This window comes from Monodelphis domestica, chromosome 4 (genome assembly GCF_027887165.1).
Source record: "Monodelphis domestica isolate mMonDom1 chromosome 4, mMonDom1.pri, whole genome shotgun sequence".
NCBI classification, from domain to species: Eukaryota; Metazoa; Chordata; class Mammalia; order Didelphimorphia; family Didelphidae; genus Monodelphis; species Monodelphis domestica.
Window position 1 is genome coordinate 97,861,024 of NC_077230.1, and position 72,089 is coordinate 97,933,112.

The window sequence follows — 72,089 nt, forward strand, 5'->3', positions numbered from 1 at the left end:
TGGCCTCGTGGTCCGACCCTTCCATTCCAGTTCCAGTGAGGCATATTCAGTTTAACCCAGGGAACGCTCATAGAACCAACATCTGCCCAGGACTAAAGCCTCTGATCACCAGACAAAGACAAGAAAAGCCAATCCTCCACGTTCAGAGATGACAAACTCCACAGAAGCTCAGAAGCCCCAAAATACCAAGAAAAATAAGAAGAAAGGGGCGACTCTGGACACATTCTATGGAGCCAAAATACAAAATACAGAGCAGATAGAAGAAGATATACAAGAAAATTCTCCAAAATCTTCCAAAGGAAATAGAAACTCTCCACAAACCCATGAAGAATTTGAATCAGAAAGGACCAAAAAGATGGAAGCCCTCTGGGAGGAAAAGTGGGAAATGATGCAAAAGAAATTCACACATCTACAAAACCAGTTTGACCAAACTGTAAAAGAAAACCAGGCTTTAAAGCAAGAACTAATAAAGCAAAGCCAAAACACCAAGAAATTAGAAGAGAACATAAAATATCTCACCGACAAGGTGATAGATCTGGAAAACAGGGGGAGAAGAGAAAATTTAAGAATAATTGGACTCCCAGAAAAGCCAGAAATAAACACCAAACTGGACATGGTGATACAAGATATAATCAAAGAAAATTGCCCAGAGATTCTAGAACAAGGGGGCAATACATCCACTGACAGAGCTCACAGGACACCTTCTACACTAAACCCCCAAAAGACAACTCCCAGGAATGTAATTGCCAAATTCCAAAGCTATCAAACAAAAGAAAAAATCCTACAGGAAGCCAGAAAAAGACAATTTAGATATAAAGGAATGCCAATCAGGGTCACACAAGACCTTGCAAGTTCTACGCTGAATGATCGTAAGGCATGGAACATGATCTTCAGAAAGGCAAGAGAGCTGGGTCTCCAACCAAGAATCAGCTACCCAGCAAAACTGACTATATACTTCCAAGGGAAAGTATGGGCATTCAACAAAATAGAAGACTTCCAACTTTTTGCAAAGAAAAGACCAGAGCTCTGTGGAAAGTTTGATACCGAAAATCAAAGAGCAAGGAATACCTGAAAAGGTAAATATTAAGGAAAGGGGAAAAATGTTATCTTCTTTTACTCAAACTCTCTTCTATAAGGACTACATTTATATCAACCTATGTATACTAATATGTGGGGAAAATGTAATGTATAAATAGGGGGTAAAGAAAGACCAAATAGAATAATGGTTCTCACACAAAGATTCACAGGGGAAGGGGAGGGGAAGAAAACTCCTATAAGAAGGAGAGGAAGAGGGGGGGGGGGTTTACTTAAACCTCAATCTCAGGGAAATCAACTCTGAGAGGGAAAAACATCCAGATCCATTGGGATCTTGAATTCTATCTTACCCAACAAGGGTAAGGAGAAGGGAAAACCAAGGGGGGGAGGGGGAGAGGGAGAACAAAAAGGGAGGGAAAGAGAGGGGGCAGGGGGAGGGAACAAAAAGGGAGGGACTAAAAAGGGAAACATCAAGGGAGGGGACAAGGGGGACTGATTCAAAGTAAATCACTGGACTAAAAGGTAGAGCCGAAGAAGAAAAGGTTAGAATTAGGGAAGGCAATCAAAATGCCAGGGAGTCCACAAATGACAATCATAACTTTGAACGTGAATGGGATGAACTCACCCATAAAACGTAGACGAATAGCTGAATGGATTAGAATCCAAAACCCTACCATATGTTGTCTTCAAGAAACACACATGAGGCGGGTTGACACCCACAAGGTCAGAATTAAAGGATGGAGTAAGACCTTCTGGGCCTCAACTGATAGAAAGAAGGCAGGAGTGGTAATCATGATATCTGATAAAGCCAATGCAAAAATAGACCTGATCAAAAGGGATAGGGAAGGTAATTATATTTTGTTAAAAGGGACTCTAGACAATGAGGAAATATCATTAATCAACATGTATGCACCAAATAATATAGCACCCAAATTTCTAATGGAGAAACTAGGAGAATTGAAGGAAGAAATAGACAATAAAACCATACTAGTGGGAGACTTAAACCAACCATTATCAAATTTAGATAAATCAAATCAAAAAATAAATAAGAAAGAGGTAAAAGAAGTGAATGAAATCTTAGAAAAATTAGAATTAATAGACATATGGAGAAAAATAAATAGGGATAAAAAGGAATACACCTTCTTCTCAGCACCACATGGCACATTCACAAAAATTGACCATATATTAGGTCACAGAAACATAGCACACAAATGCAAAAAAGCAGAAATAATGAATGCAGCCTTCTCAGATCACAAGGCAATAAAAATAATGATTAGTAATGGTACATGGAAAACCAAATCTAAAACCAATTGGAAATTAAACAATATGATACTCCAAAACCGTTTAGCTAAAGAAGAAATCATAGAAACAATTAATAATTTCATCAAGGAAAATGACAATGGCGAAACATCCTTTCAAACCTTTTGGGATGCAGCCAAAGCGGTAATCAGAGGCAAATTCATATCCCTGAAAGCTCATATTAACAAACAAGGGAGAGCAGAGATCAATCAATTGGAAATGCAATTGAAAAAACTCGAAAGCGATCAAATTAAAAACCCCCAGCAGAAAACCAAATTAGAAATCCTAAAAATTAAGGGAGAAATTAATAAAATCGAAAGTGATAGAACTATTGATTTAATAAATAAGACAAGAAGCTGGTACTTTGAAAAAACAAACAAAATAGACAAAGTACTGGTCAATCTAATTAAAAAAAGGAAGGAAGAAAAGCAAATTCACAGCATTAAAGATGAAAAGGGGGACAGCACCTCCAATGAGGAGGAAATTAAGGCAATCATTAGAAATTACTTTGCCCAATTATATGGCAATAAATACACCAATTTAGGAGAAATGGATGAATATATACAAAAATACAAACTGCCTAGACTAACAGAAGAGGAAATAGAATTCTTAAATAATCCCATATCAGAAATTGAAATCCATCAAGCCATCAAAGAACTTCCTAAGAAAAAATCCCCAGGGCCTGATGGATTCACCTGTGAATTCTATCAAACATTCAGAGAACAGTTAACCCCAATACTATACAAACTATTTGACATAATAAGCAAAGAGGGAGTTCTATCAAACTCCTTTTACGACACAAACATGGTACTGATTCCAAAACCAGGCAGGTCAAAAACAGAGAAAGAAAACTATAGACCAATCTCCCTAATGAATATAGATGCAAAAATTTTAAATAGGATACTAGCAAAAAGACTCCAGCAAGTGATCAGAAGGATCATTCACCATGATCAAGTAGGATTCATACCAGGGATGCAGGGCTGGTTCAACATTAGGAAAACCATCCACATAATTGACCACATCAACAAGCAAACTAGCAAGAACCACATGATTATCTCAATAGATGCAGAAAAAGCCTTTGATAAAATACAACACCCATTCCTATTAAAAACACTAGAAAGCATAGGAATAGAAGGGTCATTCCTAAAAATAATAAACAGTATATATCTAAAACCATCAGCTAATATCATCTGCAATGGGGATAAACTAGATGCATTCCCAATAAGATCAGGAGTGAAACAAGGATGCCCATTATCACCTCTACTATTTGACATTGTACTAGAAACACTAGCAGTAGCAATTAGAGAAGATAAAGAAATTGAAGGCATCAGAATAGGCAAGGAGGAGACCAAGTTATCACTCTTTGCGGATGACATGATGGTCTACTTAAAGAATCCTAGAGATTCAACCAAAAAGCTAATTGAAATAATCAACAACTTTAGCAAAGTTGCAGGATACAAAATAAACCCACATAAATCATCAGCTTTTCTATATATCTCCAACACAGCTCAGCAGCAAGAACTAGAAAGAGAAATCCCATTCAAAATCACCTTAGACAAAATAAAATACCTAGGAATCTATCTCCCAAGACAAACACAGGAACTATATGAACACAACTACAAAACACTCGCCACACAACTAAAACTAGACTTGAACAATTGGAAAAACATTAACTGCTCATGGATAGGACGAGCCAATATAATAAAAATGACCATCCTACCCAAACTTATTTATCTATTTATTGCCATACCCATTGAACTACCAAAATACTTCTTCACTGATTTAGAAAAAACCATAACAAAGTTCATTTGGAAGAACAAAAGATCAAGGATATCCAGGGAAATAATGAAAAAAAACACATATGATGGGGGCCTTGCAGTCCCAGACCTCAAACTATATTACAAAGCAGCAGTCATCAAAACAATTTGGTACTGGCTAAGAAACAGAAAGGAAGATCAGTGGAATAGACTGGGGGAAAACGACCTCAACAAGACAGTATACGATAAACCCAAAGATCCCAGCTTTTGGGACAAAAATCCACTATTCGATAAAAACTGCTGGGAAAATTGGAAGACAGTGTGGGAGAGACTAGGAATAGATCAACACCTCACACCCTACAACAAGATAAATTCAAAATGGGTGAGTGACTTAAACATAAAGAAGGAAACCATAAGTAAATTGGGTAAACACAGAATAGTATACATGTCAGACCTTTGGGAGGGGAAAGGCTTTAAAACCAAGCAAGATATAGAAAGAATCACAAAATGTAAAATAAATAATTTTGACTACATCAAACTAAAAAGCTTTTGTACAAACAAAACCAATATAACTAAAATCAGAAGGGAAACAACAAATTGGGAAAAAATCTTCATAGAAACCTCTGACAAAGGTTTAATTACTCATATTTATAATGAGCTAAATCAATTGTACAAAAAATCAAGCCATTCTCCAATTGATAAATGGGCAAGGGAAATGGATAGGCAGTTCTCAGATAAAGAAATCAAAACTATTAACAAGCACATGAAGAAGTGTTCTACATCTCTTATAATCAGAGAGATGCAAATCAAAACAACTCTGAGGTATCACCTCACACCTAGCAGATTGGCTAACATAACAGCAAAGGAAAGTAATGAATGCTGGAGGGGATGTGGCAAAGTAGGGACATTAATTCATTGCTGGTGGAGTTGTGAACTGATCCAACCATTCTGGAGGGCAATTTGGAACTATGCCCAAAGGGCGACAAAAGAATATCTACCCTTTGACCCAGCCATAGCACTGCTGGGTCTGTACCCCAAAGAGATAATGGACACAAAGACTTGTACAAAAATATTCATAGCTGCGCTCTTTGTGGTGGCCCAAAACTGGAAAACGAGGGGATGCCCATCAATTGGGGAATGGCTGAACAAACTGTGGTATATGTTGGTGATGGAATACTATTGTGCTCAAAGGAATAATAAAGTGGAGAAGTTCCATGGAGACTGGAACAACCTCCAGGAAGTGATGCAGAGCGAGAGGAGCAGAACCAGGAGAACATTGTACACAGAGACTAATACACTGTGGTATAATCGAACGTAATGGACTTCTCCATTAGGGGCAGTGTAATGTCCCTGAACAACTTTCAGGGATCCAGGAGAAAAAAAACACCATTCATAAGCAAAGGATAAACTATGGGAGTGGAAACACCGAGAAAAAGCAACTGCCTGAATACAGAGGTTGAGGGGACATGACAGAGGATAGACTTTAAATGAACACTCTAATGCAAATACTATCAACAAAGCAATGGGTTCAAATCAAGAAAACATCTAATGCCCAGTGGACTTACGCGTCGGCTATGGGGGGTGGGGGGGAGGAAAAGAAAATGATCTATGTCTTTAACGAATAATGCTTGGAAATGATCAAATAAAATATATTTTAAAAAAAAAAGTATAAAAAAAAATGGGCTATTAAAAAGAAGAAAGAACCCAAAAAGAATACAATGCCTACAACATAAAATCAGTGCAGAACAAAATTGATCTAAAGCAATAATTAATTTTAGTAACTTGCTTTCAAAGTTCAAGAATCTAGATTCAGACAATTCACTAGCTTTGTGACCCTGGGCAAGTCACTTAGATAATGTTCATTTCACTTTGCCCAACTATAAAATGGAGATAATAATAGCACCTATCTCAAGGGTTGTTGTGAGAATAAAATGAAATCTTTGAAAAGTGCTTAGCCTAATGCCTGACACATAGTAGGCATTTAATAAATGCTTGTTTCCTTCCTTCTTGTTGGAATACTCTTCATAAGAAGTCGGATTCTATTGGGATATTTGTTGGGAAATGTTTATTTGTAATACTTCCCTTCTGCTAGTAATGGGGACTAGAGATTCAGATAGGTCAACTATGCCAGTTATTTCATTTACCTGTTTTTCTTGTCATAGAGGAATAGTCTTTGTTGGGAAAAAGGCAAATACTCGTATTTTTAAAACCAATGGACTTCTTAAAACTTTATTAAACTTCAGGTTTTTAAAGGGAGAAAAAGTGACCTAAAGGTCAATAGAAGACAGCAACAAAGATTTAGAGAATAATGGGGACCTTTGGAGTGAAATTCAAAGAAGAGGTTTTTAAATGATGATGACAGAGTATCTGGAAATGATAGTGAGAATAATACATATGATTCCTCCACCTAGTTCAATGTGTTGGGATTCAGCATGGATGGGGCAGAGGGGGGAAAAGAAGTCTACTTCGGTAGATGGTATGGGATGAGGAGGATGTCAGGTTTCCATCAGCACCTGAAAAGAGGATGAAATCCAGGATGAATTGTGTTAACAATAGAGTAGAGGTTTCAGAAGATGGCACTAAAGGTAATAGGAACTAGGGAGAACAGGGCTAACCTTGAGGATGAGAGTGTGAGGAAAGAAAGCAAGGGAAATGCATTTTCCCCTGGGAAAAGGTGACTAAATCACACGGATTAAGGTGGCATAAACTATTATTTGATAAGGGCAGTATAGGTAGGACAGCTCTAAAGTTTTCATTAAAATTCTGATATAAAGTTGACGCTGGATGGTGTCTACCTTGTGGATGCCCCTTCATTGATCAGAGCAGAGGAGAGGAAAGTCAATAATAAATGCATCCAGAAATCTTGTACAGTGTAAAGGTCTAAGCAGTTGCCATTTACCAATTTCAACCCAATCCTTTTAAAGGATCAATGGTACAGTAGCCAAACAGAAAGATTAAGTGGGTCCTTTTTACTTACCCTAAAATCTGAATGGGCTACTTTATACTTGTTAAGGATACATATGTATCTTAAATATCACTCTAATCTCTTGCTTAATACAGGATCAGGCATACTTCCCTTAAGAGCACCACGAAAATAAACATGGTATCTGACTTGTCTTGTATATAGAATCACTTCATAGTCTACTGTTTTTTGAATGCTGGAGTGGATTTATTTATTCCCTTTGTTTTTCTCTTTCTCCAACAGCAAATTGTAATCGTATATCTTCTACCTTTATAATACTGTACATATTACAAAGCACATTCACAGACATTATCTCATGTGTCTTAGTCACTCTTTGAAGTAAGCAAGACAGGTATTTTTTATCACTATTGGATGAAATGATTTGTCTAAAACCAAAACTGGCAAGTGGCAAAGTTCAGATGAGTTCCTTGGTTCAAATGATTCAGAGTAAATAGCCATTATTTCCAACCCTCTCATTTCGTCAATAGAGAAATTAAGGGCCAGAGAGTTAAAGTGACTTCCCAAGGTCAGGGTCATAGAAGTCATCAGTGGTGCAGCTGAGATTAAAACAAGGTCTTCTAGTTTTTTTTCTTTCCACTATAGCGCGCTGCTTTTCAACAATCCTATAATTAAAATCCCTGGATCCTTGGCTAGGTACAAAGGATAAGTTTAAGGACAAAGCCTTCACTTCTCAGGCTGATTCTATCATACTCTCCGGCTATACAAATGTTCCGTTATTAAGATCCCTGCTGCAGACTATATGTATAATGAATGAGGCAGCAAGAGAGGGAGAATTATCATTCCAGTGCCAATTGGCATTCCTTTCAGAGGTTTGAAGACGACTTTTCTGGTAGCTGAGAAATTCTTGCTTGGGGATCTGTAGTCAGGGTAGATATAGCCTGGAGTTCATTTCTGGAGGCTTCAAATAGAACAAGCAGAAATACATCAATAAGACTTCTCTAAACCCCATAAAATAACTCTGAGATATTGCTGACCTGCAAATGATCAAAAGAAAATGAGTCTTCTCACCCTAACACCCTCATTAATTTGACTGTTCCCCAGGTTCTCCTAACCCCAGCAGGGTGCCCATCACCAAGGTTAATTCCACACCCACTCAACCCTCCTCTAGCCATCGTTTTCCTATACTGACTCTTCCCACCTTTGATCCAGCAGCTGCAGCTTGGAAGAGAAAAGAGAAAATGCAAGTTGATAATAAAAGCCACAGGGGATAGGACCCCCCAGCCAGGAGCACTAGAGAACATTACCAATTTGGATAATGGGTGGCATAATGTTAGTCAGCTTGCTTGTAGATGTGGTCATCCCAAAGAAAATACTTGCCTTAATTGTAATTTTAAAAAGTACAGGAGACAATTTGTAATCATAAAGGTTTAGTACATTGAAAATAGAACACTAAAATGCCTGTTATGTAGCCTGTTGGGGCTCTGATCACATTTAGTTTTAGCAATTTAAGGAATATTTGTTGCTTATTGTAAACCTGTTATTTTCTACAGGTTTAGCAAGGTTAACACTGGTGTGTGTTCTTTTGTTTTCAAGCAACAGGAGTGGTAACAAGGGAAATAGGAAAAATTCACTTATTCCTAAAGGTCTACTCAGAGGTGGGGGTTGGGGAAGAAGCATGCACATAAATTGCTGTTAAAATAGGAAATGGAAGCCTAATAGGGAAAAATATGCCTCTACACCAGACCTGGAGCCTTGTGGAACCAACAGTTGCAACAGCCATTAGAGCACAATGACTGTAAAAGAATAATGTAAGAGTGTAACCTCATTTGAACATTTGGGGTCTCTGATCATAGTACAATCTAGAATTTGATTCAAGTTGCTACCTCCCTCCCCAGTTGCCACATACACACACAAGCAAAAAATCTTGATCAGTGTGATACAGTTAAAGACCTCTCAAGGTTCAAGTCCTGGTTCTGCCATTTAGTTAACAATATGGCCATAAGTGAGGTGGTTCATTTCTTTCAACCTCAGTATACTCATCTGTTAAAAAAAGGAATAATAAAACTAATAAGAAAAGCACTTTATAAATTTAAAGATTACCTAAACCTTAAATTACCTAAATGATCTTATCAAGGTGGTACTCCCTACGACAATTCAGAGTACAATTCATCCATGCATTCTCAAATTGTAGGATTTGTCCATAAGGTAGAATACCTGTGGGAGATTTATGGATATAAATTTTCTCCATAGCATATATTTTGGTTTCTTTAGAGAATCTTAGTATGGGAATTAAAACTCAGGAGTTTGCATAAAAAGTTCTTGCTTGGGATTAGCCAGGGTAGATATAAATTCAGTGAGGGAATTCAACGCTAGATCTCATGATATTCCATTTATTGCAGTGGAATAGATGGACTTTCCAGCAGATAATCTCTTGCCACACTGAAGATAATTAGCCTATCTCCTTTCTTATCAACTATCTGCCAAATAATTTTTATTGCTTATCCTATGAAATTCCTTGTTGACAACATGCTATAAACTACTCATACCCATTACTCATCTCTACATCGTCCTCAGCAACTATTTACTCATAACTGTACATCACAGGATGACTATTCATATTAATCTTTCCTCTACCAATCTTTAATAAATTAAACAGAAAAAAGCAAAATAGAAAATAAGCACCTTAACAAAATACGAGAAAAACTAGATATGAAAGTCTTTTGATAATTACTGAATGGTAATCTTAAAGAATATACCTAGTCTTCAGTCTCAATAGCAAGTTTTACAATAACTGGTTACATAAAGAGATCATAGAAAAATAAAAAATGCAAAAAAAATTTAGCAAGTCTTTACAGACCATTCTCAAGCACTTTAATTTAGCCTACAGAAATTTACCTTACAGTAGTAGGGTTTTAAGAGTCCAGTATCTCCACCATACCATAATGAAGCATCAGTATGATTTCATATAGATTACAGATCATATAACAATAAAAAATTTAATACAAGAGAAAAGTTACAAAAGACACAAACGTTGAGACAAAATAATGTTATCCTAAAAAACAAATAATAGAAACAATCAGTAATCATATTAAATTGTAACAATGAAGACATATACCATATCTTGTGGGATGCAGTAAAAGAAGACCTTATGAGATAATTTCTATCTCTGAACAAATGAAATAAAAGGAAAATAGTGTGCAGATTTATTTTATCTTATCCTTAGATAACTCTGAGAATGTGGAATTTCTAAGACTGATGCTCAAAAACTCTCATTCCATATAATTTATCAGTATCCTAACCTAGCTTTTAGGAAAGAGCAATTATTGAAAGGGGATAATAAAAAAGTTTGTAAAAAGAATAATGCCACAAAAGACTGAGGCATATTTTCCCCCAACTACACATAGGCTCCATGAGGAAAAAAAGTACAATTTTAAAGTATAATGATAATAAGCCATGTATGTACAGAACATATGTGACAAAGAGGTAATTTCATGGATCCTAGGTACTCTAAGTCCTCTTCCCCCTTCATGGAATTCTCATGAAGTTCTCCTTAGTTATAGCTTTATTTTGAACTCCAAAGGTATTTTTTTTGCAGAATTCTGAAGCTGCCCTTCCTCAGTGGCTCTAGTGTGTTCTCGTTATGTCTCTCAGCTCCTGATGCAGGTGTTCCTATCAGCTGCTGTTGCTGAAAGGACACTGTCACACATATTGATGGAAATTCCAAATATTCCAACCTTTCAAAGTTCACAAGGTCCTGTCTAGTTAATGGGGGAGAAAGAGGAGAAAAAAATTCAATCTTCCCCATGAGGGTAGTTCCATTGAACTACTTCTATTCTAGCCTATTGCTATGATTTCCTGCTAGAATGCTTCCACTGAAGTGTCAAAGATAAAAGATATATCCCTCCTTGTTGTTAACAATTGATCACCAGTTTTTTTCATGAAATATACTTTGTAGAAAGGTTTATTTACTCCTATGAGCTTACTGAACTCTGCTGAGAATACAAGATCCTACTGTGCTTGCTATTAATTGGCTATTTAAATATGATATATATATATATATATATATATGATTTGATAGCTTCACCTACAAGATGATCCCCACATAAATGTCAAAAATCATACAATTCTTTGAAAAAATGTGTTTTTACTGATTCCTCAGCCTCATTAAGCATTATAGGCACTTTGTACAAGATTCCCTATGTATCATTATAGTCCTGGGAGTGGGGGGGGAAAGGGAAGAAACTATCACTTTTAGGAAATCCCAGATGTTCAAGATGTCTTCAATCAATTAAAGGAAGCATATAGCTCTACCTCTCATATAATGTAGCCATTCATCACAATCCAAACCATATATGAATAACAGCTTCGACTAACAAGTAATATTAGCAAGAATTTTTGTAGTACTTTAAGCTTTGTAATACACTGTACATATGCTATCTCATTTGTTCATTTCTGATGGAAGTACTACTTTTATTCCATCTTACATCTAAAGAAACTGAGATGGATAAGGCTCAAGTGACTTACTCAGGACATTCAGCTAGCATGTGTGTAAGGCAGGATTGGATCTCAAATCTTCCTGAGTGCTGGTCCAGTACTTTATCCACCTAACTGTTTCAACTAATTTCTGCTTAGAAAAAAAAATCTCTGCTGGCAGGCCTTATCCAGAGATGACCCATTCAGCTTATGGATAACTATAATTATAAAGAAGTTTCTATTACATCAATCCAAAATTTGCCCCTCTGCAACTTTTATACAATGCTCTTTTTCCTATCCCTAATAGATAAATTTGTTTGCATATATGTAAGAAAAGGGGTTTGGGATATCAAAAAATATATATATAAATATTATTTTTTTTTAATTTAAGAGTATCAGTGTTAAAAAGGTAGGTTGTTGTTCAGGGGAAAGTTTGCAATCATTAAAGGGATTGTGTTATTTTTCCAAAGCAGTCCTTTCAATTCTAGGCTAATACATTGTCCATACTAACTATCTGTGCAGGATGACAAACTCATTTTCATAATGCTCTAATAAAGAAAAGAAGTTGGATCTGAAAAAGCCTTAATAAGTATGTATTGAGATAATAGGGAGAGACTTACAGGGTATGTAAGGATGCAATTGTCACTGAATTTGTGACACATTTATCCCTCAACCCTTCAGGATTTTTTTGCTTGAAACTTTATGCAATTCAGCAAAGAGTCTGCTATAAACATATACTACATACCAAAGAACAACTCTCTTTCCAAATCAAAAGTCTACATAACGTTTTTACCTTTAATTCAATTTTTGTTTTAGTTAAAAATTTATTTTCTCCCCCTTCACCTATTATCCCCTACTGAAAAAGAAACAAAAACTAACACTTGAAACAAACATACTTAGTCAAATAAAATATTCTTTTTTGACCATGTCTAAAAAAATGTGTTGCAATCTATACTTTAAATCCATCACCTTTTAGGAGACAGGTAGAATTTTTCATCACTAATCCTCTGGGATCATGATTGATCCCTGGTCTAGTGAGAACTTTCAAAATTGTCCTTACTAAGTCATTATTGTATCAATTATATCAATATATCGATCAATACTCCTGTTTCTGCTCACTTTACTCTGCATCAATTCATTAAAATCTTCCCAGATTTCTCTGAAACTTTCCCTTTCATCATTTCTTGAAAAAAAATTTGGTATTGTTATAATTTGCCATATGGATTCTATTTCTTTGCCACCACACCAAAAATAAATGCTGCTATTAATATTTTTGTACAGGTGGGTCTTTTTCCATGCAAGATATAGTTGTATAATGGTGTGACTGGATAGAAATGTGGGTAACTTTTGGTCTAAGTCCCAAATTACTTTCCAGAATGGCCAGCCTATCTACCTATATATAGGACATTAACATTCCTGTTTTCTGCAACCCTCCCAACATTTGTCATTTTCTTTTTTGTCAACCTTGCCAATCTGATGGGCATGAGGCACAACCTTAGAGTTGCCTTAATGTGCTTTATTAGTATCTTAGAGCATTTTTCCCATAGCTATTGATAACTTAGATTGCTTCACATAAAAACTACTTGTTCATATCTTTTGATCATTTATCAATTGTGGAATGACTCTTATTCTTATGAAATTTAAATCAGTCCTTTATATATCATAGAAATGAAACTTTTATTAGAAAAGCTATCTGCAAAGCTTTTTCCCCAGTTATTTTCCTTCTGATGTTTCTTGTTTTAGTTTATTTGTGCAAAATACTCTAAACTTTTTATAACTCAAATTGTCCATTTTATCTTATGAAATGCTCCTTAGCCTTTGTTTGGACATAAACTCTTCCCCTATCCATAGTTCTGGCAAAGAATTTCTTCTTTGTTCACTTATTATATGACTCTATGTCTAAATCATTTACCCATTTGGAATTCATCTTAGTATATGTTATGAAATGTTGATATATACCTACTTTCAGGCAGACCAGGCAACTAGACAGTGTGTGTGTAGTGTGTAGTGTGATAGATAGCAATTTCAGAAAGGAAAATTGGGCAACAGCTTCTGCCACCTTCTTCCTGCACTTAACTTTTGTCTCTTTTATATGGCAACACAAATCCACACATACACTTCCCACACTTGAAACAGCCCATTCCATTTCTGGACAACTCTATTTATTTATTACAAAAACCTCCTCTATACCTAATCAAGATATGTTTTCATGTAGATGCCACCTATTGATCTTTGTTCTGATCTTTTGAACCAAGTAATCTAAGACCAACTCTTTTGTGAGAAAACCTCCTCCATATTTGAAGATATTTATCATGTCCTGCCTAATTTAGGCTAAATATGTATAGTCACTCCAATAAATCCTCACATGATATGGTTTTAAGTCCTGGTTGTCCTCTATGCTCCAATTTGTTAACAAACTTCCAAAAATATGAACTAAAGCCACAGATGAGCTCAAGGCTGCAGATGTGGTGTGATACAATGAAACAGGGTTATCACCTTCCTTGTTTTGGACAGTAGACTTTTAATAATGCAACATGGGATAACAATAGCTTTTTTGGTTCTATCCCAACAGTCATACTGACTTTCAGCATGCTAAAACCCCCAAATCAATCAATTGATAAAAAAAAAATTTTAATGTCTACTATATTCCAGGCCTTGTGCTAGGCACTAAATTCTGTTATCCAGCCAAATCTTTCCCATCCTAACTTGTGAAACCTGTTCATTGTGAATCCTAATGCATTTTTAAAATAAAACAATATGACTGGGTTAGAAACAAAAATGGTGAAGAAGGAACACAGACTCATCTGATATCTACTCCTTAAAATACTATGATATAATGCCTTAGAACAAATTCTGGAGCAGCATAGCTCACAAAAAGATGGGGTGAAGTAATTTTTCAGCCCAAAACAATCTAGAATGCTGTCACAAGGGATCAAGAAAATACACCAGGATGGAGGTGGAGTACAAAGCAGAGCACCAGAACAACTGTATGCACCATGGCAAGAGGTCCTGGATACAACTGAAGCAGTCCCAAAAACTTCTGGAGCTCTCAGTCACAGATAGTAAAGGAGTCAGAAAATTACTCAGAAAGATATTACAGGGTTTGTTTTGCTGACTTTCAGTGTAGGACTATTGTTGCATTTGCCCATACTTAGATCCTAGAAGCAATCCTGTGGCACAGACTCAGGGAAAGGAGGAGCTCTAGCACAAACCGGTACCTGGGGCCAGAAGAGCAGAGGATCCTGATCACAGTTCCAAGGGGAAAAGAATGCTTGTGGTTACTCATGGACCAGAGCACAAGCTTGGAGAGTATTAAGCATACCTCTCCTTACATAATGCCTACCTTGGAAGAACTGAAAGCAGATAGATTGCCCAGAGCCAGCTCTGAAAGCAGCTGCAAAAAGATCCTGAAGGTTGGAACAGTGCTTCCCTTTACCTCAGTTACAAAAGTCCAACTTTACCAGTTTTTTTTCTTAATTAAAAGACTGAAAAATGAGCAAACAACAAAAAAGAAATAACATAGAAAGTTATTTTTGTGACAGTAGACCAAAATGTAAACTCAGAAGACAACAAAGTCAATACTGCTATAACCAAATTATTTTTTAAAAAAAGATAGGAATTGCTCTCAAGCCCAAAAATAATTAAAATCAAAAAGAATTTTAAAAATAAAAGAGAGGAAGAAGAAAATTTGGGAAAAGAAATGAGAATGATATAGAAAAATAATGAAAAAAGTCAACAGCTTGGTAAAAGAGTCACAAAAAATATTGAAGAAATTAATATCTTAAAAAACAGAATAGGCCAATTGATAAAAGAGGCACAAGATCCAATTAAAAGAATACCTCAAAAAGCAAAATTGGCCAAATGGAAAAATACTTACAAAAATGCACCACAGAAAAGAACTTCCTGAAAGGCAGAATTGTTCCTATGAAAAAAGAGGTACAGAAATTCACTGAGGAAAAGAACTCTTTACAAGGTAAAATTGGCCAAATGGAAAAGGAAGTACAAAAGCTCATTCAATAAAATCAAGCATTAAAAATTAGAATTGAGCAAGTGGAATTTAATTACTCCATGAGACATCAAGAAACAAATTCAAAAGAATGGAAAAAATTGAAGAAAATATGAGATATCTAAATGGAAAGACAACTCACCTGGAAAATAAATCCAGGAGAGATGATTTAACAATTATTAGACTCCCTGAAAGCCACAATAAAAAAAGAGCTTGGATATTATTTTTTAAGAAATTATTAAGGAAAATTTCCCTGATATCCTAGGACCAGAGGGAAAAATATGAATTGAAAGAATCCACCAATCACTTCCCAAAAGAGATCCCAAAAGGATAACTTTCAGGAATATTATAACCAAATTCCAGAACTCCCCAGTCAAGGAGAAAATATTGCAAGCAGCCAAAAATAAAGCAATTCAAATATTGAGGAGCAACAGTCTGGATAACACAAGATTTAGCAGCTTCTACATTAAAGGATCAGAGTGACTGGAATATGCTAGTCCAGAGAGCAAAGGAACTAGAACTTCAACCAAAATTGAGCATAATCCTTCATACTTGAAAACATGGGTATTCAATGTAATAAAGAACTTTTAAACATCCCTGATAAAAAGAGAAGAGCTGAATGGACAATTTGATTCTCAAATACAAGATTCAAGAGAAGAATAAGAAGAAAGGAAAGAGAAAGCAAAAAGCATTCAATAAGGTTGAACTATGTACATCAATACATGGGAAGATGATTCTTATAACTCCAAAGAACTTTATCATTATTAGGGCAGTTAGAAGGAGTATAAATAGATGAAGGGCAAAAGTGTGACTTGAATATAACGAGATATTATAAAATTAAAATAAAGGTGTGAGAAAGAGAAATGCATTGTGAGAAGGGTCCAGGGAAAATAGAATGAAGTAAATTATCTCACATAAAAGAGGCATCAAAGAGCTTTTATAGTGGAGGGTAAGTTGGGGGAAGTAGGGAGAGAAACACGTAAACCTTGCTTTTATTGGAATTGGTTTAATGAGGGAAGAACACACAATCAATTGAGCATAGAAATCTATCTTTCCCTATAGGAAAGCAGGAAGGGAAGGAGCAAAGGGGGTGGTGGTGGTGAACAAATAGAAAAGAAGACAAATTGATGGAGGAGGTGATCAGAAACTAAACAGAAATGGGAAGGAGAGCAATACACAGAATCATAATAATGCAAAATGTCTTTACAAGATTCTAATGAAGACCTCATTTCTCAAATACATAATGAAATGGATCAAATATATAAGAATAAAGTCTTTCCCTAGTTGATAAATAGTCAAAGGATACCAACAGGCAGTTTTCAAAATAATTAAAGCTGTCTATAATCATGCAAAAAATGCCCTAAATCATGATTAATTAGAAAAGTAAAAATTAAAACAACTCTAGTGCCACCCTCTATACCTATCAATTTTGCTATTATGTCAGTAAAGGAAAATGGAAAAGCTTGGGAGAGATGTGGGAGAAATTGAAAAACTAATGCTTCCTTGGAGGAGTTGAGAACTGATTCAATCATTCTGAAGAGCAATTTGGACCTATTTCCAAAAAGCTGGAAAACATTACAGACCTTTTGACCCAGAAATATTACTACTAGGTTTTTATCCCAAACAGATAAAAAAGCAAAGGAGAAAGACATGTATACAAAATATTTAAAGCAGCCCTTTATTGTGGGGGCAAAGATTGGAAAATGTGGGGATGTCCATCAATCAGGGAATGACAGAGTAAGTTTGAGTTTATGATTGTAATGGAATACTACAGTGCTGTGAGAAATTATGAGCAAGAGAAGCCTAGAAAAATCTGGAAAGATTTATACAAACTGAAACAGAGTGAAATAAGCAAAACCAGGAGGAACACTGTGACAAGAATACTGTATAATAAACAACTCTGATATCCCAAGGACTCATGATAAAAAATGCCATCTGTTTCCAGAGGGAAAAAACTGGGAGTGTGAATCCAGACCAAAGATAACTTTTTTCACTTTCTTAATTTTGAGGTTTCTGCCATAAAAGATTAAAATGGGGAAATGTTTTATGTAATTGTATATGTAAAATATGTATGAAATTGCTTAGCATCTCAATGAGGATGGGGGGTGAGGAGAGAGAGAGAGAGAGAGGGAGAGAATTCAAGATTCAAAATTCTTTGAAAATTTTTGGAAACATTACATGTAATTGGGGGAAATAAAATAAAGCTAAACAATATGACAAAAAGTAAATTAAAGAAAAACTTATTGTGGATTAATGGGGTGGGCTTTGCATATTATCTTAAACAAAAACTGATCTTCTATTTATTTTCTAGCCAACTGATAACAAGAGATTCCAGAAGGAAGTTATTTGGGGCTTATTATTATATTATGGTCAATTCTTAGTCATTTGTACTCCATTTATTCTAAATTTCTGATATTTTGTCCAAGTTGAGTTGAAGCTTACTTTTGTACTATCTAGGAAGAAATTATTAAATAGATTAATATCATAAACAAAATTGAAGGGGAAATGTTACACCTACTTAACAAAACTAAAACCTTAACAAAAACTAAAAACTGTTTATTTTATTAAGTTAAATTGAATTTATACAGACAAGGAAAAGTCCCTACTTGAGAAATTTTTAACATTTAGTTTAAATTATTTTATACCTTATTAAAAATAACAAGCTATATATTCTGTCTCAAAATTCTTCAATTTAATATTTACACTAATGCAGACATATTCCTATTTTCAGTATTAAAAGTCTTAAAATGGTAATATAGAGATCTAATGTCTATTAGGACTCAACAAGAACAGAAGCCTTTACCATAAGCAGAGATGTAGGTTCTATGAGTACTAGGCAATGAGAGTTGATTCTCTTTGGTTATTGTGTCATGTTCTTTCTTCCCCTGAGTTTGATAGAATAGGCTGCATAGGGCAAGGATTTCCACAGTAAATTAAATCTGTCCTTATATCTATTTTGTTTTATTCACTATCTTTGCTTCATATAAGTCTATGCATCCTACTCAGAGCTTTGGTCCCCATCTCACAAAAGGGTGTCTCATTAATGTTCCAAGATAAGGGTGATTTCATTGTGGAGTCTCATTAGTCTGAATCTGTGGGCCACCATTAAGCTTGACTGGTCTTGGCAGTAGACCTTGAAAGCTATAGCTGTGGTTAGGGATGATGCTTGATGAAAAAAAAAAGGCATTTATTATTGTGTTGGGCACCATAGAATAATATAAACATTATCCCATTTGATGCCCTCAATCTTGCAGAGTAAGTATTATTATTATTATTATTCCCATTTTACCATTAAGGAAACTAAAGGTAAGTGACTGACCAGAATCCTAGAGCTAATAAATAACTGAGGCTGGATTTAAACTCAAGCTTCCTGATTCCAAGCCCAGTATTCTGTCCACTAAACCACTCAGGTGCTTCAAGGAATTTAAAGCTTTTGGAAACTATTGCCTAAAAGAAAACTAATCTTTTTTTTAGCCTCTTACCTTCTGTCTTAATATCAGTTCAAAAGCAGAAGAGTGGCAAGGGCTAAGCAATTGGGGTTAAGTGACTTGCAGTATCACACAGCTAGGAAGAGTCTGAGGCCAGATTTGAATCAACTCCAGATATGGTGCTCCATTCACAGTGCTACTGAGCTGCCCCTAAGACGCCACAAGTCTCCTTCCCCACATTACTTGAAAGAAGGAAAGAACAAAGAAGATGATCTAAAACCTTGTTCCCACACATCATTAGCCTGAATTAGTAAACTATTGCCATATAAACATTTGAACTGCCATCACGGGAGGGGGGGGTGGATTGAATGAAGTTTTCAATTAATACAGCCTTGATATTAAAAAAAAAAAAGATCAAAGAGTCTGCTAGCCTTTGAGAATTTTTAACAACCTAAAGAATTTTTCCCAAGATCCTAAAGCAACAAGAAGGCAAAGAGGCAGATGAGTGAAATGTTTTAGAATATTACTTATTAGAACATTATATATAGCACTTTTTACTCTTCAGATGGATTGCAAGGATGATGCTCCCCTTGTGATGTGTGCTCAATGTAGGACAGAGTGAGAGAGGTAAATTGACTTACAGTGGTTAAGAAAACATTACTAACTGCTAATACTCAGCATCATGTGAGCAGGTTAGTAGCTATAGGACAACCATCCAAGCAATTCTATTTAACAAAAGAATCTGGGTCCTGGGAAGTTCCACACCTACCCTGGAAGCTTGTGTATGGCCCCAGGTTAAAGTCCAAAGTAGTATCTGCTCTTTTCTCTGTGTTTCTTATAGAACATTATCAGTTCTTACTCTATTCTTACAGAGTTTTATTCATCTACTCTACCCTTCTCTCTATATAGGACAGCATCAGCTCAGTGTATTAGGGCATATGAATTTGTGGACTTATCCAATCAGAAACCAGTCTCAAGCTCCCACTTACTCATGAACCTCATGACTTTCCTGAACTTACTGGATTTCAATGAGACAATCACAAGACTTTGACATAATGGAATCAGTTCATCATAGAAGCTGAAAGGTAAGCTTGGTTGATATATAGATATATATTAATACATATTAAATGAGAAAATGGATGTATTAATAATAAAAACAATACATAATAAACATCCACCAAGCAGCTGAGAGCTGGCTGTTCTCTTAAACCCCTGAACTTCTTTCTCCCACGACTCACTACAGAAGTTGCTTCAAACCCAGGAGTTCAGGGGGCAGCTGGGTAACTCAGTAGATTGAGAGCCAGGCCTAGAGATGGGAGGTCCTAGATTCAAATCTGGCCTCAGACACTTCCCAGCTGTGTGACCCTGGGCAAGTCACTTGACCCCCATTGCCCAGCCCTTACCACTCTTCTGCCTTGGAGCCAATACACAGTACTGACTCCAAGACAGAAGGTAAGGGTTTAAAAAAAAAAAAAAAACAGGAGTTCCAGGAAATCTTTAAGTTTTTAGTCCCCTTCTACCTCAACCTCTGCAAGCACATATAGGAGTATAAATAACATAATTTAGACAGCATGTTTGACTCATGAAAACAGTAGGGCTGGACGTCAAGATCTTGGTTCAATCTAGATCATATAACTGGGGATTAAGTTGTAACTAAAACTCAAAAGGCTTGGTATTTTCCTTGGCCTCAGGTGTCCATAACATCCAGGGACCTCTGATTGTTTCTGGTCTCAGCCAACTTCAGGGTAAATGGCAAGAGAACAGGGTTCTTAGTCCCAGCAAACAATGTCACCATCATGCCATTCTGTTCTCATTCTGACACTAACCTTAGCACCTCTCCTGAAACTAACTCTCTCTCTAACTTTCTCTCTCTCTCTCTCTCTCTCTCCTCATCCTAATCCCACACAGCAAGCTGGGGGAGGGACAGTGGTAACAAAGCAACCTGCTCAACAGCATCAGGATACCATGGCCAAAAGTATGTAATTTCCAGTTAGAGCAATGGTAGTCAGCAATAACAGGCAGTTTCTTCAGAAGTTTTTAGGGGAAGTTCTAAGGGGAACAATGAAGAACTGTTAATCAATCAAGATTTAACCACCAGGAGTACAGCTGTGCAATTACCTGATCCTTTTCCATAATGACCAGATGTTAACAATCCAAATCTCAGTGGGGGGAGGGGAAGAAGGGTCATGTATTCCACCCATACCTTTGTACCCACCAGGAAAATGAAGACTTCCCTTTGGCTAGCAGAGAGCTTGCTAATTTTTTTTTAAGTGGCAGTGTTTTTCTCATTAGTCTAGTAGTATGGAAATATGGATGTATTCAATTAGATTCTTTCAGTTTGTAGTGTCTTGTTGTGAAACTCTTATCTTCTTCCCTTCCCTTTCAATGGGCTCCAATAAGAAGTATGGCATAATGAAATCAACCATGCTTATAAGCATTACATAACTGTGTGTGTGTGTGTGTGTGTGTGTGTGTGTGAGAGAGAGAGAGAGAGAGAGAGAGAGAGAGAGAGAGAGAGAGAGAGTGAGAGAGAGTGAGAGAGAGTGAGAGAGAGTGAGAGAGAGTGAGAGAGAGTGAGAGAGAGTGAGAGAGAGTGAGAGAGAGTGAGAGAGAGTGAGAGAGAGTGAGAGAGAGTGAGAGAGAGTGAGAGAGAGTGAGAGAGAGTGAGAGAGAGTGAGAGAGAGTGAGAGAGAGTGAGAGAGAGTGAGAGAGAGTGAGAGAGAGTGAGAGAGAGTGAGAGAGAGTGAGAGAGAGTGAGAGAGAGTGAGAAAACGCACCCTTACATAAACTCAGGAAAAAAAGAATTAAATTAATTAAAAGCAGCTATTGTCCAAAATGAGCCCTTTTGCTCTTCCATTTTAATCTTCAGTTAAACTGAGTCAAGAGTTCAGCAACATAGTTTAGATGCTTAGATCCAAACCTGCCTACTATCTAGCCCAAAGGAAAACCAAGAGTTTAGTATAACATGGTGACTTAAGTTTAAACCTCTTGCTTAATTTCTCACCCAAGAAACTAGTAAGGGTCTCCCAAAGTTGTTTTAATAACTAAATTTCCCAGCTGAGATGAAGAGTCAAGGACCATGTCTTGGGAGACTCATGATCTGGGGCAGCTCCCACAGCTTTTCTTTGCTCAGCCATCTATCATTAGCAAAGATCTTCAGTCTTGCCTTTGGACTACTTTCTGGCACAGCTGGCTTATTGGCTTAATTGAATACGACTTGTTTAATCTTTACTGGTTTCTTATTACTCACAGAATAACTAAGCTGGGCTTAAAGGCAGGCACAGGCACAGAGAATGGTTCCTCCCCCACCCACTATTCTTCCAACTTTCTCTTCTCTATCTTTTTTCCCTTCTTGAAAAGTACATGCTCCTATTTTCTCCATCCATCCTCCCACATACACACACTCATCAGTTCTTTTGAATATGTTTTAATAACTTTGTGGACAGGTATCCCTAAGGCACTTCTGTTACAAAGAGTCCATGAAATATGGGCATGTAGGGAACTGTGGCAGTGACCTAAAGACCTTCAGGGTACATGGTATCCTTTTTCTGGCTTGAGATAATCATCAATTACATCTGTTGCCAGGAAAAGCTTGCCTCTGCATGAAAAGAAACTGAAATATCTTGATAAATTCTTTTCAGCGATGCAGCTTCTTAAAATGAATGCAGAATCTGGAGAAATTGAAGAGACTAAATTTGTTCTATAGCTCCAGAATGGAGGATAATAGCTTGATATTATGAAAAGATTTTGGCTAAGAAGGAGGAAGTTTTTAAACATGTAGAGGTGCCCCCAAAAGGGCATCAACAGCCTCATTACTTTATGAGCTCCCCATCACAGGTGGTGTTCAGGCAAAGACTAAGGGACCAATTGTTGAAGATACCGTAGAAGACATTGATACTTTCTTCAAGGCTCAGTTCAGGTGTGACTTCCTATGGTGTGCCTTTCTTAATGAATAATGGGTGGATGGATGTATGAATGGATGAATGAATGAATAAATAAATGAAGCCTCTATTAAATACTATGTGCAAAGCACTGGGTGAGGATGCAAATAAACAAGATAGTCCTTGATCCCAAGGATCTCCCATTCTAATAGAGAAGATTTTACTTATTCTCTCTCCTCAGATTAGCTTATATTCACTTGCTATATATCTATATGTTATCCCCACCCCAACCCCAGTAGAACAAACTCCTTGCAGACAAGGACTGTTTTTCATTTTTCTGGTCTTTATTTTTCCAGTGCCTAACCTATAGCAAGCACTTAGAAAATAAATTGAATCAGATTGAGCTAGAGATTGAAATCCCATAATTCTGTGGGGAAATTTTTTTTAAAGACTAAAAATCTCATAGCATCAAGATTTCCCATGTTGCACAGCCTAACTATGATATCTGTTACCTGTCTGTTGTTGCCAACTCTGGAAACAGATAGAAACCTCTAAAGATTAATTCTGACTCTTTTGGCTAGCTTAACTAGCATTGAAGGATAGGATGCCCCTTTAAGAGGAACAAGCAGCTAACTTGAATTCATTTCTCAGATACTAAAATCTGTTCCACCTCTGTTATTGTTCAGTCATGTCCAACTCTTTGTGACCCCATTTAAAGTTCTTTTTAGTTCTTCTTTGTTTTTATTTAAGTATTTTTCCATGGTTACATGATTCATATTCTTTCCCTCACCCCTCCCAGAACCGATAAGCTATTCCACTGGTTATACATGTATTATCACTCAATCCCTATTTCCATATTATTCATTTTTGTAATAAAGTATTATTTAAAAAACCCAAACTTCACATTCTATACCCATATAAACAAGTGATAAAACAAATGTTTTCCTTCTGCATTTTTATCCCAACAATTCTTTCTCTCATTGTGGATAGCATTCTTTCTCATAAATCACTTGGGATTGTTCTGTATCATTGCATTGCTATTAGTAGCAAAGTATGTTACATATGATCATCCCCACAATGTTTCAGTCTCTGTGTACAATGTTCTCCTGGCCACTCATTTCACTCTGCATCAGTTCATGGAAGTCTTTCCAGCTCATATGGAAATCAAGCAGCTTATCCCGCCCCTTATTGCACAATAGTATGCTATCAGCATCATATACCACAATTTGTTCAGCCATTCCCCAATCTAAAATTCTCTTGACAAAGAAACTAGAGTGGTTTGCCATTTTCTTGTCCAGCTCATTTTTTACTGATGAGGAAACTGAAGCAAACAGGACTAAATGACTTGCCCAGGGTCACGTAGCCGGGAAGTATCTGAGATCTTCCTAATTCCATGCCCAGTGCTCTATCCACTGAGCATCCTAGTTCCCTATAACCATTTATTAAAGAAGAGTGACAAATATGGAAATTCTCACAAGTCTATTATGAATTATGTAGAATTATGTAGCACTCACCAGGGAGTTTTTCTACCTAGTCTCTCCCAAAATAGGTCTCTCTGATCCTTCAGTTCCTCCTCCTTATATTTCTGTCTCTATCCCCCTTTTATGCCTCCACAAAACTCTGTGGATCTGTAACTGCATGCTTATCTCTCTTTTCATTGCTTATATCTCTTGTTTTTTGCCCCCACATAACTTTTTCTCTCCCCCCTCTTGGTTCCTTTTCTTCTACTTTCCTATCTTACTTATCTTTGCCTTCTTTTTTCCCCTTCCTTCATTTACTTGTCCTTTCATTTCCCTTTTCTCCCCATTTTTTTTTGCTATCTTGTATTTTAACAAATCTTATTATGGAATTGAATCATATATTTAATGATAAAAAGCAGATTAGTAGAGTTTTTCTGTTTCTTCCTTTTAAAAAATGCTCAAAATGCTTTTCTTACTGGTATGTGGTATTTGATCGATTTTTTTTTCTCTGCATCAGTGCCCTTCAATGGGAAAAAAAATAAGATTCTCTAGCCCTAGTCTAAGGGAAGGTAATCATATCAACAAAGTTAAACGAGTACTTCTATGAATTATAGATTTAGTCAATGCAATCACATATCCCTCTAACTTCTACTGACGTACAAAACCATTGAAAATTATAGAATACATGACCTTTGAAATTTTATAATTGATCCCCTTTTGTTTCAAGATGATAGACAAAGCCCAAATTAATGTATATGCAGAAAATTTAGTGTACATCAAATTTGGTAATCTCTAATCTTTTCAAAATTATCATGTTAAAAAACACAAAATTCTGGGCAATTTAGGTGAAAAATAACATTTAATTAATTCTATTTCCTAAGAGAGGAGATGGTAAGGTTAACTAACTTTAAAGCAAAATATCTGGCAGTTCTAAATTTTTAAGTGGAATAAGCCTCTACGTACCAAGGTAGGCAAGGGCCAAATAAATTCTGTCTCTTACTAGATTATCTTCCTTTTCCTGTTTCCTAAAATTGTGAAAATCTCAATTCTTTCCTTTTCTCTATCTATTTTGTGCCCTGAGATGGCATCTGTTTTCACAATTTTAACTCTTGTTTCTATGTAAATTATTACCAATATTTCTAGTCCTGACCTTTTTCTTAGATTCCAGTTCCACTTCTCTAATTATCTGCTGAGCATCACCACTTGGACAGCAACTCAAAGTCAAAGTCAAAATTCCAAAAAAAAAAAAAATCCTTTCCTAAAGAGTTAAGTGCCTTGCTTATTTAATCTTTATCAAGGACATAAAGATTTTAACAGTCATTTAGAGTCAAGACAAATTTAATGATGTCAATTGTTACAGCACAATGATGAGACTATGGATAAGGTAAACTTCAGATAACAAGTGTTTTTGCAAAACACTTTGGAGGGAGTAGGGTCTCAAAGAAAGATTGTTAGATTTTGAATCAAGAGACATGTAGGTTCACATCCTAGCCATGATACCTCCTAACCCTAATTTACCCTTTTTAAAAATCTCTTAATTCCTTTGGTTCTCAGTTTCCTTGCCTATGGAATAGATGGATTGGACTTTTGCCAATGACGACTGTTATTGTTTGAGGTCTCTTTGATTCTATCTGAATTCATTTTCTAAAAAAAAAAAAGAAAGGGGGGAAAAAACCCAAACATTTTGACTTGAAACTTTGAAGGCATTTTTTACTTCTTTCTCTGTCCTGACATCCTGCTCATCCTCATCACCACTGCATACCACATACATTTTCCAGTATCTAATTAGTCTTTACACCCTGTTGATTCTTCCTTCCCATCATTTTCCAAATCTGTTCCAGTATCTAGTTAAGTCCCTTATCTCTTATCTGAATCACTGCACTAATCTCCTGCCTCCTCACCCTGTTCCAGGTTTCTTCCCCTCCTGATTCATTCCTCACAGAACTGCCACGTTGACCTCCCTAAAACATCATTTTTTTCATGCCACTCCTGTACTCAAAAATCTTCAGACACCTCACAGCTCAATCTCCTTAAAGACAAAAACCAGATCCTACACACTCCATGGTGCCTAGCCCAGTGCAAGGAAGCAATCTATGTGGAATTAGTCTGTGGAAGTTTCCACATGGCTCCTGCACCTTCTACATCCTAGGTGAGAGCTTCCCTTTAACTGTGAAAGCCCAGCCAATCCAGCATCCTAAATAGAATCTTGGAGTGATTTAATCCTACAAACATCTCCATTAACCATCTCTGCATCCTTATTACTCCACATCCCCCTAGGGCTATATAACATAGCACAGCCAAGAAATGGATGCCTCTAGCACATACTCAATTTGCCACAGGCCTTAGAATGCCTGGGCATAGGGACTATGTCAGCTGGCAACAGAAGCCCTGGATGACTGGAAACATTTGTAAGGTGCCTAATAGGAGGCTGGATAGACAGTTCTCAAAAGAGATGAGAAATGGTGAAGTTTAGAGCATAGTGGAACCAGAAAAAGGAGGAGGAGGAGTTAGAGGGAGAGATGGAAGAGAAAACTGGATAATAAGCTGGAGTGGGGAGTCCTTTCCCTGGTCTGTGTCTCACTTCTAAAATCCTGTCCTCATAACTTTGTTCACCCCTCAACTCCCATGACCCCCACCATTCACTTAAGTCATCTGCAAAGGTAATCACAGCCTAGATGTCATCACTTGAAACTGTCCCACCTCGAATATCCTAAACACTTGAATTTCTCCACTAAGCCCAGTCCCCAATCCTCTCTCTTTTACTCCTCCCAAGCCCATTCCTAACTTTTATCATGACCTCCAGTTCCTTGATTCTTTCCTATTCCCCCAGTCTATAAATAAATACCATTAGATGAACTTTCCTTCTTACTCAGTATTGTTGATTATATTCTCTTTCACCTTCCACTGGTTCTCTTCTGCTAACCCCTATCCCTGAGGACCTACTACCATGTGCCTCTCCCATTCCTACTCTTGAGATACCAAAGGCTGCTAGTCAGAATATGAAATCATACTGACAGAATCCACCACAAATTTATTCCATCTCATCTCAACTGGGCCCTCACTGCCATAGGCAATCCTTTCAATTATATCTTATTGACTACCACACTCCCCACAACCACTGTTGCAAACCTCCTTTTCTTTTCTCAAGCCCCCAACACCATACCCTTACCTCTTTACTACTAGGAGAACTCCTGACTCACCTCCAGTTTCTACAGAAACACAGAAAATATTGGATGTTAATAACCTTCACTCTTCTTAGTCTCTGTATCCTCTCTAACACTCTCCTCCTTCTGTATAGTTTCATTAAAAAACGACCTTCCACTTTGCCATAGCTGACTGGTCTTCCTGTGGCCCCAATGGCTTTTCTTCATCAACAATCCCTTCTCTCTCATTTATTTTCTTTTGTTGTTATTTATAGGGGGTTTTCCAGTTTAACTTTATTTTTATTTTTGTGGCCATGTTGGGGAATTGTATATATTATTTTTCTTGTTCTATTGACTTTGCTCTGAATCAGCTTATACAAATCTTCAGATTTATCATCTTGTGGCATAGTAATATTCCAACACATTCGTGTGCTGCAATATATTCAGCCATTCCCCCAATCATTTGGCACCTATTTTGTTCCTGGTTCTTTGCTATCACAAAGAATGCGACTATGAACATTTAGGTTTACATTTACACATATAAAAACTTTCTATCTTTTAACTCCTTGGAATACATACTTAGTAATGGATTCTCTCAAAGGATGTGCATATTAATCACTTTTTTAGAACAATTCCAAGAATATTGAACCAATTCAGAGCTCTTCCAACAGTGTACTACTTTCTTTGTCTTCCAATTGCCCCTCCAACATTGACTCTTTCTACTTTTGCAGGTTTTGCTTATTATCCTGCTATCTGCCACATACTTTTAATCTTTTCCTCTCCAAAGATTCCTTCCACTTAGCCTAAAAATATGCTCAGGGATTCCCCTATTCTAAACACAATAACAACAATAAAAAAAATTACCTATTTTTACTGTGACATTTCCTCAAGCTTCCATAATTGAACCCATCTAAGATGATGTGCCATCAAGAAAACCTACCACTACAGAGGATCCCTTTCCCATTTGCTTTCTCCTTTCATCTGCTTTTCCTTGTTAGACTTCTTGAACCCCATCCAGGCTTGCTTCTAATCCTTCCAATGAGATGAATATCAACCAATTCTTGCCATGTTTTGTCACTGTATCCTAAGGTACTTCATAATATACCTTTTATCCTGCCTCTACACCTTGAAGTCTCCAGGCACTAGCACTGTCATCTGACTTACTAATGTAACCTGAGGACCCTGGTCCTTATCATCCACCCCACCATTGCACTATTAGGACTTTCACACATTTCCTTTTTCCCTCATGTTTAATTTTCTCCCACATGTTCTCTTTGGCTTAGAATGCAAGCTCCTTGACAGCAAGAACTTGCACTTTTCTATATCTATCCCCAACTCTTAGAACAGTACTTTGAACATAATAAACTTCTAGAAGTTGTCTTCACATGCTATTTGCACTTCCTCAGTTGTTTAAATCTATATTTTATCTCTATCTCTACCAAAGTATCTCTCCCTTTATACCTAAACCCATTGACTTTTTTCTGTCTTCATTCTGCTTGATGTGTTCCTATAATCTGACACAGTAGACTACCTGCTCCTTATTGATACCCTTTACTCCACTGGCTTCCAAGATATGGAAATGACATGGTTCTAGTCTTATTTTGCTTATCCCTCCACTGTCTCTTCTCCAGACTCTTCAGACTAACCCTTTCCCTCAAACTAAAAATATCACAAGGTCCTCTCCTTGGACCACTTACCTTCTATTGATACATCCCATCCTTTATTAATTTCATCTATTTCCATAGACTTATCTTTATGCACATAATACTCCCCCCTAATCTTTAGCTCTACCCTCTACCCTTTTTGTACAGTGTTAGTTCCAGAGATATTTCCATCTATATACTTATCAAATTAAGTATGTATAAAATAAAAATAATCTTCTCCCCCAGAAAAAAAAACCCTGCACTGCCCTTAATATCTCTATTGATGGCACAACCATCTTCCCAATCTTCCAAGCTAGTAATATGTGAATTATCTGTGATTCATCTCTCTCCTTCAACCATCCAATCAGTTGCCAAGCTTTCTTGATTCCATCTCCTTTCCACTTGCCTGTAGCTACACACAAGCTCACCTTTTTTTTTTTCACCTAGCTTCTATCCTCTTAAGTGGTCTTCCCATATCTAGTCTATGTCATCTCTGATCCATTCAATACACTGCTGGTCCAAATAATCTTCCTTTTGTAGGGCTCTAGTTGCATCATTCTGTTTTAAAATCTTCAGTGGCCACTGAGAAATTTAAATTGTTTCATTTTTAAATGTATCTTATTTACAATTCATTGACTTTATCCTTAAACTGCCTAAATCAGGGTTCTTTGTCTCTGAACTTCATTCAGAATTCAGCTAGCCTGTAATGAGTTAAGTTTAGAAACCCAATTCTCTTACTAATCCCTGGTCTATTCTTGCCTCAAGGAATTTAGCTAACCTTGGGGTATGTGATTTGTTATAAAGGAATTGGGCCTAATATCTTTACATGACTTGCAGTCCTTCAAGGATGTCTGGTCCGCTATCCAGAAAGTCTAAAACACTGTTTTGTAGACTGGCTCAAACGATGAACATTTCTTAGTCTGAGGGATTGTTACCATCCTCTTGTTACCAAATTTTCAACCAATCACATTGTTACCCTCATCTCATCTATGTAACCAATCATGTCCTCAGCCCCATGGTGTTTTCTACCCCATTCCATTCTGTACTTCCAAGAACCCATAAAGGGGAGTTGTCCTTTTGTCCAGGGTCTTTGGCCAGAGGCAGAGCTATCGACCCATCCTTTATTAAAAGGTATGGTGCTCTATTAATAAACTGTTATTTTGCTTGGAGAAATATGCTTCAGTTTACCTTTTGGTTTAATTTCATTCATGAAACTACCCATTACCCAGAGAAGTCTAAATAAGTAAGTTCAGGGAAATTACCTTGGCTTGCCCAAGATGGCAGGTCACAAATAGCTATCAACCTTGAAATAGAGAGAACAATATAGCAAGAAGGATCTTTAATTGAGGCAAGGAGGTTGCAATCCAGAACAGCACCAAAGTATAGGAGTATCCTAAAGGGAACAGAAAGGGCAGGATTTAAATAGACTCATCAGGGAGGAATGGTGGGGAGAGGCAGTAACACGTGGTATGTTAAGTTATTTTGCATAATAACCTAAAACTGGGGAGTGATAGACATCTGGTGAGAATAATAGGCTCCAGGTGCCTTGAGTTCCCAGAGATATCAAAAAACTTCCTCCAACCATCAGGTCAGTGAAGTCAAGGTAACCCCTTCTGAGGACTGCATTCAACAAAGCCAAACCTGAATTTCAACTCTAACTCCAAATCTAGGGCTCTTTCCACTGCATGCAACTGCCTGGATAAGCTGATGGTATAAAAGATTATTCAAGGGCCTCCACAACCTAGTTCCAAACCACATTTCTGGGCTTACTTCATGCTACTATTTTTGGCACTGTATACATCACAGATAAACTGAACTAACTTCATACACCATTCTTATCCTGCCCTCTGCCTTCTCTGTGCCTTTTTATTCATGCTATTCCCATCTCCATCCATTAAAATTACTTCCTATCTGAGATAACTGGGTGGCTCAGTGGATTGAAAGCCAAGCCTAAAGACCAGAAATCTTGGGTTCAAATTTGAACTCAGAAACTTCCCAGCTGTGTGGCTCTAGGGCAAGGCACTTAATCCTAATTGCCTAGTCCTTATTGTTCTTCTACCTCAATAACCAATATTCTGTATTGATTCCAAGGTGGAAAGTGAGGATTTTTTTTAATTACTTCCTTTCTTCAAGACCTAAATCTAGTGTCACATTCTTAATGATATTCTCCCAAACCCTCTCCTTCAACTACTAAATTTCTCCTGTCCTTCAATTTCTCCTAGAATTTTGCCTATATCACTCCTTTGTATTCATTACTCTCTCCCTTGTAATGTGTACATATCTTCTGTCTTCATCACCCTCTCCATCATATTGTAGTCCCCTTGAAAGCTGAACTAGTCCTGTATCTTCTTAATGTGTTCCCAGTACCTAGCCCAATTCCTAGCACATACTAAGGACTTGATATATAATTTTTGAATTGACAGGAATTGAATGGCACTTAGCATCTATTCAATAATTCTCCTTTTTTTTAACCATTGAGAGTTGATTAAATTCAGTAATATTCTTTATTCACAGAATCTGAATTTTCTAAGAACATATAAGAGGCTGAAGTTAGACCCAGGGAAGAACTCTTTTCATTTTTTTAAATAATAAAATGACCTTTCTGAGAGAAATTATGTAATCTCTTTCTCTTGAGATCTTCATGAATTTGCTAAAGATACAGATGGCATAAATGTGGTCTTATTGAGACATAAGGAAATGGATTAAGTGAACTCTGGAGACCCTTTCCAATATGAAGATTCTATTATCAAAGTTTATTTTTAAACACACAGAGGCTCAGTTTGTGTGTGTGTGTTTTTTTAATAATCCACAATTAATAGCTTTAGACAGAAATTTAATTTTATATTCATGATGGTGAAATATACAGCTGGATAGACTCCTTAATTGGCCTTCCCATTTCATAATTCATTTAGAAAAAAAGGTACATGCATTTGAAGTTTAATCATGGGAAAAGCAAAGAAATCGACTAAAATGAAGGTTTTATATTATCTATGGATTTTAATTATTCTTGCCTTTCCTAGCCCCTATTAATATGGTTCATTGAGAATGGACTATATTTTTTCTTCTAGTTAATCGAATCTTTTCTTTGACCTATTGGTGTCATATTAAATCTGAAAGAATTTCATTGTTCCCCCTCCCAGTAAATTTGATCCTCATCTAGCTTACTTTCTCACAATTTATCTTTCTTCTTCTAACCTAGTACTACTTCCTTTGTTCTGGCCCTCTTATTCCTTATACTATTGTTTCCACAACCTCCAAAGACTTTTTTGTAACTTTCTTCCCTCTATAATGATTAATTATTTTCTGATAATACAACAAACCCAGTCCTAGCGACTTCTGATCCATGAAGTAGATAGGCTGTCTCATTCCGCTGCTATATTGTCCACAAAGGCACAGGATTCCTCTTTATCTTTTTCGTATATTTATTACATCTCCCACAACTAAATGCTAAACTCCCTGAGACCTGAGGCTGTAGCTTTTATTTCTTTTTATCCCTAGTGCCTAAACATAGTGCTCCATCATTACTCCTGCTGTATATTATAATCATAAGAGCTGTCTATTGCTAGAGCAGCAGGTCTGCGGAGTCCTCTGCCTAGAGCGGATTTGCTCCCTCGATTCCAGCCAGTCCTCTTTTGGGGGCGTTCCTAACGTAGGTCAGGGTGTGGAGGATGATGTGAGAGCAGCCATCACTGCTACCAAACACTACGCATCCTATTCCATAGACAGTTCTAGCACTATTAGTATGACAACACACACCAAACCTCCTGCCCCTATAATACAAACAATGACACCGTGGCTGCAAAATCACAGCCCCAAACAGGAGTTCTCTAATGGAAACACTGACAAATTGCAAAGTATAACCGGCAATAGCAGGCACCAGGGTAATAATTTATTTTTAATGCCATGCTGTCTTTAACAGTGCAATTTCCTCCAGGGTGTTTGCTTTGAGATTGCAAGATAATTACATCTCAGAAACCAGGCTAATTACAGTTAACAGCCTGAAAACCAAAGGAGCCTGCTCCCCCTCCCCCTTTTTTCCACTAGAATGCTACACAAATTCCAGTTAAAATGTGCAGCATCATTTAGGAAACCAATTTGGCTACAGCTTAGAGGTTCATTCTCCCCTCCTTGCTACACATGTATAACTCCCACTGATGTGTATCAGAGTGAAGCGAGTAACACAACCTCAGTGATTAGAATGAATAATGGTGCCATAGAAAAGAAACAAGAAATGCAACTTTCAGATAGAGGAGAAACCTAGACGTCACCAACCAATAGTCAGTGAATGTGCTGGGGTGAGTTGGGTCCACTGCCCTGCAATACTGACTAAGACTGAGCAGGCATAATAGTAAAATGTCCCAGAACCCCAGGCCCTGGGCTTAAAACAACCAGAAGAGCCCCACCCACCCTTACATAGATGTGTGTACTAAGTGAGACAAAGATATAGATAGATGGATGGACAGATGGACAGATGGATGAATGGACAGACAGAGGGACATATGGGCAGACAGATGAATAGATAGATGGATGGACAGATAGATGAATGGATGGATAAATGGAGAGAGAGAGAAAGAGATAGACAGATAGATGGATAAACACATGGACAGATGGATAGACAGACTGATAGATGGACCTTGGACTTACTTTGCCTCTATCCTGAGCTTTCTCTGGGAATTTCAGAATATAGCTCATGCTGAGGTCTCCTTAGACGTTAGTAGAAAAGGATCCCAGTTTCAATGCTGAAGGCGATGACCTTTAGTGAAAAGAGCACTGAATTTAGAGTCTTAGCATCTGAGCTTTATATCCCCAGTTGACCCTTTACTACCCCTGTGATCTTGGGCAAGTCACTTAACCTCTTTGGCTCTCTGTTAAAATGAGATTAGACTAAATAATCTCTAAGATTCCTTCAAGTTCTAAGTCTATGATTCTAGAGGATACACAAGAACTCAGGGTAGTCCTACATACTGGATTCAAGACAACTTTTACTATATTCCACAAAGAATTTTTTAAAAACCTCAGTAGTCTATAATCAATGAAATTCCTCCTTTTATGGAGAATCACAACTTCACAATAAATAGCTAACCTTAAAATATTACCCTAAGATCTGGACTCTCTTTAGATAAGTAATAAACCTAGAAATGCTAGAAAAGCAACTTTCTTACATTACAGTCACTCTTTCTACCCCAAGGACATGTAGATCTCTAGTCATATACTTTAAGGACTTTAACTGCTCTCAAAGGGGGAACAAATTTGGGGGACTAATTTGAGATTGATAGATCCTACTGGCCAACAAATCACCTCTGATTAATGAGATTTAATAATTCATCATTACTGATGTTTTCATAATATCTCCCAACAGCAACACACCACCTCCCCCCAGTCCTTCAAAGGAACATATAATCATCATCCCATTCAGTCCCTCATAACACAATTCACTTGATCAGAGAACTTCTGATTCCCGTGAATAGAGCACTATATTTGGTACCAAAAAATTGGATCCAAATCATGATTCAGATGTATACTAGATGTGCAATTATGAACAAATGACTTAACATCTCAGTTTCTGTTTTGTCGCCTTTAAATAGGAAAAATAATATTTAAGCTACCTGCCCCATGGAATCATTGTGATAGAAGTATGTTATAAAACTTGAAGTTCTATATATAAACACATATTATTATTATTATTGACTAGACTATAATTGTTCTGGAGCATAGGTGTCATTTGCTGTTTGACATCTAAGGGTTTATGTATCTTTTAGGATTTATGTAAGGATAGAACTATAATTAATTCTTGCTATTTTAAAAAATAATTTGAGCTGGAAATGAGACCACAAGAGATAGAGTCTAGTTCCTTATATTTTAACAATCCAAATATATGGTTGTCTGTTCTTTTCCAAGAACAGTAATTTCATAAACTCTGCATTTTTTATCCACACAAGAAATTCAGCCTAAATTAAATATTGTTTTCTATTGCTTAAGCCCATTTCATTTACTTAGATCATCTATGCAAATGGAAATTATCAAAATACACCCAATTAAATTTTAATTTACACTGCTACTTCCTCAAAACTATCTACTTCCAGTTCCTTTTGTAATAGTGGGATTTGGTAAGGGAATGAACAAGAAGGAAACATAAAAATTCAGGTTTAGTTTTTTGGTAAAGGGGGGAAGGAAAAGGGGTTAGGAGAATTATTACAATGAATCTTAAACCCTAATTTCTATTAACCTATCTAAACCTAATTTATCTAAGAAAAAACAAATGTTTCCCCAATAACCAAATCTCACAAGTGGAGTCCAATCAAGTGGGCCAGGATCTTCAGATGAAAAATGTCCAAAACAGGTCCAGTGGAGAAGTGAGTCTTCAATCCTCTGTTCTAGCTGCCAGCAGCCAGTTCAAAAGATTCGTCTCTGCAGCTGGTATCACAAAAGTCCAGAAACCTGTTTTCAAACCTCCAACCCAAGGTCCTTCAGGAGAGAAGTGCCAAGACTGTTGGGACCTTAGAGTCTTTGCCCAGATCTTGACCCTTAGGCTCCCATGTGACTCTCTGACACATGCTCCTGCCAATCACTCTAACATTTGTATTACACAGTCTTATGCAAATGTCTTCTCCCTATTACACTTTTGCCTGTTCCCAAATTTTTGGAAATTTGGAGTTATTCATCTCTAGCATGGGTCCAGTATCCTTAAATAGCTTTTCAGTTTAGGCCCTATTTCAGTGCTATAAAGAGGTTAAAATGCCCCTCTATCTCAAATTTAGTATTTTCTTTTGGCCATATGTGAGAGGAAGGTTTATATAGACTGGAAAAAAGAGAAGAAAAATAAGTACTATATTTGCAATCACTCTCCCATTTTTTTAAATTATGAGCTAGACATTTCTCCTTGAATATGCCCAATACTTTAGTTACCCATGACCTTGCTCTCATGTCCCCAAATTCAATCATAATGCCAAATTTCATTTATTCTGCCACCATAATGCATCTCATATCCATTCTCTTGTCTTCACTACCATTACCAAGCACACTAATTTTAAGTTCTTATTTTCTCTCCCTTTGTCTTTCCCCAGTACTGTCAGTCTCCAAACTGTTGCTTCTAATTCCATTCTCTCATAGTTAGAAGCCATTCTGTATATTTTAACCAAGCTATACTTTTGACATTTTAGTCCATTTTTCCAGGGATTCCTCAATGCCTATCAAATGAAGCACAAACTTTTAGTCTAACATCCATAATCCTCCACAATGTGGCTCTAATTTAACTCCTTAGCCTTCTTTCACACATATAACCTATAATACTCTAAACTAACTAAAATAAATTAGGTACTAACTCTTCCAAGGCTATTTCCTTCTTTCCCTCCTCCATAACTTATATAATTTCCCAGGTCTAAAATTGTTTCCCTTCTTCACATACCCATATCTTTGTGTTCAGATCCTAATTTCAAACCAATTTGATCCTGTTCACTCTGCTATCTTTTATCCTCCAATGTTTGACCATCATCACTATCTTTATGATAGAGAGCCAAATTTCAGCTACAGATAGATATTCCCGGTGTGTCTTTTAAGATAAGAGTAAAACTAAGAGCAGTTACTGTCATCATAATTTAATATGTTTCATAGTATACGCTGGAAAATATGAAAAAGTTCACACAAATTATTATGGAGATATATCATTTGCTATTATTTTTTTCAATTTGTGATTCTTAACTTTAACTTTCAAAGGACTGGAGTTTCCCCCACCCCAACTCCTATAAACAATTTTTCCTAAAACCAAGAATTTTTTGACACTAGGTTGTTCAGGTAATGACTATATAGGCCTATTGGTCAGATTTGTACCAAAGTGATGGTATGTTTTTTAACATATATATTAATTCACTTAAAATGTTGAATTTATGGAATATATTATTAAGGAAGGCAAAAGATTTGGGTTTATAACCCAGAATCATATATCCAACATAACTAAGTATACTCTTTCATGGGGAAAAATGGGCATTCAATAAGATAGAAGATTTCCAAGCATTCTTGAGGAATAAACCAAACCTAAACAAAAAATTTTAAGGTCAAATGAGAGACACAAGAGAAGCCCAAAAAAGTAAATAAGAAAGAGAAAATTTAAGATTCTCATTAAGATCAAAATGTTTATATGTCTACAAAGAAAGAGGATTCCTATAATTCTCAAAAATTACTCTCGGTATTAGAGAAGATAGAATTTACTCAGAGAGTAGAGAAGTAAACTGATTATGATGATATGATGAATATTATATGATGTATATGTAAATGTGATGATATGGAACAATAAGTATGTATGATATGATATGTATGTATATGAATGATATGTAAAAAATCAATCAAGTACTAAAACGGAGGGTTGCACAGAAAGATAAGGGAAGGGGAAGGAAGAGATAGAATGGGGTAAATTATATAACACAAAGAAACATGAAAAATCATTATAGAGAGAGGGGAGGATAAGGGTGGTGATGGTAATTGCTCAAACTTTACTCTCATAATTGACTAAGAGAGGATAAAACAAGTATACTAAGTGGGGTATAGAATTCAATCTTACCCCACAGAGAAGTAGAAAGGGAATAAGACAAAGGAAGAGAGAGGCAATTGAAAGGAGGAGGATGGGGGAGGGAGTGACAAAAAGCAAAATATTGGTGAGGAAGAACAGAGAGAAAGGAAATAGAGCAGAATTTAAAGGGGATAGATAATATGATAGAAGGCAATACACAGTTAGTAATCATAACATTGAATATGAATGGGATGAACTCACCCATAAGATGGAAATGGATAACAGAGTGGAATCAAAACCAGAATCCTAATATATGATGTTTACAAGAAACATGTTTGAGGCAATGTGACACACAGAGATTCAAGGTAAAAGGCTAGAACAAAATTTATTATGCATCATCTAAAGTAAAAAAAAAAAGGAGGAATAGCAATCATGATACAGATAAAGGTAAAGTAAACATTGATCTGATTAAAAGAGATAAGGAAGCAAATTACATCTTGCTAAAAGGTACTATAAACAATGTAGGAATATCAATACTAAACATAATAAATATCTGTTATTATTATTAGGGAGCAAAATTATTATGAGATAAGGAAGGAAATTACATTTTGCTAAAGGGTACTATAAACAATGAAGTAATATCATTACAAAACATTTATGCACCAAATGGTATAGCATCTAGATTTCTAAAGGAAAAATTGAAGGAACTCAAGGAGGAAATAGATTGTAAGACCATATTAATGGGGGATCTCAACCTTCCCCTTTCAGAACTAGGTAAATTGAACCAAAAAATGAATAAGAAAGAAGTAATGGAAGTGAATGAAATGCTAGAAAAATTAGTATTAAATAGATAATCTGGAAAAAACTGAATAGGACTAAAAAGGAATATATCTTCTTCTCAGAAGTACATGGTACATATACAAAGATTGGCCATGTACTAGAGCATAGAAATATTGCAAACAAATATAGAAAAGCAGAAATAATAAATGCAGCTTTTTCAGATAATAATGTGGTAAAATTATAATTAAAAGGGGTCCATGAAAAGGCAAATTTAAAATTAATTGTAAACTAAATAATCTAATTCTTCAAAACTTGTGAGTCAAAAAAGAAATCATAAAAACAATTATGGACTTCATTAAAGAGAATGACAATCAGGAGACAATATATCAGAACCTATGGGATATAGCCAAAGCAATATTCAGGGGGAAATTTCTATCTCTGAGTGCCCAGTGCAACAAAATTAAGAGGGAAGAGATCAATGAATTGGGTTTGCAACTTTAAAAATTAGAAAAAGAACAAACTAAAAATCCCCAGATAAAAACTAAATTGGAAATCCTAAAAATTAAAGAAGAAATTAATAAAATTGGAAGTAACCTAACTATTGAACTAAGAAACAAGACTAGGAGCTAGTACTTTGGGAAAAAAAGCAAATAAAATAGATAAAGTACTGGTTAATCTGTTTTTAAAAAATAAAGAAGAGAAGCAAATTAACAGTATCAAAGATGAAAAGAATTATCTCACCTCTAATGAAAATCAAATTAAGGTAATTATTAAGAGCTATTTTACCCAATTATATGGCAATAAATATGACAAGTTGGATGAAATGGGTGAATATTTCCAAAAACATAAGTAGCCTAGATTAACAAAAGAGGAAATAGAATACTTAAATTATCCCATCTTTGAAAAAAAAATTGAACAACCCATCAATGAACTTTCTAAGAAAAAATCCCCATGTCCAGATGGATTCATAAGTGAATTCTACCAAATATTTAAAGAACAACTAATCTCAATACTATACAAATTATTTTACAAAATAATTTTATGACATAAATATATTGATTCCAAAGCTGGGCAGACCAAAAACAGAGAAAGATAACTATAGACCCATCTCTTTATGAGCATAGATGCAAAAATCTTAAATAAAATACTAGCATACAGACTATAGCAAGTTATCACAAGGATTATTCACTATTACCAGGTGGGATTTATACCAGGAATGCAAGGATGGTTCAATATTACAAAAACTGTCCACATAATTGATCATATCAATAATCACACCCATTCCTATTGATAACACTAGAAAGTATAGGAATAGAAGGGCCATTCCTCAAAATAATAAACAGTATATATTTAAAATTATCAGCAAGAATCATCTTCAATGGGGACAAGTTAGAAGCCTTTCCAATAAGATCAGGAGTGAAGCAAGGATTGCCTTTATCACCTCTATTATTTAATTTTGTACTAGAAACACTAGCAGTAGCAATTAGAGAAGAAAAAGAAATTAAAGGGGTTAAAGTAGGCAATGAGGAGACTAAACTATCACTCTTTGCAGATGATATGATGGGATACTTAAAGAATCCTAGAAAATCAAATAAAAGCCTAGTGGGACTAATTAACAATTTTAGCAAAGTTGCGGGGTTGAAGATTAAACCCAAATAAATCATGAGCATTTCTGTATATTTCCATCAAAATTAAGCAGCAGGGGTTAGAAAGAGAAACTCCATGTAAAATCACTCTAGACAGTATAAAATATTTAGGAATCTATCTACCAAGACAAACAAAGAAATAATATAAAACACTTTTGACACAATTAAAACTAGATCTAAATAATTGGAAAAACATTAATTGCTCATGGGTAGGATAAGCTAATATAATAAAAATGGTAATCCTACCCAAATTAATCTACTTTTTCAATGCTATAACTATCAAACTTAAAAAAAAAACATTTTTATGGAATTAGATAAAACTATAACAAAGTTCACTTGGGACAACAAAAGATCAAGAATATCAAGGGAAATAGTTTTTAAAAATGTGAAGGAGGGGTGCCTAATAGCACCAGATCTTAAACTGTACTATAAAACAGCAGTCATCAAAACAATTTAGTACTGGTTAAGAGACAAAAGGGAAGATCCATGGAATAGACTTGGGGTAAATTACCTCAGCAAGACAATGTATAATAACCAAAAGATTCCAGCTTTTATCTCACTATTTGACAAAAACTACTGGGAAAAAATGGAAAAGAATATGGGAAAAATAGGTTTAAATCAACATCTTATACCCTATACCAAGATAAATTCAAAATGGGTAAATTACTTAAATATAAAGAGGGAAATCATAAAGAAATTAGATGAACATAGAATAGAATACCTGTCATATCTTTGGGAAAGGAATGAATTTAAAACCAAGCAAGAGATAGAGAACATTATAAAATGTAAAATGAATGCCTTTGATTGTATCAAATTTTAAAAGTTTTGTACAAACAAAAACAATGCAAGTAAAATTAAAAGGAAAGCAACAAACTGGGAAAACATTTTTATAACAAAACTCTCTGACAAAGGTTTAATATCCCAAATATATAAGGAACTAAGTCAAATTTATAAAAAAATCAAGCCATTCCCCAATCAACAAATGGTCAAGGGACATGAATAGGCAGTTTTCACATGAAGAAATCAAAACTATCAATAAGCACATGAAAAAGTGTTATAAATCTCTCCTGATAAGAGAAATGCAAATAAAACCAACTCTGAGATACCACCTCACGCCTAGCAGACTAACCAATATGGCAGCAAAGGCAAGTGATAAATATTAGAGGGGATGTGGCAAAATTGGGACACATACATTACTGATAAAGTTGTGAATTGGTCCAACCATTCTGGAGGGAAATTTGAACTTATTCACAAAGGGCTTTAAAAAGGGCCTGCCCTTTTATCCAGCCATACCACTGCTGGATTTGTACCCCCAAAGAGATAATAAGGAAAGTGACTTGTACAAAAATATTTATAGTCCCCACTCTTTGTGGTGGCAAAAAATGGGAAAATGAGGGGGGTATCCATTGATTGGGGGGATTGCTGAACAAATTGTGGTATTTGCTGATGATAGAATATTATTGTGCTGAAAGGAATAATGAACTGGAGGAATTCCATATGAACTGGAAAGACCTCCAGGAATTGATGCAGAGCAAAAGGTGCAGAACCAGGAGAACATTGTACACAAAGACTGATACATGGTGGTACAATCTAATGGAATTGACTTTTCTACTAGCAGCAATACAATGATCCAGGACAATCCAGACTTATGGGAAAGAACACTATTTACATCCAGAGTAGGGGTACTGTGGGAACAGAAACAGAAGAAAGCATATGAGCAATCATGTAGTTCTATGGGGATATGATTAGGGTGTTGATGTTAAAAGATCACTCTATTGCAAACATAAATAATATGGAAATAGGTTTTGAACAATGATATATGTATAAGCCATTGGAACTGCTTGTCAGCTCTGGGAGTGGGGAGGGAAGAAGGGTGGGTAAAAATAAAATAAAAATAAAATAAAATGTTGAATTTAAATGTTCAGAAAAAAGTTTTTTTTTAACTTTGTATATTTTGGTGTCACTAACTTCTAATTTATCATCAACTAACTCCAACATTAATCTTAAAAACTGGCTTTCATTAAAATACTCCTTTCTAACAACCTGATTTTGAGTTAATAGACAAAAATCATTCCCATGGCATATGATTGCCTCTATAACTTTGAGACAACTTAATGTCAATAGCCAACTTTAAGTATTTCATCTTAGGGGTATAAATACTATTAGAAACTATCTTCTATAAGAGTCATTTCTTTCAAAAAAAAAAAAAACCTTCCCTTGATCACATGGTTCAATGGGGATATGATTGAGGATATTGACTCTAAATGATCACTCTATTACAAATATTAATAATATGGAAATAGATCTTGATCAATGATATGTGTAAAATCCAGTTGAATTATTCATTGACTATGGAAGGGGGAGGAAAGAGGGGAGGGAAAGAATCTGAATCATCTAATCATGGAAAAATACGCTTAATGAATGAATTAATTAATTAATTAATTTTGAAAGAGTCATTTCAGATATGAACTCTCTTTTCTTTCAGTTTCCTTTGATCTTGACCATGTACCTGAAGTTCAAGAAGCAACATTTAGTTAGGATTAATCCAGAAGTTCAAAGCTCATGCTTCCCCACCCTATTTCCAAGAAAGTAAAAGTCATCTGTAACAGAATATTCATCTTATCATTCTAAATCTTCCACTACTAATTATGCAACTTACTATTGGAATTTTTCAGTGTTTACTCACAAATTAAGAACCAATAATTAGTTCTCAATGTAAATTCCAAACCAGAGCTCTATGGCTAAATCCCAAACTTACTATAGCTAGAAGGAAGACAAGATTTTTTTTTGTCTTGGCAATAATTTTCTACTCAGATATTTTATATTTTTCTGGCCTAGTAATAAACCTGCATATGACCCAATATCAGATACATCAGTTTTTACAATGAAACATTTTGAAAAAGCTGAGACTCTCAAAAATGTTAAGGAAATTAATACTTGTTTCAACTTTTCAAAAACTTCAGTATTCTGAGATCCAGATAACCTTATTCAGTTTTGAAGCAAGGACTATTACAGAATCCCCAGACTCTCAGAAGGATTTATAACTGTAGATTTAACCTCATCCACCTTATTTCAGAGGTCACCTTCCCATTGATTCTGTAAGGTAGCAAATGAATTGGCTTATTATGCCCTTTATCTATAAGATGTACAGGCAAATCGGTTCTCCTTGGTTTGCTTTAAAGTCTATCGGTGAGCTTTCTAAGCACATAATCCTCTCTTTCTGGCTGGGAAATATTCTCAGACCACCTTAGTTGTTCTGAGGTACAGAGTGGCATGAGGTGAAAAGGAAAGAGCAGGGTCAAACATCCAGGGCCCAGGTGATAAGAACACCCATTCTTATCAACATTTTAAAGCTAGAATTGCTGAGAATTCAGCAGTTCTCTCTTCAGTTGGTGGCTAAAGGTCACAGTCCAATAGCAAGTTCTTAAAGGCTCCTACCAAGGCTTCTGCCTTGCACCTTTAGCCCTCTTCAATCTATCCTTCATGCCATTTCCAAAATAATCTTGCTAAAATATTCTTCTTATCACATCATTTCCCTCCTAAAATTTTTTTCTTTGGTTCCCAATTGAATAATCAAGAGAATATAAAAATTTTTTATCCTCTCATTCAAGACCTTCCACATGGAAAGTAGTAAACAAAGAGCTGGCTGGCAACATTCCCTCTGTCACAGACCTAGATTAAAATGTTTTGGGGAAATATTTATCAAAATGGAATAGAATAAAAATAACGTGTTTGTGTGGTTTTTCTAAACCAATATGCTGCCCACAGAGATTTCATATGGCCCTCATTTCTATTTGAGTTTGATACCACTGTTCCATACTACCTTTTTCAGACTCATCTCATACCTTTCTGTATTCTGACCAAACTAGACTATTCTTTCTATCAATTCAAATCCTCCCTTTCCATTAACTATGCTATTACTCAAATTGGCCTTCATATCTAGAATGGAAGCTGTAATCCCCACCCACCTACATAGCTCAATTGAAAAGCCAATTTAAAAGTCAATTCTTCCTGCAAGTCTTCCCAAATCCTTCCCTAAATATAGTCTCTCTCTATTTCTTATAACACTTAATCTCAACTTCTCCTTAGCTCTTACCTCATTCTACCTTGTATCATCATAGTTATTTGTCTAAATTTCTATTCCTCTTCTCCCTTTGTCTTTTTATCCCAAATCTAATACAGTACCATAGAAGACACAATACTTATTGATGGATTGATTGATTGATCCCATTAGATTGTAAACCTTTGAAAGTAAGGTCTATTTTTTTTTATCTTTGTTTGGCACTCTGTTGAAATTACAATGAAGATCAAGAGGTTGGAGAAGGACAGAAACCACACCGGCAATCGCCTCCTTGATCCCGTGGGCCATTGGCCCTCTGACTGAAAGGACCAGACTTACTAAAAAGCCAGTTCCGTCATCCTAAGAGATTGTAGGAAAAGGAAAGGGAAGACGAAATGGAAGTAAGCTAAAGGCAGCAGGCTAGAACTGGAGAAATTGAGAAGCTGCCAAAGCCACGATTTGAAGCTACAACACGATTGTCAGCACTGGACTCTAGGACCAGGGTTGTGTGGGCAGATAATCTATGAGGCATGTCAGGACATTCACTGAAACACAGAGGGATAATTGGGAAAGGGTGGAATTGATGTAAAAACTGTAACACTATTTTGCCAATCGCCCACTAGCTGGAGGCTTCAAGCTAAAAAAGAGATTTACTGATTCATTTTTATAGTTTTTCCAAGCAAAGAAAAAATATATAGAACTGGATCCTTCTAAATAATGAGTCAGCAGCATCTAGGGAAGACAATGACTAGCTGGTCTGGCATTGGAGGTGGGGCCTTCATCATTTTCCTTTCCTTTTTCCTAGGCTTGTTTCATGAAAAAGAGAAGAAATTCCCTGCCAGGAGGCTGGAACTGAGAAAATGGATGGACATGTAGTCATATCCAAAGAGAGGAGCAGCCCCACTCGTGCTACAGTAGGGAAGGAGTAGAAAAAAATCATAATTCTGCTCATCTACACAACATAGTTCCAAACCATCACAGCATCATACTAGGATAGGTGCTTGTGTATGCTGTGCAAGTGAGCAGGGTTATCAATACCTCTTATCCCCCGACCATTTTGTGGGTAGAAGTGTGCCTCTCCAGGTGTTTAAGTGTCTCTACAGCCACTCTCCAAACTTTAGGAAATTACATGGACAGCAATAGGAAGGATGGATTAGAGAGGGGAGAGACTATATACAGGGAAATTAATTTGGAAGATATTACAGTAGTCCAAATATATTGTAATAAAGACCTGCCCTAAATTCTTTTTCAGAGAAGTTTTCCTCCCAAGTTAGGGCCAGGAATTAAAAAAGTAGAAAAGAAGTAGAAAAATGCCAGTGTCCTCCTCAACTATCTCTCTCCTATTGTATTTTATACGCAAACACACAAAAAAAATAAATATTTGCCTATCTGGGAACACACATATAATGTATATGTATATTGAGCAACTAGGTAGTGTAGTAGCCACCTAGGAGAGGGGGTCAAACTCATCTTCCTGAGTTCATATCTGGCATCAGATGCTTACTTACTATCTGTGTGATCCTAGGCAAGTCACTTAATCCTCTTTGCCTTGGTTTCCTCATCTGTAAAATAAGCTGGACAAGGAAATGGCAAACTACTCCAGTATCTTTGCCAAGAAAACCCAAAATAGGATTGGAAAAAGTCAGACATGACTAAAAAACAACTGAAAACAAGTATTTATATATGTGAAATTTAATTTAGAAATTTTATGTATGTGTGTGTGAATACATGTTGGGAAACCCAGTAGCTAACCACATTTATCACAAATGGGGCTTAAGAGGCAACATAAACAAATAAGGTATTCTCACACATCTTGGGACCTATTCGTCAACTTCCTCAACTTCTGTGACCCATATTTTTACTCCAAACCAGCTACTTTACAGGGGTGATCATAGCTTACATACATCTTACTATTACCTAAGCTTATTACTTTACATTTCCATTATCTGAAATTTCCTTCTCAGATCATAGTTTTTAACCTTTTAACCCTTCCTCTTCTTCATCCTTCCTAGATCTGCTCTTCGTCTTCACTGCAGTCCTGCTCCCTCCATGCCTACAAGTTTTTCCAGTTCATTGCCCTTCTCTGGCTTCACTTTGTTCCCTTCAGTCTTGACCTAGTAGTTGACCATTTCCACTGTTTATTGTTCTTTTCCCTAGAATCCCTTGCCCTTTCATCCTATTGCTTCTCATGACTTGCCAGGCTTCATCTCTATATCAACCCTGCCATCTGCCTTCTCTTCTCTTATTCATGTGCTACTGAATGTTGATGGAGTATGTTGCATAATCATGCCACCTGGGTCCATTACAAATTCATGTTATGTAATCCCAACTGGACCCCCATAGCAATAAATAATAATCTATTTATTCTTCCATAATTGATTCTCATAACTCTTACTCTGAAATTTATCCTCTCTCTCAGGCCCACAACATCACCCAAATCACCTGTCTCATCACAGGTGCCTTTACCTCATTTTTACTATAGACACTGGACCCATCAAGTGTGGTTCCTCCTGTCCCCTACCTCACATTTCAAATCCATCCTCATCTATCCTGTCCTTCTTTGCCCCAATCTCTAAAGAAGTAACCTTTCTCTTTACCAAAGCTAACCTTTCTATTTATGGTCTTTATCCCTTCTCCTTTATCCCTATCTTATCTAAGTGTGCCACAGTGATTATTTCTTCTCTCTCCTCTTCAATGTCTCCCTGTCTATTAGTTTTTTCTCCAATCCTTACAAGTATTTCCAGGACTTCTCTAGCCTAAAAATAACAAAAACAACTTCACTTAACTCTGACATACTATTATGTTATCATAAAAATTTCTCTTTTACTAGGCAAAATCCTAGAAAGAATGGTCTATACTTGCTGCCTCCACTAACAGATTACACAATTGTTTATCAACCTCTTATTAATGGTTTCTCACTGCCTCCCAACCCACTCACCAGCCCTCCAAAAGAGCTAAGTGGCTTGATGGAGCACTGGACCTAAAGTCAAGAAAGCTTCTCCCTCTCCCTTCACCCCTATCCCTTCAAATTTATTTCCTCCATTATTCATCTTATCCACTTACATGGGTTTGATATCATCCTTTTGTAGATGACTCCCAAATCTATTTACCTAGTACAAAATCTCTCTCCTGACCTCCAGTCCCATATCACCTACTACTGGACACTTACCCCAGCATATTTTGTCAACATCTCAAACTCAACATGTTCAAAACATGTTGAATTTTCTATCTATCCCCCTAAATTGGTCCCTTCTCCAAAGTCTTTATTTCTGGCGAGGGTACCACAATCCTCTCAATCATCCAAGCCCATAACCTTTGAGTCATCCCTAGTTCTTTCTTCTCCCTCACCCCCCAGTCAGTGACCAAGTCTTTTTTATTATACCTCCAAATTGTCTCCCACATTTGTCACCTCTCCAATCATGTTCACTACTCCAGGCAGGACTTTATCACAGTTCATTTGGATACTATATGATAGCTTCCAAATTAGTTTCTCTGTACCCAGTTTCTCCCTTTTCTAATTCATCCTTTATATAACTTCCCAAATAATCTTCCTGCAATACAGATTTGTCATGTCACTTTCCCACACAAAAGCCTTAAGTGGCTTTATATCACCTCAAAGATAAAATATAACTCTTTATCCTAACATTTAAGGTCCTTCACCATCTGACCCCTCTATGCCTTTCTAGATATTTCATATTATTATTCTTTACACATAGTACATGCAGCCCAAATGCACTGATCCCCCAAACTCAACATGCCTCTGTGCATTAGTGTGGGCTGTTCCATGCTTATAATGCATTCTCTCTTCATCTCTGCCTCTATGAATTTTTATTTTCTTTCAAAGCTTGGTTAAGATGCTAAATCCTTCCCAGAATCTTTTTAGATCCCATCCTTTTAATTAATGTTCTCTATCTCTTCAAATTACTTTGTATTTACTCATCTGTGTGCATGCTGCTATCCCAACTCCAACAAACTGTAAGCTCCTTGAGCTTCTCCAGCTCCTCAAGGTCATGGGTACTTTTTGTCTCTGGATCCTGGGTATTAAGTAGCTTGCCTTGCACATGGTAGGCATTTCGTAAATATTTGCCAAATTGAACTGAGAGGTACTGTCAGAGGATGACAACATGTTAGGACCTCAAAAAGCCTTGCTCCTAACAGACTCCCCAATAAAGCTTTCAGAATGTACCAAAATGAGTGAAGATAATAAAAGATAAATAGTTACAAGGTACCCATACAGTTCATTTGTTATTGTTGTTATTTTCCAAATGTGTCCAAATTTTCATGACCCCATTTGGGGTTTTCTTGGCAAAGATATTAGTACAGTTTGCCATTTCCTTCTCTGGCCCATTTTTTTAAAAATTTATTTATTTATTGAGTCAATTTAGAACATAATATTCCTTGGTTACAAGAATCATATTATTTCCCTTCCTCCCCTCCCCTATACTTCCCATAGCTCCCAATTTCACTGGGTTTTACTTGTGTCCTTGATCAGAACCTATTTCCATGTTGTTGATGTCTGCACTAGGATGTTCATTTAGAGTCTACATCCCCAGCCAAGTCCCTTCAACCCATGTATCCAAGCAGTTGTTTTCTTTGGTGTTTCAACTCCCACAGTTTTTTCTCTAAATGTGGATAGTGTTTTTTCTCATAGATCCCTCCAAGTAGTTCAGGATCACTGCATTGCCACTAATGGAGAAGTCCATTACATTCAATTGTACCACAGTGTATCAGTCTCTGTGCACAATGTTCTCCTGGTTCTGCTCCTCTCACTCTGCATCAATTCCGGGAGGTTGTTCCAGTCCCCAGGGAATTCTTCCACTTTATTATTCCTTTGAGCACAATAGTATTCCATCACCAACATATACCACAATTTGTTCAGCCATTCCCCAATTGAATGGCATCCCCTCATTTTCCAATTTTTTGCCACCACAAAGAGTGCAGCTATGAATATTCTTATACATGTCTTTTTCCTTATTATCTCTTTGGGGTACAAATCCAGCAGTGCTATGGCTGGGTCAAAGGGCAGACAGTCTTTCAGCACCATTTGGGCATAGTTCCAAATTGCCCTCCAGAATGGTTGGATTAATTCACAACTCCACCAGCAATGCATTAATGTCCCAACTTTGCCACATCCCCTCCAGCATTCATTACTTTCCTTTGCTGTCTTGTTAGCCAATCTGCTAGATGTGCAGTGATACCTCAGAGTTGTTTTGATTTGCATCTCTCTGATTATATGAGATTTAGAATGCTTTTTCATGTGCTTAATAATAGTTTTGATTTCTTTATCTGAAAATTGCCTATTCGTGTCCCTTGCCCATTTATCAATTGGAGAATGGCTTGATTTTTTGTACTATTGATTTAGTTCTTTGTAAATTTGAGTAATTAGACCTTTGTCAGAGGTTTTTGTTATGAAGATTGTTTCCTAATTTGTTGCTTCCCTTCTGATTTTGGTTGCATTGGTTTTGTTTGTATAAAAACTTTTTAATTTGATGTAATCAAAATTATTGATTTTACATTTTGTGATTTTTTTCTAGCTCTTGCTTTGTTTTAAAGTCTTTCCTTTCCCAAAGATCTGACATGTATACTATTCTGTGTACACCTAATTTGCAGGCAAACAGGTTTAAGTGACTTGTCCAGGGTCACATAGCTAGCAAATGTCTGAGACCAGATTTGAACTCAGGAAGATGAGTCTTCATGACTCTATGCCCCCTGCTCTACCCACTGCACCACCTACATGCCCATCCAGTCCAGGATTTCACAAAATGAATGCCAGAATCCTGTATAATCTCCTAAGGTAAGCAGGATAAACAGAAGGCAAGTGTAAGTGTGGACCCATTGTGGGAGACAGATAGCTCAGATACTACAGCATTTGGGCATTCTCACCAGAGGCACAACAGAGGAAACAGAGCCAGACCAGCATTCATAAAAGGGAAGCACATCAGAAGGAAAAAAAAACCTGAGGTCTAGTAGGAAATCTCCTACCAGTATGATCTTCAGTTTTTGGTTTGTTCCTGTCAGACTCAAAGGGATGAAGTCAACTCTGGGTTCAAGACTGTGAAAGGAGAAGGAGAGAGAGAAAAGATTAAGGCTAAAACCTGAGTTAAATAACCAGGATACTAAGTCAAAACCCAAGAACTGTTGCAAATGGAGGGCCTTGATTAGTCACTGAATCCAGGACTAAGGGAAGTTAGAGTATATTACCCAAGTAGAGAAGAAAGTAGAGTTTACCCAAGGCACAAAAACTGAATTGACATCAGCATTTAAGACATGATATTTTTGGTTTCCCTAGCACCCAACTTCTAAAGGCATTTTATTAACTCAGAATGAGATCTCAAACTATTCCACAAAGTAGAAATCATCAAAGCTATTTGATGCTGATTTAACCAATAGGAAGTTTGATCAATGTTAATTTTATAAAACCCAGAAAAAACTGAACATAGTAGCTTATTGGTCTATAAATCTAAAGACACTAATCGCTAGAGTAAGGATTAAATATTCAACAAAAGTGATTGGGAAACTATAAAGTAGTCTAGTAAAAATTAGGTATATACCAACATCTCACACAACAAAAAAGACAATTCCCAATGAATACATGATCTAGATATAAAAGTTCATATCAAAAACAAATTATAAGACCAAAGGAGGAGGTACCTTTTCACCAGTAAGGGGATAAGGGTGTCTTTGACCAAACAAAGGATAAAGAGAACCACAAGTGATGAAATGGACACTTTGGATTGCCTAAAATTGAAATTTTTCATAGGAAAAAAATCAATGCATTTGGAATTATAACAAAAACATAACTGGAAAAATATTTGGAGGAAATTTTCCTAATAAAAACATGGTATCCAAGATATATAGAAATTATTTTAGCCCATAAGAACAAAAGCTATTTCCAAATAGGAAAATGGTCAAAGTATGAAGATGTTCTCAAAAGAAGAGCTGCAAACTATTACTAACCCTATGAAAGAATGTTCCAAATCACCAATAACATGAGGGAAAAAAACTAAAACAATTCTGAAATTTCACTTCATATCCATCAAATGGGCAAAGATAAAAAAGCAAAATGATAATTATTGGAGTGGTGGGAGAATAGGTATAAAAACATACTTCTGGTGGGAGTATGGATTAATCCAGCCATTTGGGAAAACAATTTGAATTATGACAACAAATATAAATGTGCACTTTGATCCAAAAGTTATACTGCCAAGCATTTCCCCTCATAAAAACCAATAATAAAAAAGGCTTCCAAAAATACTGAAATATTTAAAACAGCACTATCAGTATAGGACAATTGCCTATCATTTGGAGAATGACTAAACAAATTGTGGTACACGGATGTAATGGAATATTACTGTGCTTTTTAAAAAAAAAGTCGGAAATGAATACAGTGAAGCTTGGAAAGGCATATATGAATTGATGCAAAGTAAAGTAAACAGAAACCGGAAACAATAGATATGACTATAATAATGGAAATGGAAAGAATAAGATTGAAAATGGAAAGAAATCAAGATTGAGGCTTTGAAATGATTAAGAAAGAGAAAGCAATGAAATAAATATTTATATAGTATCTACTATGTGCCAGGCACTGTACTAAGCATTTTTAAAATACTATTTCATTTGATCTCCACAATAACCTTGAGGTGTAGAGGCTGTTATGTTATTGTTATTTAGTTGTGTCCAACTCTTTTATTCCATTTGGGGTTTTCTTGGCAAAGATACTGGAATAGTTTGCCATTTCCTTCTCTAGCTCATTTTATAGATGAGGAAACTAAGGCAAATAAAGGTTAGGTGATTTGCCCAGAATCACAGAGCTAATAAGTATCTGAGGCTGGATTTGATCTCTAGCTTTCCTCACCTTCCTGATTATCAACAAGCTTATCACCCCCTCCAAAAAAATCTATAAAAAATATCTTTTCCCCTCAGAGGTGGGAAACCATGAGTATGAAATGCTACACATAACATAAAACTTGTTTTTTAGTATTTTTGGTTACTTTTGCTGACCTTTTATTGCCCTTTTTCATTTAAGATATGGTTCTGGAAGGATAAAGTAAAAAAAAGAAAAACATACATTTTTAAAGAAAACATAATTTATACAAAAAACTAGTTGCATGAAGCAGAGATTCACAGTGTCATACACAATCTTCTTTTCATGTTTTTTTGCATAAGGAAATTTTTGTGTCTATTGGTGTTTCTTAAATTTATAATAATAAACCAATTTTAACCATTTGTTAAAGAATTTATCATGCCCTTACTATGTGCCATGGTGCTAAGATCTGGGGAGACAAGTCCCTGTCCTCGAGGAATTTACATTCTAAGAAAAATAACTCACCTAGGAGAATAATGACAAGCAATGAGAAGTCACAGGGATGGCAGAGTAGAGGCAGAGGGAAATTCCTTAACCTCAAATCTAGTGTTTTCTCTCCTAGTGACAACCAGTAGCAACTTCAGGGCTTGCTGAAATTCATTCAGAAGTTATCTCATAAGACAAACAAGGAGCAATATTCAGATAGTCAGCAAAGTTTACATGGCTAGCAGAAACTACACACCATAGGAATCCAGTGGGAATAGTGCAATGACACAACCAGAAAACCTTTTTAGTGCTATAGTGTTGAACCTATGAGTTATCCCTCCATACATGGCTCCCCTCCATACATGTTCCTCAGCCACATGTGTTCCCAATGTATATGTCTCCTTCCACAAATGTAACCTACATGTGTCAGTCGTGGGAAGCACTGAGAATACAAAGAAAGAAAAAAGCACAGCCCCTGCCTTCAAGGGGCTTGCATTTTAATAGATGAGACAACATGGATATAAATAGGTAGGTCCAGAGCTATACAAAGTAGATGGAAGACACCTCGAAAGAAAACTATATTAGCAGCTATGGAGCCTAGAAAATGCCACCATGGAGAAAGTGGTACTTGAGCAGAGACTTGAAGGAATCCAGGGTAACTGAGATAATAGAGATGAAGAGGTCGGGCACTCTAGGCATGGAGGGACGACTAGTACAAAATATTAAGATAGAAGATGCAAGCAGGCCGATGTTATTGGAATGTGGAGTGTTCAGAGGAGAGTAAATCAAAATCTTACTGGAAAAATAGAAGGGTATTAGATTTTGAAGAGTTTTAAATGTTAAAGCAATGAGTTTATATTTGATCCTGCAAGTAACAGGAAACCAGTGAAGTTCACTGAGCAGGAGAATGACAAAAGCAGACATATTTTTTAGATGAAAAAAAGAAACTTCAGATATGTGCTTTGGAAAAATCACCTAGGAAGCTGAGTGGAAGATGGAGAGGATTTTTAGTGAAACAAGGTAAACAAAAGACTGTGTCTGTGTAAGTGGGGAGAAAGAGATGTATACAAGCTATACTGTGAAAGAAATAGAAAGACTTGGCAACAGACTAGGTATTCAAGAGAGGAATCAAGTAGAAGATGCACAAACTTGTATGCCTGGTTGACTAAGAAGATGTTGGTACCTTTGACTTTCAGAGGGAAATTTGAAGAAAAGGGAAGGATTTAGGGGGAAAGATGATGAGTTCTGTTTTGGAAATGTTGAGTTTGAGGTGTCTTCAGGTCTCTCAAATCAAAATGCCGCAAAATACGTTGATGATATGGAACTGAACCTCAGAAGAGAGAGTAGGGCTGAATATATAAATCTGGAATTTATGTGCATAGAGATGATCATTAAACCTATGTGAGTTGATGAGATCACTAAGCAAGATAGTGTAAAAGAGAAGGGGGCCCAAGGCAGAGGTATTGGAAATAATAATGATTTGTGAAAATTTTGTGAATACAAACTAGCAAAGGAGATTGAGTAGGAACTGTTGAATGGATAATAGGTTGACCAGGAAAGAACAATGGCACAAAAAAAAACCTAGAAAAAAAAACATTATCCAGGAGGAAAAGGTGATAAAATAGGTCAAATACTGCAGAGGGGTCCAGAATACTAAAATTCTATTGTATTTGGTGATGAAGAGATCATTGGCAACTTTCAAGAGGACAGCTTTAGTTGAATAATGGGGTTGGAAATAAGATTGCAGAGAGTTTTTAGGAGAGTGAGAAGAAAAGCATCAATTATCAATAATCTTCTCGAGTATAGCTAAAAAGGGAAGGAGTGATGTAGTATAGTAGCCAGCACTGGTGATGTGTATATTTGTGGCAGTGTATGTCCCAGATGTATGGGGAAAATGTTCTTTTGTTACTTTTATTACTATGTTAATTCATTGATTAAGTTTGCTTTGAAGTAATTGTTTCCTCTGGCTGAATAGTAAAAAAAATGGTGGAGGAAGATGATGAGCATTGTCTGAGTATAAGCAAAGCCACAGAGTACCTTGAACTTGAGTTAGCATGACTGGCATGCTCTGGCTTTGCTAGGCACTGGGAAAACAAAGACAAAGGCAGAATAAAATAAGGTCTTTCTCACAAAGACACAAAGTCTGGCAGAGTGGGGGACAAACTTAAAACACCATGGTAAAGAGGCATCTATGTAGAACTATGTACGTCTAGGCAAGTCACAACATTGGAACTACAGGATCTCTCTGCAGTTTAAGTTCAATGTGGGGCAGGGTGACAACCATGGACAAGCCACTATTGTTCATCTGGGACTTGATATTCACAGGCTCAAATGGGTCAGTCTGCTGCCAGGCTGGCAGCTCTGGCTGTGCGAGATCCTTGCAGAGAGTGGCATCTCCGTTAGACAGGGCGGTCTATTGCACTCTTTAGGCTCACTTCTTTGATGGGCGGCCCTAGTCTTCACCACCTCCAGCCCCAGGCTCAGCTGAGCTGTCCTTTCAGCTGGAGTGCTGAAATGCTCTTTTGGTAAGAGCAGAGACTTTAAACATAGGATAGACAGACTTTCCAGATCTCCTCTCTCAGGACCTCAGCCCAGGGGTTAGTCACCAACCAAGCAGAAGGTGGGGAAAATATAGTCTCTCCTTTTTGAAAGTTCTTCCTGGTTCAGAAATCATTCCCTCAGTGAGAGACCTTCCCCTAAATTATAGAGATCATTAAATTTCCTAAATTCCTGCTAGAGCATATCCAAAATGAGAAACCAAGGGCAAAAATACTAAGGCAAGCTTATACCTAAGTGCATGTTTAGGGTCTCTGTTGGGCTTTATCAGGACTCCTAAAATGTGAAATGCTTCATGTATTGGAAGGGCCCCTCCTTTGTATTTAAATGTTTGTCTTTGCCACTCAAGATCTTCAACTGTGCTAGTGTAAACTCAAAACAGGGTACACATATTAGTGTATGCGCAAAACACCTGAAAAATAGACAGAAGGTAAATTTTAGTGAAATGGGGAAGTAGCCCTGAACAGATCAAAAAAAGGTTTCATATAGAAGGTGGCAATCAAGTCTTTTTTTTAAAACCCCTACCTTCCATCTTAGAATCAATACTGTATATGAGTTCTAAGACAGAAGAGCTAAAAGCTAAGCAATGGGGGAGGGGGGCGGGGGTAAGTGACTTTCCCAGGGTCACACAGCTGGTAAGTGTCTGAGGCCAAATTTGAAAACAGCACCTCCTGTCTCTAGGCCTGGCCCTCCATGCTACCTCACTGCCCCCTTGGAAGTATTATAATAATTCTTTATTATTTGGTTTCTTTTGCATCTTGGAAACAATACTATGTATTGATTCCTAGGCAGGAGAGTGGTAAAGAGGAGTAAGGAGTAGGCAATAGGAGTCAAATCACTTGCCCTGAGTCACACAGCTAGGAAGTATCTGGGTTGGATTTGAACCCAGGACCTCCTGTTTCCTCCAGTCCTGGCTCTCTATCAACTGAGCCATCTAGTTACCCTAGCGGTACATCTAGGGGAGGGGAGGGGAGGTGAGGGGAGGGGAGGGGAGGAGAGGGGAGGAGAGAAGAGGGGAGGGGAGGGGAGGGGAGGGAAGGGAAGGGAAGGGGAGGGGAGGGGAGGGGAAGGGAGGGGAGGGAGCATGTCTTAAGCAACTACTATGTGTCAGGTCTATGCTAAGAGCTTTACAAATATTGCATTGGATCTTCCCAATAACCCTAGGAGATAGCTACTATTATGATCTTCATTTTACAGTTGAGGAAATTGAAGCAGACAGGGGTTAAGTGACTTGTCCAGAGTCTCACAGCTAGTGTCTGGTCAGGTATTCCTAACTCCAGACTCAATACTTTTATCTATTGTGCCCCTAGAATTAATGGCAAGAAATAGAATAGAAATTAGAGGTAGACTCTGAAGTCATATAGTCCATTTATCTCATTTTAAAATTTAGAAAACTAAAATCCAGAGATGAAAAGTGACTTTCCCAAAGTCACATATGTAGTCAGAATTCAGATCCTATAACTTCATTTCCAATGTTCTCTCCACTACACCATACTACTTACCCTTGAAATCCAGACATAAAGTAAAAACTCAAGTTAACTTTGCAAACCTTTTGTTGGAATTCTAGATAAGGAGCAACATTGTTGAATTTGAACTTCACCTCATTAATCTTCTTATTCTGCATTTTAGTAGAAATAACAATATTCAAAGATTCAAATAGATCTGTGATTTCATCCAAAATGTTCCCTTCAATAATGAGGATTGAGAACCACACCATGCTTTCTTTTTCTTGTCCCATGCCCCACTTCCCAATATGTTCACCATAAAGAATCCTCTCACTGAATGGTGGGTCTTCATCACTTTCTTTTGACATTGAGATGGTACCTTGTGAGCAAATCCATATGCCAAGGATACTAGATTCATATAGACTGAGCTTTATCTGTGCCCTGGGGGTCAATCCCTGCCACTTGGATTTCTCCAGGGGGAAAACTCTAAAATACAACTTAGGTAAGGCATCTGGCTGTGGTCCAAGAACATGCTCAATATACCACATACCTTTATCAATGAATCCATTATAAATGTAGTTGACAAGCTGGTTATAAATCAGGGAATGGGATAGGAAATTGCTAAGATGAAAAGGACCCCCTAGAGCTCATGTGCAAATGCAGATCCATAAAATAATCAAATAACTCATTAGATTCATTAGTTGCCCCCCAGAAAGTAATGCATTGTGGTCCTGGTAAACAAATACTCTCCATTCACCTCAGACCTATACCATCCAAACAACTCAAAGCAATATCATAAAAGGTTGACCAAATCCAGACCTCTTAGTCTCTTAAAGCATATATCTTTAGAACACTGGGTATAGGGTAATCCAATTGGTGACATTCTTTTTTTCCTTTAAAAGTATATTTTTAGGGAAATCTTCCTCTGAGAGGCCAACAATCAACCATCAAACTCCTAAACTCTCGAAATTGGGAAAATTCAAATTTGGGAACTCTCAAAAGTCAGAATTGCAGAGGAGGTAACCTCCGTGGCTGGGCATGTCCATTTCCAGAATCTCTAGTCTCCAGTCACTAGTACAAAGTTTCCTTTATCTTCTGTGGTAACTAGATGGTAGAGAGGATATAGCAGTTGACCATACACTCAGGAAGACCTAGGTTCAAATCTGGCCTCGGACTTACTAGCTGTGTGAACCTGGACATCACCTAACCACTATCTGCTTCAGTTTCTTCAATTGTAAAATGGAGATGATCATGGAACCTACCTCTCAGGGTCTTAGTGAAGATCAAATGAGATAATATTTGTAAAGTACTTAGCACAGTGCCTGGCACATAATAGGTGCTTAATAAACCCATGTTTCCTTTATTCCTTTTCATGGAAAGGGGGCCAGTGGCCACACATCTACCTTCAATGTGTATTAGGAGAAAAGTCCATTCATGATACTGTGCCTGGCACATTTTAGGTACTAGAAAAATACTTGTTGATTGCCTAGTTTATATCCTTTACTTCGGTTTTTTTTAACTCCCATCTTCCATCTTAGAATCAATACTGTATATTGGTTTCAAGGAAGAAAGCAGTAAGGACTAGGCAATGGAAGTTAAGTGACTTGCCCAGGATCCCACAGCTAGTAGTTCTTTTTATTAATTACTTATTTGTTATGTATTGCAGTCTCCTCACAGCCCCCTGTGTCTTTCTATTGAACACCAAGTAATTACCCATTTTAAGCCATTTGGAAATCATAGAATACCATGAGTGACAGTCATACAACAACACCAGTAATTGGCATTAAATAGATATGTATTCTTTCTGGAAGAAGCTTGGGTTTATTAAAAGAACTTTGTGATTTCCTAAAGATAATCTACTCAACTTTCTTCAAACCTATTTAATTTTTGGCATAGCTTAATTGCCCATTTGAAGTGTCTATCTAAGAAAGAGATAATAGAAAGATTAGATATCTTATTGAAATAGATATATCGTGAATAGATTTTTGTATGGGTAAGTATGTTTTGGGTGGGTGTGGAAGAGAGAAATCATATAGTAAGAGATATTAGATATATATCATATATTAGAGAGATTTTGTCTATAGAAAGACATAAAACTATCTCTATATATTTGTTTAGAGAGAGAGATAATAGAGATTATAGATATATGCACATATATCTATATCTCTATAGAGATAGATACATCTTTCTTAGGTCACTTCAAATGGGCAAAACATATGTGTGTATAGAAAGAGATGTTATATCTCTACATGTTATATATCTAATTTCATCATAATTTGGCCAATAGACATCCTTCATCCACTTAGTTTTTCCTTTATAGGTGGTTAGATTACAGTTAGATTACATAAGCATTCATAGATCCTGTACAGAAGCTCCCCAAGTAATAATAGTAGCAATAATAATTGACATATATAGTGCTTTAATTTCTACAAAGCACTTAATAAACATTATATCATTTGAGCCATACAACAACCCTGTGAAGTAGGTACCACAAATACTAAAATTATTTTCCAAATAAGAAGACTAAGGCTGAGACTAGTAACCAGTTAAAAAGTATCAAATATGGGACTTGAATCCAAATTCTTCCTGACTACAATTGTACTGCACCATGCTCCTCTCAATTATAAAGTGCAGTGGCGAGAACAGAGGGATTAAAAGAAAACTGGGGCAAAAGTAAAAATTATGAATAATTCATAAACTATATATTTAATCAGTTTCTGAATAATTGAAAATTGATTAGTGTTTCAGGCTGGAAAAGCTGAGCATCTCTCCCTTTAGGCAACTTTAGTAATGATGCCACCTGAGTGTCCTTAACTGAAAAGTTAGCCATCTAGAGTCAAAACTGTAAACAATTTCCAATTTGTCCTTTAAATTTTTCAAAGGTGGATTTGGTAAATGATATAAAGGGTGTGAGTGATGGGAATGATGATAATAGGTCAGGATGATTATTTCAAAGGTGTTTGTGATGCTCATGTAATTAGTTTAAAGGTGTATTTTTTAAAACTGTTTAAATTTTCCTTCACAAAGACCTGTGAGAAAAATGTGGGTCCTTTTAGAAAATAGCTTTGAAAGGATTTGTGAATAAGTTGGTAACATTTCATATGAGCTTCAACCACTGTGAAGGAAGTAAAGGGAGATGTAATTGTATGCAAATTTGTTTTAATAAATTACATACTTGGTGGTTGATGGGAAAAAGGTGTTTGTAGTTTCCTTTAAGACTAAAGTAAGTTACTATAGTTTTATTGAAAAGTATCAAAGCCATAGAAGGGAGGATAATGCCATTCTCAGCAGAAAATAGAGGGCATTAATTCTTCCAACTTCTGCCATGTAGGAGCATCCAGAAAGAATAGCTCTGAAAGAGGGATGAAAAAGGAATAGAAACCTGTAGGGATTATTTTAGCAATAGACTGTGAAATAGAGAAGTCACAGGAATAATTCCCTAAATTGAAGGGCTCATATGTAACACCAGTGAAAAACTATAAGGGCTTTTGATGCCAACCAAGCCTAAAGGTTTGAAGTTGTATATCAACTCGGAGAGGAATTTTGTTTTTAATAAGGATTTAAGATGCATTAGAAAAGTACACTGTAATCAAAGGCTCAGAGTAAGGTTACCTAACATTGTGATTTATAATAACAAAAAACTGGTGAGAATGGTACTAAACCATATAGTTGTTTGTTTTTTTGTTTTTGTTTTTGTTTTTTAAGATTTAACTCTCTAAGTACCATCTCTAAATATATTTTGTTAGAGTTTTGTATGTGTTTACCCAACTTGATTTGGCTGGATGTACAAGCATGTATTTGCATATACATGTATTTCTAAGAGAGAAACAGTAAAAAATTCATGGTGAAAACCTGGACCTCAGCCTTTGTGGTTACACTGATCAAAGGACCTACTACCATCTGGTGGCTGCATGAAAATTGTTCAAGAGGAAAACAGTAGCCTCTTGAAGCGCAAAACGCAAACCTGAAGTTATCCAATGATGACAAATGTCACAGTGTCTCAGAATGACCCAGCAAAAAATTCAAAGAAAGGCAATTTTTAGGAAATTGATGCATTTTCATGCAAATTGTTTTTCTGAGACTTCTTTGAGGCTACTTGTAATCTTTTAAAAACAGCACTGTACCTGAAGATTGTCTCTAACAAAAAGTATTTTTAACACAACCTCAGTATCTGTAGGTGTAGCAGTAGTTACAAATTGTAAATTAGTTTTTGCAGATGTAACTTCACCTTTATAAAGACAATTGTATAAATGATTACATATCACTGAGTTGCATGGAAAACTAAAAATATTGAGTAGTGAGAAAAATAGGCATTAACCCAAGATATGATACCCTGTAGAAAGGGTTAAGAAAGGGAGGTGGAGGAGATGCAATGAGGAACACTTTTTCATATTAATTCTTATAAATTCACATTCTAATGTCAAAAGATCCTTGTATCTATCCATGGCATACATGTTCTTTTTGGCAAGCCAGATGAAATTGGTTACAGTAAAGTCTGAAAGCTTCTACTGGACAGTAATATGCCTTCACAGTTATACTACAATGACAGAAAATAGGATTTATCAAGAATTCTTTTAATCTATCCAATATTGCCTAGGATAAATAAAGCAATAGAAATGCTTCTGTAAATCTTGCTTTATGGATTTCTTTCTTGTGTGGAAGTTTTGTTTTGTTTTTTAAGTAATCTAACAATTCAGTGAGGTATGGTAAATATAGACTACATATCAAGCATTGAATAGTGCCAGCCACCAATATCAGATAATAGGGAAGATGAGCACCATTTTAAACATTTAGTCAGCCATCACTTAATGACACAGATTGTCCGCCACCATCCTTAGCATGAAAATGGTCCTAGTAGTAAATCAAAATGCTTCTTTCTGCCTGTCAAATAATGAATAGCATTTCTGTCCATAAGCCACTATGAAAGCTAAAAAGGTAAGGTACTAAATCCGGGCAAACTACATTTATATACAATTGTTATGCTCTGAATTATTTATAAGGTAAATCAAGAGGGTGAAATCATATTACCCATTTTTTCATATACAGTAATTAAATATCAATGCTGTATTGAAAACAACATGAAAACAAATATTTAGTGCCCTTTTTTAGATCCAGATCTGTGATTTCATTGATATGTTGGATACCCTGTGGAAACTGGCTTTGCCAATGAAAATCAGCAATCCCTCAATAACCTTATGGTCTGAGAGATTGCCTGGAGGCACAGAGAGATTAAGTGATTTCCCCACAATCACCTAACTATTAGATATCAGAAGCAGACTTGAGCCCAATATTGGCTTTCTACATACTACGATATGATGCTGTTCTGTCTAGTGCTTAATTTTAGAAGAAAAAAAATGAAAAAAAGGAAGTGATGTTCAAATAGGATTCTAAGATTCTAAATGGTCAACTGCAGATACAAAAACAATTTCAAAATTGAGTCTATTTGCAGTTGACAAGTTTCCATGACTAAGAAACACTTTTGAAAGACTACTTGTACTTCACATAGCTCTGATGTTCTAGAGATTTCATCTAAAAGTCTAGTAACCAAAAATTATAACTTAGAATTTGTCAGTTGAAGATTGAAAGAGTGGTGAAAATCCTAATACCTCAGTCTAAGTGAACCTCCATCATGGCCAAGTGTTAATTATCTAATAAAGAGGGAGGCTGAATGGTACCTTGGAAAGATCATTGTCAATAAATTCAGTGGATCTAGGTTCACATTCTACTTCTAATCCTAACTGGATGACCTCAGCCAGTGCATTAACCTAACTGGTCCTCAGTTTCCTGATCTATAAAATGAGAGAGTTGTTATTAAACGGCTTCTTACATTACTAGCTTTAAATCTGACATCCTGTAAGATAAAAATCTCTTTTTTGCCTAGTATAACATGGTCCTGACTGCCATGAAGACACCAATTTCCAATCTGTCAAGGCTAGTGAGCTTTGTATTATGGGTTATTAGTTTACCAAGCAATTTTCCGATGGAAATTTATTAAGCCAGGGTTGAATGATGTATTGCAAAGCAAATAAATCTTTATTTTTATTTTCTTGCATTCAAAATAATATCCTGGCTAATTTTTAAAATGACATTCCAACTGGGAAAATAAACATAAGGTATCATGAGAAATCATTGAACCATCACACTAATTTTATCATGCAAATGAAAGAAAGAAAGATGAAGAAAGAAAGAAAAAAATGAAAGATGAAGTCTGTATTTGTAATGATTTGATATTCAATTGAATTAAATAGGCAAAAATGTGAAGAAATTCTGAATCCATTTTGGACCATTTTTCCATGTAAAAAAAATAAGCTGATATAAAATGTTTCTACTGACAAAATTAGATATCTAAATGTTAAGATCCTTCTTAATGTTATGAAAATAATTGACGACTGTTACAAAGACTAAGAAAGATGATTTCAAAAGATACTAGCTAGCTTTTAAAAAATAAAAAATAAAAATCTTGTTAAAAAATGCTTTGGTCTTAGTAACAACTTTAAGACAGAAGGACAAGAACTAGGGCAAACAGGCTTAAATGACTTGTCCAGGGTCGCACAGCTAGTCACATTTGAACCCAGGTCCTCCCAACCCCAGGTCTGTTTCTCTATCCACTATGCCACCTAGCTGCCTCAACACTATCTTAACTAACAGCTCTGATACTTTCTGGTCACAGGACCCTTTTATGCTTTAAAATATCCTTAAAGGGGGCAGCTAAGTGGCTCAGTGGATTGAGAGCTAGACCTAGAGGCAGGAGGTCCTGGGTTCAAATCTGGCCTCAGACACTTCCTAGCTGTGTAACCCTGGGCAAGTCACTTAACTCCCATTGCCTAGTCCTTACCACTCTTCTGCCTTGGAACCAATACATTGTATTGATTCTAAGACTGAAGGTAAGGGTTTTTTAAATAAAATAAAATATCCCTGAAGACACCCCACCAAATTCCTTTATGTGCATTATATTTATCAATAGTTGCCATATTAGAAGTTAAAATAAAAGTGTCATTACAAAAATAATTTAAATATCATGAAGTCTCTGAAAGAGTTTGGAGGTTTCCCAAGGATCTCAAAACCACACTTTGAGAACTGCTGATCTAAACAATCATTCTTATAAAATCCAAAATGAATTTGCTGCTTTACCAGGCAATAAGTTCAAACTTAAATTAAGAAAGCAAAACATTTTTCATTGTTATTGGACTCTACTTCTGATGTTGACCACTAGGGACAAATAAATCAAGGAATCAGTTTATCATTGCTACAAATGAAAGAGTTTCTACTTTCAGAGGAGTTTTGTAGAAAATATTGGTAATGGATTGGCATAAATCCATCATAAATTATATTGGGGCAAAGTTCTGTACACATGATTTCGTTGGTTATGGGAACTGCAGGTGATAAAACTTCCTCTACCAGCGTAGACCTGCAGCTATTATAAATTTAGAGAGTTATCTCCGAGTAAACAGGTAAAGTGACTTGCCCAAAGTCATAGTCAGTATACCCCAGAGGACAGATGTAAATCTAGTCCTACCTGACACCTAGATTGGCTCTCCAGGCATCAGACTGCCTATCAACAAGCTACTATTGGATGTAATTGATGGTTTCAGCCATAGGAAGTGAAATGCACGAGGATGCCACAAATATGGTAAATACAACAGAGAATAAGTCAACATCCTTCAAGAAAACTAATTGACCAGATTTGCACCATGAGTAATACAAAGCCTTAATCAAGCAGGTGCAAACACAACTCATTTGAATAATGAAAAGGGTACATTCCTAAGAAAACTAAAAAGCCTTCACACATTTATTCAATTTTCACCAACCACTGGGAAATGCTAATGAACACATTACAGACCCTTCTTAAAGATCAATCATAAACATACTAGTCTTTTTAAAATTTATTTATTTAGAATATTTTTCCATGGTTACATGATTCGTGATTCCCACCCCGCTTCCTTCCCCACTTCTTGTTCAAAACCTATTTCTATATTTGCAATAGAGTGATCCTTTAACTTCAAAACTCTAATCCTATCCCCATCGAACTACGTGATCAACCCTATGTTTTCTTCTGCATTTCTGATCCCACAGTTCTTCCTCTAAGTTTGGATTGCATTCTTTCTCAAAAGTCCCCCAGAATTCCTTGGTCATTGCATTGCTGCTACACACTAGTCTTCTAAAGCAAATGCTACCAAAGCATTGCATTTACAAATAGGTGAGGGGGTTGAAGTTTTGGATGTGACTGTTGCAAATCTATAGACAAATCCAGATATAATATCCATGGCTCAAAGTCTTCTCCATCAATAGATTTTCATATCTGTGCACAATGGCATCTTGGAATCAAATTCTGAGCCAAACTGGTTCAGAAAGATCATGATAATCCAAGAACATGATGTTCTTATGAGTCTCAAAAGTGTTAAAAGTATTATGTGAAGACATAGCCAGAGAATCTCTCATAAACTCTAGAAAAATCAGTTGCAGAAGAATTGGAAATGTCCACCAGTTTTCATGAAATCAAGGCAATAAAAATATGCAACCAAACAATGAAAGTTTAGTTTTGTGTGCAAAAGATAATACTGGCAGACAAGTTTTTTTTAAAGTTCCATTTTCCTGTAACTGAACTAAGTCAGAGAAGTGAATTGTCGCAAGAAGTTTCTTTGGATTTTGACTTGCTTTCTGGTTCTACACTCTCAGATATGAATTTAAAAGAATTACAAATGGTCTAGCTGTGAGATATAACAAGGACCTTGATATTTCCAGAATCTTGTTTAGAACTGGAAAGCTTCAAGCATCAAGTACAAAATTTACTGCCTCTCATGGAATCAGTAACAATTCTTAATCTGATATAAGACCACACTCTTGAAAGATGCTATCCAAAAAATAGAAACAACAATATTTTTTAAACTTTTTTTTAACTTTTTTTCCTGTTACTGGTGTAACATGTCAGAGGAGTATCAGCAAATTGAAAATAATTTTAAACTATTTAATATCATAGGATCTTAGGAGCACAAATAGCTAAAAAACCTATGAAGTTATCTAGTCCAAACACCTCATAGAAATAGGAAATTAAGCCCCAGTGAAGTTAAGAACTTGACCAAGGACACATAAATATTAATTATCAAAAGGATTTGAATTCAGATCCTCTGATGACAGAACCATCATTTATGGGACTTATTTCCATTAAATGATCTTTTAAAAATCCCTTCTTTTGATAATTTAATCAGTGTCCTGCTCTAAGGCTATTAGGGAAATCAATAAGCAAATATCTAATTGCCTACTAGGTATCATGCCTACTTGCTAAGCATTGGAGAAGTATAATATATGATAGTTCCTCCTTGGATAGAAATAATAGACTAGTGGCACTGGATTATCTGTCACTGAACAAATCAACATAGCATAAAATGATATGTTATAAGCGTCTCAACAAAGGGATATATAAAGTACAGAGAAATTTCATGGAGAAGACAATATTTTAGCTGAGCTTTAAGGGATAAATGGAACAATTCATAAATTTAGAGCATTTTATATCTATTCTCCCATTTGATCCCTACAACAACCCTAAAATGTAGACAGTACAAGTATTAAGTCTCCTCACTTGACAAATTAATAAATGAAACTCATAGAGAAGCTTGGGTACTCACCAAAAGTTGAATATCTAGTAAACTGAACAGTTAGGACTTGAATTCACATCCTCTGACTCCGGATACCAACTCATCTTTCATTTTTGTCCTTAGAGATAGCTACATCATGAAATTATTGTGACAATTCAACAAATTCTCCTGATACCTTATTCACATTTTCTCCATTGGAGTAGAATTTTCAAACTTAGCAAGGATATAATTTTGAATTCAAGAAAATAAAAATAAAAATTAATTTTCTTTATCACACATCATTCAATCCTGACTTAATAAATCTCCATTGCAAAATTACTTGGTAAACTAATAACCCATAATACAAAGCTCTCTAGCCATTACAGGTTAGAAATTGGAGTCTTCATGGCAGTCAGGACCATCTTATACTAGACATAAAAGACACTTCAACACACAGTGTCAGATTTAAAGCTGGTGATAGAAGACACCATCTAGTCCAACATCCTCTTTTTATAGATTAGGAAACTGAGGGCCAGGTAGGCTAATGACTTGCCTAACTCAATCTAGCTGCCTTGGGATGGCATTGAAAAACTCTGAGAAATCTGGACCCATGTTGTAATGAGTTTAAGTGTGATACACCCACCTCAGAAAGCCCGCAGCTATCATCTATCATCCAAGCCAGTGCCCCTGGTGTTCATGGTGGTTCATGGTGGTGGTGGTGGTGTTCATTTTTCATTTTTTTTAGACCTTAACCTTCTATCTAAGAATCAATATCGTGCATTGGTTCTAAGGCAGATGAGAAGTAAGGGCTAGGCAATGGGGGTTAAGTGACTTGCCCAGGGTCACACAGCTGGGAAGTGGATGTGGCTATATTTGAACCCAAGACTTCCCATCTCTGAACCTGGTTCTGCATGTGCTGAGCCTCCTGGCTGCCCCTTCTTCCTTCATTTTTGAAGAGAACCAATGACATCATGATGTTGGGATCAGGGTACAGGGTTCAGCTGTGGCTTATCAGTCCAATATGAGTTCAGAAGGCTTTACTACATGTCAGGAAAAATAATCCATTTGACCATTTGGGGTAGAGATGTCTATATGTTTACACATCTCACATTTCCATTGCTCATGGCTCATGTTTGCACGTGATGGTGAGCAGAGAGCTATAAACCATGGTCAAGTCAAGAATTTATTAAGCTCCTGCTAAGTGCCAAGGAGTGTGCTAAGTACCGGAGGTTGTGTCCATCCCATGGCCAAGAATCCAGGCTGAGCAAAACCACATATTAGAGACTTCCGGTTAAGATGGCGGCTTAGAGAAAGCTGAAGTTCAGATCTCCGGAAAACCCTTCCCGACCGATCTCAAACTAGAAGCTCCTAAGGCGCCGAAATTCAAAACGATCAACAGCACAGACCCTGGGAACCCTCCTCCTGGACCTGGACCCGGTTCAAAAGGTACGGCTCCCCTTAAAAGCCAGAACCCGAGATCCCTCGGACCTCAGGGGTAGGAGCGCAGAGTCCAAGGCTCCCGGAAGCGGCAGCCGCGCCTGGCTCAGAGAGCAGGGTCTGAGGAACAACAACCCTCAGGGTCTTCTACCCAAGTCCCAGTCCGGGTGAAAGATACTGCCTGGGGCCTCCGCTGCAAAGAGCCGGTTGGTCAAAGAGCCGGTAGGTCTGGGTGAAAGTTACTGCCTGGGGCCTCCGCTGCAAAGAGCCGGTTGGTCCGGGTGAAAGTTACTGCCTGGGGCCTCCGCTGCAGAGAGCTGGTCAAAACAACAGCAACCCCCAGGGCGGGCAAGACAGCCTCACGGGCTGGATCCTGCTATCCAAGTCTCAGTGAAAGTCTGTGCTCTCGGAGCTTGGGGAAGCGGCAGCCCATCCCCCCCGCAGGCCGACGAAACAGCCTCACGGCCAGCGATTCTGAAGGCAACTTCCGGAAATCGAGCCAGGGGGAGAGTGTGGCCTCGTGGTCCGACCCTTCCATTCCAGTTCCAGTGAGGCATATTCAGTTTAACCCAGGGAACGCTCATAGAACCAACATCTGCCCAGGACTAAAGCCTCAACACCAGACAAAGACAAGAAAAGCCAATCCTCCACGTTCAGAGATGACAAACTCCACAGAAGCACAGAAGCCCCAAAATACCAAGAAAAATAAGAAGAAAGGGGCGACTCTGGACACATTCTATGGAGCCAAAATACAAAATACAGAGCAGATAGAAGAAGATATACAAGAAAATTCTCCAAAATCTTCCAAAGGAAATAGAAACTCTCCACAAACCCATGAAGAATTTGAATCAGAAAGGACCAAAAAGATGGAAGCCCTCTGGGAGGAAAAGTGGGAAATGATGCAAAAGAAATTCACACATCTACAAAACCAGTTTGACCAAACTGTAAAAGAAAACCAGGCTTTAAAGCAAGAACTAATAAAGCAAAGCCAAAACACCAAGAAATTAGAAGAGAACATAAAATATCTCACCGACAAGGTGATAGATCTGGAAAACAGGGGGAGAAGAGAAAATTTAAGAATAATTGGACTCCCAGAAAAGCCAGAAATAAACACCAAACTGGACATGGTGATACAAGATATAATCAAAGAAAATTGCCCAGAGATTCTAGAACAAGGGGGCAATACATCCACTGACAGAGCTCACAGGACACCTTCTACACTAAACCCCCAAAAGACAACTCCCAGGAATGTAATTGCCAAATTCCAAAGCTATCAAACAAAAGAAAAAATCCTACAGGAAGCCAGAAAAAGACAATTTAGATATAAAGGAATGCCAATCAGGGTCACACAAGACCTTGCAAGTTCTACGCTGAATGATCGTAAGGCATGGAACATGATCTTCAGAAAGGCAAGAGAGCTGGGTCTCCAACCAAGAATCAGCTACCCAGCAAAACTGACTATATACTTCCAAGGGAAAGTATGGGCATTCAACAAAATAGAAGACTTCCAACTTTTTGCAAAGAAAAGACCAGAGCTCTGTGGAAAGTTTGATACCGAAAATCAAAGAGCAAGGAATACCTGAAAAGGTAAATATTAAGGAAAGGGGAAAAATGTTATCTTCTTTTACTCAAACTCTCTTCTATAAGGACTACATTTATATCAACCTATGTATACTAATATGTGGGGAAAATGTAATGTATAAATAGGGGGTAAAGAAAGACCAAATAGAATAATGGTTCTCACACAAAGATTCACAGGGGAAGGGGAGGGGAAGAAAACTCCTATAAGAAGGAGAGGAAGAGAGGGGGGGGGTTTACTTAAACCTCAATCTCAGGGAAATCAACTCTGAGAGGGAAAAACATCCAGATCCATTGGGATCTTGAATTCTATCTTACCCAACAAGGGTAAGGAGAAGGGAAAACCAAGGGGGGGAGGGGGAGAGGGAGAACAAAAAGGGAGGGAAAGAGAGGGGGGAGGGGGAGGGAACAAAAAGGGAGGGACTAAAAAGGGAAACATCAAGGGAGGGGACAAGGGGGACTGATTCAAAGTAAATCACTGGACTAAAAGGTAGAGCCGAAGAAGAAAAGGTTAGAATTAGGGAAGGCAATCAAAATGCCAGGGAGTCCACAAATGACAATCATAACTTTGAACGTGAATGGGATGAACTCACCCATAAAACGTAGACGAATAGCTGAATGGATTAGAATCCAAAACCCTACCATATGTTGTCTTCAAGAAACACACATGAGGCGGGTTGACACCCACAAGGTCAGAATTAAAGGATGGAGTAAGACCTTCTGGGCCTCAACTGATAGAAAGAAGGCAGGAGTGGTAATCATGATATCTGATAAAGCCAATGCAAAAATAGACCTGATCAAAAGGGATAGGGAAGGTAATTATATTTTGTTAAAAGGGACTCTAGACAATGAGGAAATATCATTAATCAACATGTATGCACCAAATAATATAGCACCCAAATTTCTAATGGAGAAACTAGGAGAATTGAAGGAAGAAATAGACAATAAAACCATACTAGTGGGAGACTTAAACCAACCATTATCAAATTTAGATAAATCAAATCAAAAAATAAATAAGAAAGAGGTAAAAGAAGTGAATGAAATCTTAGAAAAATTAGAATTAATAGACATATGGAGAAAAATAAATAGGGATAAAAAGGAATACACCTTCTTCTCAGCACCACATGGCACATTCACAAAAATTGACCATACATTAGGTCACAGAAACATAGCACACAAATGCAAAAAAGCAGAAATAATGAATGCAGCCTTCTCAGATCACAAGGCAATAAAAATAATGATTAGTAATGGTACATGGAAAACCAAATCTAAAACCAATTGGAAATTAAACAATATGATACTCCAAAACCGTTTAGCTAAAGAAGAAATCATAGAAACAATTAATAATTTCATCAAGGAAAATGACAATGGCGAAACATCCTTTCAAACCTTTTGGGATGCAGCCAAAGCGGTAATCAGAGGCAAATTCATATCCCTGAAAGCTCATATTAACAAACAAGGGAGAGCAGAGATCAATCAATTGGAAATGCAATTGAAAAAACTCGAAAGCGATCAAATTAAAAACCCCCAGCAGAAAACCAAATTAGAAATCCTAAAAATTAAGGGAGAAATTAATAAAATCGAAAGTGATAGAACTATTGATTTAATAAATAAGACAAGAAGCTGGTACTTTGAAAAAACAAACAAAATAGACAAAGTACTGGTCAATCTAATTAAAAAAAGGAAGGAAGAAAAGCAAATTCACAGCATTAAAGATGAAAAGGGGGACAGCACCTCCAATGAGGAGGAAATTAAGGCAATCATTAGAAATTACTTTGCCCAATTATATGGCAATAAATACACCAATTTAGGAGAAATGGATGAATATATACAAAAATACAAACTGCCTAGACTAACAGAAGAGGAAATAGAATTCTTAAATAATCCCATATCAGAAATTGAAATCCATCAAGCCATCAAAGAACTTCCTAAGAAAAAATCCCCAGGGCCTGATGGATTCACCTGTGAATTCTATCAAACATTCAGAGAACAGTTAACCCCAATACTATACAAACTATTTGACATAATAAGCAAAGAGGGAGTTCTACCAAACTCCTTTTACGACACAAACATGGTACTGATTCCAAAACCAGGCAGGTCAAAAACAGAGAAAGAAAACTATAGACCAATCTCCCTAATGAATATAGATGCAAAAATTTTAAATAGGATACTAGCAAAAAGACTCCAGCAAGTGATCAGAAGGATCATTCACCATGATCAAGTAGGATTCATACCAGGGATGCAGGGCTGGTTCAACATTAGGAAAACCATCCACATAATTGACCACATCAACAAGCAAACTAGCAAGAACCACATGATTATCTCAATAGATGCAGAAAAAGCCTTTGATAAAATACAACACCCATTCCTATTAAAAACACTAGAAAGCATAGGAATAGAAGGGTCATTCCTAAAAATAATAAACAGTATATATCTAAAACCAACAGCTAATATCATCTGCAATGGGGATAAACTAGATGCATTCCCAATAAGATCAGGAGTGAAACAAGGATGCCCATTATCACCTCTACTATTTGACATTGTACTAGAAACACTAGCAGTAGCAATTAGAGAAGATAAAGAAATTGAAGGCATCAGAATAGGCAAGGAGGAGACCAAGTTATCACTCTTTGCGGATGACATGATGGTCTACTTAAAGAATCCTAGAGATTCAACCAAAAAGCTAATTGAAATAATCAACAACTTTAGCAAAGTTGCAGGATACAAAATAAACCCACATAAATCATCAGCTTTTCTATATATCTCCAACACAGCTCAGCAGCAAGAACTAGAAAGAGAAATCCCATTCAAAATCACCTTAGACAAAATAAAATACCTAGGAATCTATCTCCCAAGACAAACACAGGAACTATATGAACACAACTACAAAACACTCGCCACACAACTAAAACTAGACTTGAACAATTGGAAAAACATTAACTGCTCATGGATAGGACGAGCCAATATAATAAAAATGACCATCCTACCCAAACTTATTTATCTATTTAGTGCCATACCCATTGAACTACCAAAATACTTCTTCACTGATTTAGAAAAAGCCATAACAAAGTTCATTTGGAAGAACAAAAGATCAAGGATATCCAGGGAAATAATGAAAAAAAACACATATGATGGGGGCCTTGCAGTCCCAGACCTCAAACTATATTACAAAGC

General features: G+C 36.6%; 1 long non-coding RNA gene across 1 annotated transcript; it reads right to left on the reverse strand.

Annotated features, from left to right (window-relative positions):
• Window positions 1-5,782: 5,782 nt before the first annotated feature.
• Window positions 5,783-37,213, reverse strand: LOC103095069 (uncharacterized). Its single transcript, XR_008911146.1, has 4 exons — window positions 35,334-37,213; window positions 33,693-33,801; window positions 30,311-30,441; window positions 5,783-7,972 (listed from the first exon to the last, which is right to left on the reverse strand). It is a non-coding gene; the product is annotated as an uncharacterized LOC103095069 (long non-coding RNA).
• Window positions 37,214-72,089: the final 34,876 nt, after the last annotated feature.